At 35.5% G+C, this 60,948-nt stretch overlaps 3 long non-coding RNA genes and 1 pseudogene across 4 annotated transcripts; 2 read left to right on the top strand and 2 right to left on the bottom strand.

Moving 5' to 3' along the window:
* Nucleotides 1-25,799: 25,799 nt before the first annotated feature.
* LOC147524941 (uncharacterized) lies at nucleotides 25,800-26,303 on the bottom strand. The gene is made up of 2 exons (XR_015220934.1): nucleotides 26,168-26,303; nucleotides 25,800-26,011 (listed from the first exon to the last, which is right to left on the bottom strand). It is a non-coding gene; the product is annotated as an uncharacterized LOC147524941 (long non-coding RNA).
* A 2,162-nt stretch (nucleotides 26,304-28,465) lies between these two features.
* Nucleotides 28,466-31,487, bottom strand: LOC147524942 (uncharacterized). Its single transcript, XR_015220932.1, has 3 exons — nucleotides 31,250-31,487; nucleotides 31,048-31,109; nucleotides 28,466-28,848 (listed from the first exon to the last, which is right to left on the bottom strand). It is a non-coding gene; the product is annotated as an uncharacterized LOC147524942 (long non-coding RNA).
* Nucleotides 31,488-32,841: 1,354 nt separating this feature from the next.
* LOC147524943 (uncharacterized) lies at nucleotides 32,842-38,044 on the top strand (annotated as a pseudogene).
* Nucleotides 38,045-54,547: 16,503 nt separating this feature from the next.
* LOC147524944 (uncharacterized) lies at nucleotides 54,548-57,651 on the top strand. 2 transcript variants are annotated; one of them, XR_015197578.1, is made up of 5 exons: nucleotides 54,548-54,688; nucleotides 55,201-55,278; nucleotides 55,808-56,061; nucleotides 56,430-57,036; nucleotides 57,175-57,651. It is a non-coding gene; the product is annotated as an uncharacterized LOC147524944 (long non-coding RNA). The 2 variants fall into 2 exon arrangements; XR_015197577.1 differs by having other exon boundaries at nucleotides 55,808-57,036.
* Nucleotides 57,652-60,948: the final 3,297 nt, after the last annotated feature.

Raw genomic sequence — 60,948 nt, forward strand, 5'->3', positions numbered from 1 at the left:
TCGGCCACCTAAGGCGGACTCGCTCATGCTCGATGAAGAGGGGCTCGCGCTCCTATGGAAGCGCCAGCAGCTCAAAGCTCGAAATGCGGCCCAAGCCCATTTTACTTCCCCTTTGTCTATGTACACCTATATAAAGGAAATAGATTAGGGTTTTGAAGAACAACTTTGAGAGATTCATTTCTAGGGTATTGTGGGAGCTCTGTTGAGCTAGGGTTTGAGTGAGGCCTCTTCTTATTGATTCTTGATCTCTTGTAAACTCTCCAATCTTTGTTATAAAGGAAACTCGGCTCTTGTGTGTGGATGTAGGTAACATTTACCGAACCACCTAAATCTTTGTGTCTCTTTGCATTGTTACTTCCATTATTATTGTTGCTATGAATTGTGATGATATTGTAGTGGTTTTGCTTTGTTGAGGTTGTTGTGATAACTACCAAAGTCTTGGGTGGGTGATTTCCTTGGTGTGAGCTCCAAGTTGAAATCATTTGGGATAGAAAGTAACTAGATTGAGGTGTGACTTTCTAGTGAAATCTCCCAACATTAATCACCGTCTGGCAATCACCTTGTAGGCTGATGTAATTGGTTTCTTCTTTCTTTGTAAGCAGTGCACCAACTTCAGCAGCCAAGTACTCTGCATCCTCTGGAGATCCAACCTTCAAATCGTTATAAGCTGCTGCAACCATCCGTCCATCCCTATCCCGTAGCACAGCACCAGCAGCTCCATTCTTGGTACTCCTGTTATATGCAGCATCAAACTGAATTTTAGATCAAGAGATATCATCTTGTTCTAAATCATTATTAACTAACACAGATTCAGAATTATGATGTATATAATTAGAGCATGTAGGATGAGATTCTCCCTGATCAAAGGCTTTGCAGCTCTTAATCCACAGCTTGTATGTGCTCCTCAGCAACTTCTCCTCATTGGGCACCCCTTTTTCAAACTTACATAGGTTCCTCAAGGTCCAGATGCCATGTAGTAGAATACAAACGTAGATACCCAACTTAGCAATGTGTTTATCACAGCTTTTACTCCATTGCATGATTTCATCCACCCATCTTCTAGTGTCCCAGTCATAGGCATCTATTCTGATACTAATTTATGATCTAAACCATATCCTCCTTATCCATTGACACTTGAAGAACATATGTGTGCTTGTTTCACCCTCATTTCCACAAAAAGGACAATCAAAATTTCCTTCTATGTGTTTTGCATATAAAACATCACCAGAAGGTAATATTCCCATATACAACTTCCACATAAACAATTGCCAAGTGGCTGCAAGGTCAGCATCCCATATCCTGTTCACAGTTCTTTGTTGATAGGTGGAACTTTGAGCATTGCAACTGTTAGAAGAGTTTAACTTGAAAGCACTCTTAACAAAGAACTTCCCATCCTTAGTGCCTACCCATTTGGCACTATCTTTAACACCCAGAGGTTTGATGTTGACCCCTCTGATGTCATTGACTATATAAGTTGGAAACATATTCTCCAACTTAGTCATATTCCATGTTTCTCCATCATCATTCATAAGGTCCTTCGCCATTAGATTAGGATCCACATCATTTCGCAAGCAATGGTCTCTTAAGAGGGTTGGTTTATCCATGCTTATGACCTAAGGGTCATAGAGAGCTTTAGTCTGAGCTCCATCCCCAATACACCACACAAAACCATGTTTAATGGTTTTGCAATTATTATAAACCCCTCTCCAAAAGTGAGAGGCAGTATAAGGAAGATCTTTTTCACCCCGTCCTGGCCACTAGGTGTGGTAAATAGCTTTGAAAGTCTTATACCATAAGGACTCAGTGTCAGTCATAGCTTTCCAGCTTAACTTGGCAAGTAGAGCATTGTTAATATGTTTTGCAAACCTGAACCCTAAGCCCCCATGGTTTTTAGGCTTACAAAGATTTTCTCACCTTGTGGTATGAACAAATTCATTCTGATTCCATCCTTGCCACCAAAAGGATCTACAAGCTGCATCAATCCTGTCACAGATGCCTTGAGGAATTGAGTAATTAGACATGGCATATAGAGGTATAGCCTGGGATACAACCTTTATAAGCACAATCCTATCACCTTGGGAGAGGACCTTTGCCCTCCACCCATTAATCTTACAGTGGGCCTTGTCCAGAAAGTAACTGAAGTCCTTAGATTTCTTTCTAGAAAAAAAAGAATAGGGACCCCAAGATATCTCTCTCTCCTCGAGAACTCCCTCATGCAAAGAGACCTCCTGATAAGACTTTGTTGATCAAAGTGCACATTCTTACTAAAGAAAATACTAGATTTTTCTTTGTTAACCAACTGACTAGAAGCCTTGCAATATTGGTCAAGAATGGCACCCAAATCAATAGCCTCGTCCATAGTCGTTTTGGAGAAAATAATCAAATCATCTGTATACAAGAGATGTGTGATGGGTGGGGCATTCTTTCTGAGCTTGATACCATTAATGTCCCCCTCATCCTCATGTTTGAGAATTAATCTTGAAAGAGCTTCAGTAACAATGATAAACAAATAGGGTGATAATGGATCCTCTTGTCAAAGACCTGGGGCATTCTTTCTGAGCTTGATACCATTAATGTCCCCCTCATCCTCATGTTTGAGAATTAATCTTGAAAGAGCTTCAGTAACAATGATAAACAAATAGGGTGATAATGGATCCTCTTGTCTAAGACCTCTTTGAGAGAGGATGTGAGGCAAGGGGGATCCATTTAACAACACTCCAAAAGACATAGTGGATAAGCAACTTGTATTGAGTTGCTTGGATCTTTGTTTTTTATTTTTTCACGTGGTTTATTTTCAAAATAATGGAGCTGTTAAATGAAAACCTTGATAACCAACGAATAACTTTAAGAAAAAGGGACTGGAGACTGTTTAGATGGGAATCTTTGTTAGGCTATGCTTAGTGAGAGTTAGTTTATTCTGTCTTAGTGTTCTTACATTTGTTGTTGTAGTTTATTCTTATGATATCTGATCTTATAGCTTTGTAATTTGATACAATTGCTCCTATCTGTCTTTAAAAAAAAAAAAAAAAAAAAAAAAAAAAAAAAAAAAAACCTTCAACCAAAACTAAGTACGGAAAAGTATGGTCATGGTTCTTTTACTTTTATACATTAATATTTTGGTCGTATAGACAAAGAAATTCTTTTAAATATTTTTATTGGTCAAGTATGCAGACTTAGCATCTTTTGGAGTCTCGACTGTTTTTGTATTTTTTTGTTGTAATCCAGTTATTGTATCAAAATTTCTGGTTGTCATGAAAAGTTGCAAAAAAAATATTTCTCTCAAATAATAGTACACGTCCCAAAATGAAAAAATCATGAATTTACACTGTACTCTTTGGTTATAGTCCAGATAAAAAGCAAATAACTTAATTATTTTTTATGGTAATTGACCATATTTTGGATTAGAAGTACTACCTTTTTTGTACCAGTAGTTCTACTAAATTTTAGTAATTGGCCTGTCAACTATTTTTTGGCCTAAATGTAGGATGAACTGCTAATTTATTTCAGTTTGGCACATTTGAACATCGTCCGTCTTTGTCTGGTTTGTTTATTAATGGTTGCCCAATAAAATATTAGCGTTTTCTTTTATGCAATCTAACAAAACTGCATCACCCCACTCCCAAAGTGTATAGTCCTCACGATTTTAGGAGCTTTACTCAAGAGCATAGTTAGGGATTTTGGAATTCCGAAAATCTAGAAAACCGAAATTGACAATATTTCGACCCATGTCATATTTTGATTTCGACTAATTTCGAAATCATCAATATTTAGACCCTATGTTGTTTTTTCTGTTTTTTTTTTAAAACCGAAATATCAGGCGGAATTCCAACATTCTGTTTGGAATCGTGAACACTGCTCAAGAGGTAGAAACTTCTTCGAGCACTTGAAAGCAGTGCTTGAGAGTCTCACACAGTGACATTTGGCTGGGAGGAAGCTAGGCAGGGTATTAGTGGTCCTGACATTGAACTCATGGACGGAGATATTTTTGGCGGTGTTGGCGGAAATGTGGGAGTGGCTTATGTGGTTCCTACTACATGGGTGGGGGAGCTTGCTGTACCAATAGTTAATGGTGTGCAGGAAAATGCGGGTACCGAAGGCTGAGTTGGTGGGTCTCAATGAGAGTGCTCAGGTTGAGGTCGAGGGTGGTGGCAGTATTCTAAATAGAAAGGAAAATGAGATTAATTCGTAAAGACCTTATGCGCTTCGGTTTGAGGTGGGAAACACTGGTACAGGGAAGACAGCTAAAATTTTGGACCTTGACAGACATGGAGAGGAGAGGAAAGGTAAATGGGAAGAGTAGGACATTAAGATCAACATGAGGTTAGAAGAGTTGACTTTGTTCGATCGTAAGTATCTAATGAGGTGGAGGAAAGAAGCAATGTTAACAAGGTCCTAAATTCTCTTCTACTCATGGAGAGACTTTGTGGAGGCAAAAATCAAGGCTTACAGATATCAAGGAAGGAGAAGTAAATACCGAATACTTTCGCTGCAAAAGCTAGGGGAAGAACCAATGATCTCTCGAAATTTTGTACTGAAGGTGTACTAGTGGAGAATACAGATGCTATCGCCCATCTGGTGGTGGGGCTCTATAAAAATCTCTACAAAGAACCAAATAGGTGGCAACCAAGATTTCTTGATAGTTTCTTTTCAGGATAGCTTAAGGTTGGAAGCTCCTTCGTTAGATGACGAAGTGAAAGAGACAATTGACGAACTTGGGACAGACATAGCACCGGGGTCCAACGGATTTCCTTATGTGTTGTATAAGATATGTTGGCACTTCTTGAAATCTGATGTGATGCAAGTAGTGATGGAGTTCAATGACAAAGGTTTTTTGGATTGGAGGCTTAATACTACTTTTGTCACTTTAATACCCAAAGGAGCCCAGGGACTCGAAGTCTATAGACCGATTAGTCTCCTTAGGTCTGTTTACAAAATCATCACCAAGGTTCTTGCTATGAGATTGAAGATGATAATGGTAGGTATCATCTTACTACCATGTGGGGAAAGTTGGGTTCTATTATGGGATTCTTGGTTTGCAATATTATATATTGCAATATATATATCATGAGTCCTTTCTTTTTGGGTATGACATGTGGGTGGGGAGACATCTCTTAAAGAACAATTTGGTGGAATCTATGGATTTTCTTCAAATTAAAAAGCTCTATTTTCGGACTACATGAAAAGGGAAAATATTCAAAATAATGGTTTGGAATGGAACATGCACTTAAAAGAGGACTCAATGATTGGGAAATCGAAAGATACGAGGAACTCTTGTTTGCTGCTTACAAATTATGAAGTGGATGGAATCTTTGGATAAATGGATAAGAGATTATGGGTATGGGATGACAAGTACTGTGAAATCATTTACAATGTTTTGGCCAAGGAGTATACCTTGCTGATGCTTGAGTCAATGGAAAGGATCACTAATTTTCTTCCAAGCTGACCTTGATGAACTCCATCCCACATAGAGCTGCTTTCTTTTTGTTTGGGTGTTTTCTTGGATAAGATTCAAACCATCGACAATTTGAATTGGAAAGGTATGAAGCTTGACAATGCGTGTGTGTATTGTAAGGTAACCAACTTTTTCTTAATTGTTTTTCTTTTCATCTTTCAATGTTTACTCAGGCGCCACCATCTAATATTAAAGAGGCGTTGGGGAAGATTGTCATTACCGGTCCACTATTTAAAAAGGCAAAGGGTTAGTGGATCACCTTCAAAGTGCTATTGTGTGGATACTATGGTTATGGTAAGAAAAAATAATGAGAGTATTTGAACAAAATGAGAAGGGTATGCATAACCTAGTACAGGGGATCAAGGAGCTTCTATTTGGTTGGGCGTGTGCTGCTATCACTATTATAAGTACAAAGTGAATTTTACTCATAAAAAATGGAATGGATTTGTAGGGCATGAATGGTTTGGGAGGTTTTCTTCAGGTAAATATCATGGTCAATGATGGGTGGGGGTTGCATGAAGAAGGGTTGCTTGAAGAAGACAAGGGGTGGAGGTGGTGTGGTGGTGGTATGGGTTGCATGAAGAAGATAAGGAACCTCCACAACTGTTGGATTTATTTAATTTGGATGGGCTAGACAATGACAAATGTCCAAATAGTAACAAATTAGAGGTTCTTGGTATTTATTTATTTTCACTGTTTTATACCCTCTATATTTGTAGGTATTTCTTGTATTTGAAGAAAACCATACTGGTTCTATTTCCTCGAAACTCAACACAGAATTAGGGACTACATGTCTTTTTAGAAAGTAAATCGTAATAGAAAAGTTAATGGGATTCAATTGAGAATTCATCTTAAATGGGGCGAAGTAGATGGTTATTTTGTTTGTGCTATTGTAACAAATTACCATATGATTATAATCTATTTCAAGTTAGTAATTTGGTTTCACTCCATATGGTTTTTCCCTATGGACATCACACGATCATTTTGGTGCTATTGAATATGCTTATTGAAGCTTAGATTTTAAATTGTCAATCAGAAAATAGTTTAGTTGTTGCATCCGTTTTGGATTAAAAAGTGGTTTGTGTTCTTTCTCTAGGGGACAGGTCCATGCGTTTAATGTCGTACGCTGATGCAATTGAGCTTTACTCCTGTGCTATTGCTTTATGTGGATGTGATTCTGCATACTACTACTACAGGTAAGTGCTAAAGTTTAAAGTTTGGTTTACCACTTGATTGTATGGATGTCCTACGCGAGATGTTTTGTGTTGAAAGCTAGTATGTGGACGTGTTGTGTGCAATATGAGCTAGATAAGACGAACTAACAAATCTTGTACGGGGCGGACATAGCCGTATTTAGAACAATGATTATATAACATTTGTATTTTTATGTTTTATAGAATGTTAATAAACTAGTGATAGAAGTTTTAGCTCATTTGCGAGGTAGCTGGAAAATGACTTGTAAATAATGTCTGTAAATAAAACGAGGAAGAAGTGAAATACATCCTATATTAGAAGTTTTCAGAGGGAAAGAATGTTGTACACTGCTTTCTTTTATTTTTATGCAAGTTACATACCCCATAGTTGACTGAACACCTTTTGGACACGTAGAAACTGTCACACATCCAGCAGTTTCGAGTAAAGAGTCCATTTTCCTCTTATTTTGTCAGAGCAAGAGCTATTTATGTAATAGCTGTGCTGTTCTACTTTTTCTTAAAAATTAATGCCTATTTTTTGTTTTGACTCGTGTATGAGAATGAGAGTGGAATAGTTGTAAAAGGATTTTAGTGTACATCCATTAGCTCATTTCTTGAATCATATCACAATTGGATAATTATTTTGCTTTTTTATCAGGGCTATTGCTTTTTTGCTATCTCCACAAATATGCTAAAGCAATTGAAGACTCTGAAAAGGCCATTGCTCTTGATCCAAATTTCAGCAAGGTGTACAACCATCTTGGTTATGTATATTGTGCACAAGGGAAGTATCGTGATGCCATTGACAAAGGATTTGCTAAAGGTTTGTATGAAATGTAGACTATTAACAAAAATCATGGTAACACTAGTTAATACAATATAACCTCGATAAATTAATACTTTTGGGACCAGGCAAAATCTATTAGTTAAGAAGGGTTTGAAAAATCTTATTCTTTGGAAAAACCATATCTGTTAAATGAATAATGTTATAGTTAAAAATGAATAATGTTATAGTTAATAGATAAAGTAATTGTTAATAATTGATGAAAATGTTTTCACATAGGAAAACAATCAAAGCGATAATGAAGCTGACCCATTCCTTGTACAGTTGTACATAAACATCTCACCAACATCACACCAGTTTTTGATAGTATATTAGGAAAAGTTAGAGCTAACATTTGGCTTGGCTTAAATTTTAGCAAATAGAAAACAGAAAATAGAAATTAAATTATCAGTCATAGATTAAAATTTTATTGTAGTCAGTTTGATGTGTAATTTCTTCAGTTTGATGTGTAATTTCTATTTTAATTAATTTATGTTATTAGTGGGACATATAGAACTCTGTTGGGAATCCTTGAAATGTATTATCTTCCAAATTTAGCGACATTGTTAATTTAGTATGTTAGCCCAAGTTCGGTTCCACACAATTACATGATAATTAACTTATTGCCTTAGTTTAACGAGGTTATTAACACAATTGATGTGTGTCTGATACCATGGATATTTAAATATGCTCAACATATCCATATCCAATAAATATTCCACAAATACCGAGTACCGACCATGAAACTTCTGGGATGCCTTTTGCACACGTTTACCCTTGTGTTTTTTTGGTACCCATATGATATTATAGAAACGTGTGCAATCATAAGTATCATGTAACCATCAGCTCCATTTGACTCGGGCCGCTACCATAAAAAGTTGGGCATGCCACAGGGCCACTTGATTTGGTTTTTGTTGGAAAAACAAAAGTTGTTACCAAACCGTCTTAAAGTTCTAAAATCGCATGATACAAGCTTAAAAAGTCCTTTAAATAGTCTCTGGGACAAATTTCTCATGGTTTTTTTTATAGTACTAATACCTGTATGAAGACAAATGGATTTCACTTCTGACTAGATATTTATTGTTTTCAGGTTTGCAATTAGATCCAAACAACAATGTCTTAAAAAATAACATTGAGGTTTGTCCTTCAAATTCATTTCCCTATATATATATATCTATATATATGCACACGTTATGTCCTTTTAATATGGATATATACTTTCATTGGTTGTTGAGATTTAGCGTAGGTCTTTACGTTTTTGAAAGTAATATTCTTTTTAACTATTTGATTTGCATATATTCAAAAGAGGTTGCAGAATGAATCGTGGGAAATGTGGACACATCAGAACAGGATCAGACTTTTTCTTTACTTAGGTATATTTTTGTTCATAAAAGAGTTATTTAGATTTTGGTCATTCCAATAATGGCATGCAATATTTGTGTTTGGTCTAGACTTAATCGTTTATTAGCATAGTTATCAATATCGTCTGATACACGATACATACGATACAAGTATTGAAAGAAAATTGATACATATCACACTAGTGTATTGAAAGTTTTATGTATCGCACGATACACGATACATTCCGTATTGAGCGATATGTTTCAAACACGTGAAACATTAAAAAACAATTATCCGAAAACAAGTTGTTAAGTTTTATTTAGTTTTTTCTTCTCATTTTTAAGCCTTAGAAAGCCATATAATGTTTTAGAATATAATAAACAACAGGTGTAATGCAAAAGCAACAACTAGCTTACTCATCTAACAACTAACTACTTTAACTAGCCTATCCCTTTATGTCTAATACTAGTTTGGGCCTAGTGGTTGAAAATGATGACATTTTGTACCATACACTAGTAGTATTGTGTGTGATAAGACTATTTTTGTACAAAACTTACATACACATGCACAAACACATAAAACTGTAACCATGAGTCTTCACTCTTCAATCCTTAATACCTTTTCCTGCAATGTATGAATTTATTGTATATATACATATTTTTTTATAATTAATTTTAAAAATACTATATCTTACGATACGATATCACGATATGATATGCGAAAAATGGAAAACAATATATGATACGATATACGATTTGACAACTATGTTAATTAGTGCTTGGTCCTTCCTATCCTTAGTTGACTGTCATTGACCTGTCTATAATTTTTAAATGGCGAGATTACACTAATATGTTATATAATGTAACTGTATGTATTTTCATATAGTCCTTCCATGAGTTCCATCTACAAAACTTTTTTGCTTTTGGTCATTCGAACACCATTAATAGACAACTTGGAAAGCAAAACTTTTAGTGCAGCTAGAATTTCGGTCCTTCAAACTTAGTAATGCTTTTAAAACTTAAGTCTTATATTTTTTTAATAAAATTAGTCATAATTATACATAGTCCACATGATTTTAACATCAATTAGAGTGATTTGCAGAGAAATGATGTAGATGGAAGCCAATTTGAATGATGTTTTCACTTTAATACTTAAATGGTGGAAATCGATGAATCGACCACAAAAAGTGAAGCTCTCATCACTTTGTTACTACAAATTCTCTTTGCTCAAGTGCTCAACTGTTGTGTGTAGAACGATCTTGCACACTTTACTCCTGTTTTTCCATATCCGAAAAGACTAAGAATAATTTATTAACAGAATAATCTATCAACATTAACGTAGTTACAATTTGTAAGTGCATATTATAACTATTTGTAAGGAGGTGTCTTGAATTAGATGTCTATTGGTTTCCTTTTAATCTAGCAGGGTCCACATATCGTACTTCATATAGGTTATTGCGACAATGTGACTTGACTTTGGGAAATATGCAGATTCAATAAATTGTTTTTTTGGGAAATATGCAAATTCAATAAATTGCTTTTGATAAGTGACCGTGTGATGTATTTTGTTGGTGGAAGTTTCAACAATAATAAATACCATTTAATGTTATGAAACAAACACCTAATTCTAGGGTTTAACCTGGAACAACAATTCTTTCAAGACTAAATATTATATAATCAAACTCTTAACAAGTAGCCTTTTAAATAAGAAAACAACTACTAAATCTATTTGGAATCCAGTTAGGAGACTTCCTAAATAACTTTTTATTGATACTAATTGAAAGAAACTAGTCATAAAAAAAGGATAATAATGAAGTAGAACTAGAAGTTGTTACCAGCAAGGATTAATGTCATGTTGATGTAGGCATCAATGCTCCAGCCTGTGCAGATTAATCGCATTAATCGGAGGCTATTCAGTCATGGAGCGCATTGCCTTTAGACCTAGTAATCAAATTGGTAGGTTAAAATCAGTAGATTATCCGAATAAGTAAGGTTCCCTCCCTCTAGGTGATACATATCCATATGCCACACATAACACCATAATACCCAAAAAATCACAAAATTACTTGAGTTTCGCTAACAAAGTGCCAATTTGAAGGCAATAGCCTCTTTGCAACATAGTCTTCTGTTTAACACAAATCACACTATTATTGATTGAGGCTTAGAGTTGGGTATTTGTTGCCAATCGTACCAGTGAAGTAGCACATAACGCCTCTGCGCTGTGATTAATCGGCTCTAAAACTACATAGGCTCCTACATCGTCATGTGTTTTGTTAGGGCAAAACTATCAATCTACCCCGATAGACAAAAACTTGATGATGATCACCTCTATTTGATCCAATTAATAACAACAAATAGCCGATAAAAATAAAGAGACACTATGCTTTTACGTTGTTTGACAATTGTGTACATCCACAGTTGATTGTCTTGTCATGAATTTCACTCTCTTCATCTCCACACAAAACTTTGCTCCCAATTATGACTAGGGTGTCTATTTAAAGAGTTGATAGAGAGTTACTTATCCTGTGGGGAAGTGAGGCAACTGATGAGTGCTGAGGGCCTCACCATAAAGGGGACCTCATAGCCTGTGTAGCCCAATTATAGTTTGGGAACTTTTTTCCATCCTCTAAATCCCCCATACTGCGATTCTGTATTTTAGAGGCCCAATTCTTGTTTTTACTATTTATTATCAATCAGAAGAGTATTTTATCCATAAAAATTTATTAAACTGTTATTAATAATCCATTGACAACTCATTATACCATATAATCTATCAATCTCCAGTAATACTCTATTGTTTTTTTTTTTTATGGATAAGCCTGTTTTAAATGAGATCAGTAATTCTTTGATGCTAGCGGGGTTCGAGCCCCAGACCTCTGGTATCATCACCCAAAGGTTTTACCGACTTTGCTAGTCGGCACCTGCGCAAAACAATGTGTGGGCAAGCCTATTTTTAAAGAGATCAGTAACTCAATAGTGTGTAGTGGGGTATAATACTCTATTGTTGTGATGTTGTCTCCGCAGTCTACTCGCTATTCCCATTATTCTTTTCAAATTCTAAAACCTTTGATTTCAATCATTTTGCTCTCATCTCTTTGATAAAAAGAAAAACAATCATCACTTGTGTTTATGCTCTCTTTGTGAGATTAATAATTTCTAAATCTTGAAAGTTGAATTTAAAAGTATGTACCATATTAGATACTAAAATCTATATTAGAAGGGCCTCTCTTATGCTTTTGCCTAGGGCCTCAGATTGTCTTGAGCCGGCCCTGGCGCTCTTAATAAGGATATGGATGGGTTTCGTTGTTAAGCGAATGCTTGGTGGTCTTGTAGTCTCCATCGTATTGTTGCTACATGTTGTTATGCTAGGGGCGTAAAATAGGATACACAAGTTTCACTAGTAAATGGGCACACGCATTGCACTTGCAACGGCTAGAATATATAATATGTAGAAACAATAATACATACTTCAGTAATGACAGAACATTCTTAGAAGAAATTACCATTGCCTTGCATAAAAAGAAAATTATATTGTTGGTAGTGTTGTGAGAGGCTAGTGGAGGATTGATCAGTGTTGAGATGCAGCATGAAGATCTCTAGGAGGACTTTCCTGGTGACAATGTATTCAATGTCAAAAATGTTTTTGTGAAGGATGTAAGCAATTCGCCGGAAGCCCTTTATCGAGTATCCTTTTCGTAGTCGTTTTGTTGGTGAGTGACATGGGTGAGACAGATTCTGTAGGAATCAACGAGTGTTGAGAAGAAGGATAATAGTTTAGGCAAGGTCACCAAGTCTTTGTTCTGCTTCTCCTCAAGATGTTAGTCAGCAAAATGTACCCCTTGTAACTTGTAGTTTGGTCTGGACCATTACCCAGTTTTAACTTGGGAGAACGAAGGGTAAGTGTAATTGGTGGATGCTTAGAATTCCCCATGACTGTTAAATTCAAAGGTACCCCAATTAATTCTCCAAACTATATAAGCTGTGTAAAGTAAAACGAAACTCTGACAACTATAGCTGCATTAAGGTGCATACATTTTTATCGTTGAACCCTGCACCTATAAATAGTGGAAACGCAAATATCTCATAGAGGAGGATCCCTTGGTGTTGGTTAGGATGTTCATGTTATCCACTGCTCCCACCCAAATGAGCGTTGATGTAATGAGGTGAACATTCAGCTTAAAGCTTCCTTCAAACCAATATGAGATGGGCTTCAAGACTAGGACTTGACTAATAGAGGCATCATGGAAGAAAAAGGGTGCCATCTGCAAACAGGAATATATAGACTGGGCCCTTTCCTGCTTCTCCTATATCCCCTAGTAATGCCATACAAGAATACAAGATAGGCAATAGCGGATTGCGTTGCCTTAGTCACTAGACCATGGAGCAAAAGTGTCAGACTTGCCTCAGACTCTCACTCACCAGACCGTGGAGCGAGAGCGTCAAACTAGGACTGTTTGTTAAAACAAAGGAAGGGTATTAATTGATACAAACATGCCCCTTATCCTTTGGAAGCACTGACTTCATTCTCTTTATTCATCTATCTTTTTCTCTCTAACACCTTATGAAAGAGAACTGACTTTTTTTTTTCATGTTTAATCTGTTGCTTTTGTCTATTCTTCTAATTACTCTTCATTTGATCATGACTGATACTTGAAACGATGTGTTTATTCCACAAGATTGAAGCATTGTCCAGTTTCAGTAATTGGATACACATACAAAACATCGATGTCTCATATTATTACTTTCTTCACTGACTTTTCATATTTATTTATTATCTTCCATTTTCTCTTGCTTATACAGAATGGAGTCTCAATAAATCACAGTAACCATGAATTAGCAAATGGCATGCAAGAGTTCCAAAGAATCATGTGCAATCAACATTCCCGGAAGACACCGCAAGTTGTGTAGTTATGCATTTGTCTTTAAATCTGAACGTCAGGGTACGCCTAGTAGGATGCAATTTAAGTTTAGAGCGGTACCTCGTTATTTATGGTTTTGTTAAACAGTTCTACTCCTACCTAGTATCTTTACCTACTTGTTGATGATTGTCGATTGTATAGACATACACACTTGTATTGCAATTCAAAATCAACGCCATGTAATTAGGGAGTAGAAGTAGGTGTAGAAGTACTATTTGTTTGATGTATGTTTGAATATTTGTTGGATTTAATGCCCTCGTGGCAATTGGATGGAATTATAACTAGAATGAAGTTCTTTTGCTCGATGTTTTTTCCTTTATATTGAAACAATTTAGATTTGGCTGATAATTGGTCCCCTTTTGGCATCAAAATTTCTCGCAAGGTTATGGCGCAAAGTCGAGTTAATATGACCAGAATACCACTGAATAAGATTGGACCAAACTCTAATATCACCATTATTAGTTGCACTGAAGTCCGAAATTCCAATGAATATGTTCTTCCCCGCCACGCCATAATAAAATGGGATTCAATAATCATCTAAACATTTAAGTTTCAGTTAGTTCCAACTGCTATTAAAACCTATATATATGTTTTTATAAAGAAGTAAGCTAAGGTTAGGCAGACTCCTACCTGTATTAATCACAAAATCTTTCATATATTGTTCCTAACGCCCATCATCCTCTATGAGGCTATGTAGCTCTCGGCTTAGAGGGGGGACCAAAATAAACACAACCATTCCAATTAGAGATGTTTAAACCAGCGAGCAAGTCAGCTGGTTTGTTACACTCTCTATAAACATGAGCAAAAGAGCAAATTGAAAATGAGCTAACAAAATCCTGGATATGCGAGGCAGAGTCCATGCAGTACCAAGGAGCAGCAACCACTTTTTTGATAATCTGAATTGCCCATAGAGAATCTGACTCAACTTCCACTTATTGAAAGCCTAATGCAACACATCTGATCACTCCAATCTCTATTGCCTTAAGTTCTTGGAATATACCCCCTACTCCCCATTTCCTTTCCGTAGCTTTAAGCTGAACCTGAATACCTAGTGACTTACATAGGCTTCTACTCTCGGGAGTATCTTGAATCACATTGATTTGAAGTTGGAGGTAAGGTTTCATCTCTCTGGCTATTCTACCCAGTACCACTATCACAGGCTCTAAAATGTTATTGAATCTTCTGGCATTTCTCTCTTTCCATATTGCATCAACCGAAGAACATATAAAGGCTTTATATATCTCACAAATCTGTGCTCTCCTTTTACAAAGCCTCAACATAAAAGACCACTCCCTATTAGAAGACCTTGTGTCAGAGACAATACCCAAGATAGCTTTGATACCTACCATAATTTCCTTTGAGTAACAACATTCAAAGAAGAGATGGTTGGAGTATTGTTGAATTTGATTACACAAGCAACAAGATGAGTGTGTTATAATCTTCTTATGCACTAGTCTGTCCAGCGTAGGCAAACTGTTTGAGAACAACTTCCAACATGTAAACAAATGTCTTGGAGTAACTAGCTTTACCCCGAACCAGTCTCTGCCACCTAACATTAGGACGTTCTGGAGACAAAGCTTTATATGCACTGCTTGCCGAGAAATGCCCACTAGAATGTGGCTTCCAAATGACAATAGCCTTCATCAAGTGAGAGTTAATAGAAGTACCCTCAATGCCAATAAAAAAAAAAAAGTACTCTCAATGTCTTCCCTGAGTGCATTACAATGCAAATTATCAACTATGTTGTTCCATCTTCCATTCATGATCAGTTGACCAACCTTTGCATCTAAGGGTAGGTGAGTCTTTGCAATTGCTTGTGGATTGTTTATTAGAGGACTGGACTGACACCAAATATCATGCCAAAGAAGTGTCGAATCACCATTAGCAATGCTATAGAGAACAAACTGCTTCACCGGCCTCCACTCTACTCTTCAGAATACTCTTCCATGATGAAGCACAAACACTTGGTTTCTCCATGTTCCAGAAAAACTTATTGTGCGACATATTTTTCCAGACCCAGTCAACCCAAACACGTTCTTCTTTGGCTGCAAATTTGTACACAACACCACAATATGCCCCTCTGTTCCATAGTGCCATATTCATTATACCCAGCCATCCTTCTTCTTTTGATTTGCAAATAATGGAAATACTTGCTTGATGGAGACATCTCTTAAGTTCAACTACACTCCATAAGAATCGAGCACAAACTTTCTCTGTATGTTCTATCACTGTCTTCGGTATAATGAAAGTTCTATACCAATAGATAGGCATGGCAGTAAGAACAAATAAGTTGAAGTCTACCTGCACGTGACATCATTCTTGCTTTCCAGTCCTTAAGCTTGGCAGTGACTTTATCCACTAATGGTTGACACTCTTTGATCCCAAGTCTGCTAGCAAAAAGAGGTAAACTCAAGTATTTGACTGGAGGTGTAACTAACTCTAATCCCAAAATTGAAGCAAGAGTTTGAGCCTCATACACACTAATGGAATATGTTATGAGAGTAGTTTTATGGTTGTTAATTTGTAATCCAGGTGCCTGTCCAAAAATGTGTTGGTAATCTTTGAGTCCTCTTATATACTCATCATCTCCTTTACAAAAGAACAACATATCATCTGCAAAAGCCAGATGTGTCATGTTGGTATTCTTACATTTGGAGTGGAACTTGATCTGCTTTGTTATTATCTTATCTTTCACAATACTTTCCAAAATCTCCATGACTAGACCAAATAGATATGGAGAGATAGGATCTCCCTGTCGCAAACCTCTTTTACCTTGAAAAAACCCTTCAGGAGCACCATTTACTAGGACTGAATGGGAAGGAGAACTTATACACAGTTTTATTGTCTCCCAACTATCCATATCATATGCCTTTCGGATATCAAGCTTTACTAAACATCTAGGAGTGCCATGTTTTCTGTCATACCTTCTTAATAACTCATGCGATAAGATAATGTTGTCTTGAATGTATGAATGCAGGTTAATTTAAATGCACTAGATCATTGATGCATGTCTTGAGTCTATTGGTGATGATCTTAGTAACACATTTGTAAATTGTGTTACACAGATCTTAGTAGGAGTATCAACTTTAAGTATAAGACAAAGAAATGTGGAGTTTACCGCCCTTGGGAGCTAGTAACTAATAAGCTCTATCTAAACTGCATTAGTGACGTCTTTTCCCACAATCTCCCAACTAGCCTTGAAGAAAAAAAGATTGAAACCATCAGGTCCAGGGACTTTATTATCTTGCATGTCAAACACTGCAGCTTTAACCTCTTCTTCAGTGATTTCAGCTTCTAGTTGTCAAGATGGTGTTTATTGTCTTCAGATTCATAAAGAACTCTGCATCACTCACTGACATTGCACTTGTTACCAAAAGTTTTGTATAGTACTCAACAATGGTCTTTGCTACTTCATTCTGTCCTTTAACTGTGAGTCCATGATCATTTGATAAAACTTGTAAACCTTTTCTTGCAGTCTTCTCCTTTATGCAACTGAAAAAAATATGATGTACATTTATCCCCATCTTTCATCAACATGCCTTCACGTTTCTATTTCATATCCTCTTCTTCAGCTCTGGCTAGTGTTTTATATCTACTCAAGCAAACCCTTTCCCTTTGACTAAAATCTGCATTCCCTGGATCACTCTGTAATAAGATCTACATATCTTGTAACTCTTGCTTAGCTGCTTTTACCCTTTCTTGAAGATAAGAAAATTTTGCCCTGGCCCATGGTTTTAACCAATTTTTGAACAACTTTAATTTTTGAATGAACACATACATAGGATTGTTAGAAAGGTCATATTCCACACTTCCTCCAACATATTTTTGAACTCTTGTTGATATACCCAGAAGTTACAGAATCTAAAGGGGTAACTAAAAGCATCGGTGAGTGACCAGAAATCCCATATAGCAGAAATTCAGCAAAAGTATATGGAAAAGAAATATTCCATTCTTTGTTCACTACATATGTCCATTCTTGGCATAATGCTTCTTTCACCTTCAGATTTATTCCACCATGTAAAAAAAACAATGGAATTTAAATCATACAGACCTAACTTTTTGAGGCATAGAATAAAGTCATGTGCTTCCCTTGGGTGCATAGGATCTCCACCTGCTCTCTCATTATCTGATACAGTATTATTGAAGTCCCATGCCACACACTAAGGTCCCTGACACTAAGTTCTTGAACTGCATTACTGACATTATTCATAAAATCCCTCCACATTCTCAATCGCTCACTGAGTCTGTTACTTGCATACACCACTGTTAGAAAATAGAACTCATTAACAAGTATAAATTTGTCCTTGCAATGAATGTACTAGTCAGACCCAGACATGTTCTGAACATACACCAGCAAAGGATCCCAACATACCCATTTTGTCAGCAACACTATGAGCATAGTTATCAATCCACTTCCAATGAGGACAACAAATCCTTCTTATAGTATCAGACTTTTGTTCTTTGACCTTTGTCTCCAACAAGCCAAAAATACTAAGCTTCTTAGTTACTCTAACTTTGTTAATCTTTGCAACTTTACGTACATCATTTGTACCTCTAACATTCCACACATTTATTGGGGCTATCATTTTTAACACTTTTTGTTTTTGGAGCCCTTAGGCCTACCCCTACTCTTGCCAAGACTGTTCTTCTTACTGCTTGAATTCTATTTTTGTTTCTGCTTGTCATTTCTTAATCCTTCCTTTTATGGCATATTTCATGTATCAAAAGGAATTGAAATTTCCTTTTGATGTATAGGTGCATCCATAATGGCTTGATGCTCAACTGATTTGTCACTAAAGTACGTGGTTTCCTCCACTAACAAAACATCATTTGACATATCACCTTCTTTGATCTTTTCAGCTAAGCTATCAAACTCAACATGTTCATCCTCAAATTCTGAAATTGCGATTGGTTCCACTGAACTGAAAATGTGTTATTCAACTTCTACAAAAGGCACCATATGTAGATAAGATATTACTCTTTCGAAAGATTCTTTAACTTGTTCCACTTCTGGCCCTTGGGACTGATTAACATGTTCTCGAACCATTAAGGTAAGATCATTGGGTACATCACTAACAATAGGGCAAGTATTCACTGTACCACTATTCAGTTACTTTATTTTATTTTTTTGCTAACTGGATGTCCGGGATACGCATAATACTACAAGCAATTGAAGACTGAAAAGACTATTGCTCTTGATCCAGATTTCAGCAAGGTGTACAACTACCTTGGTTTGGTATACTGTGCACAAGGGAAGTATTGTGATGCAATTGACAAAGGATTTGCAAAAGGTTTGTCTGAAATGCAGGCTATTAACAAAAATCTCATGGTAACACTAGTAAATACAATATAACCTCGATAAATTAATACACTTAGGACCTAATGCTCACTTGAGCACCATTTTGATACTAAACTTTAGAGCCTATTTGGTACTCAAGGAGAACTACTTGTTTCACTAATATTGAATCTAGCAAAGTTCACAAGTTTTATTAAAAATAGCCTTCTCAAAGTAGTTGTAGCAAGGGAGAAGGGGTTATCTACCACATGGTTGTGTTGTCAAGTTTTGGGAAGAGAATCAAAAGAGAGGAAAAGAGGGGTTGAGAAGGGTTTTGACGTTTTGTTGAAAGAACAACTAAAACACTACTAAACATTAAAAAGTTTCAAGTTTGTTTTGAAGAAAGCTAGAAGGTAAATAGACTTGAAGTTGTAAAGAAAAGATGAATAAAAGGATTGGGAAGGGTTCAAGCATATTGGGTATGGCTGAATCCTTTATTTATGATGATTTTTCTCATTTAAAATTCCTACCTTTCCATTACTTCATAGACAAACATATGAAAATGAGGTAACCTTGTCATTTCCCTAATGGAGATATCTCTATCCTTATGTCATATTCCATTAACGTGAAGGAGACAGCTGGATCTCTCAATCCTTAGTTCTTCCCCCATGTTTAGCTTTTTTGGAGCTAACATGGGGAGAAGAACTTGTTAAGCCCCTAAATGATAAAAAAACCACCACTAATAAAGTATTGTTCCTCACCAAGTTGTCATTGACCCCTCCCCAAAGGGGAGGTTTAGCTAAGATTCATTGAAAACATAAGCATGGATTAAAAAGATGATAAGAAGAAGAAAGCTCCAACTTTTAATAATGGGACATTGAAAATAAAACTAAACTTAGCCTACAAGAGAGGAGAAGAGAGAGCATGAAAAAGTAGCTAGTTTTCCTAATTGGTGATGTGTGTGAATACAAGTGTGTGGAGATTTGTTGAGATTTAATAGAGTTTACATTCTTTCCCCTTCCTTACTTTTCCATACCATTCTATTATCTTCTTTAGCATATTCCCTTTCTATTCTAATGACACTAATACATTTGTCCTCTTTTGCTTTTGCTTTTGATTTTTGAATACATAATTAGATAAGAACTAGGGTAGCTTCCACTTTTGGGTCTTTCAAGTTGAGGCATTGTCCTTTGAGTCTTTGAGTTTTACTCCTTCAATGTTGCTTGAGTCTTTGAGTCTTTGAGTCTTCAAGCGTTGACTTTGACTTTGACCAATGACTTTGACTTTCATGCTTCTTTTCCAATTAGTTCGTGCTTTCATAAGATGTGCTCTTTTAGCTCATATTGGCGTTAGATATCATTTTTTAAGACTTATCATCAAATCCAGGCTTGTATCCTACAAAAGCAATAAAAACATATGTTTTCTACATTATTAAATATATAATTGACTTAATTAAAACATTGTAAGGGGGATAAAAATGCATATTTGAGTTCTTATCAATTACCCCCAAACAACATTTTGATTGTCCTCAAACAAAGATGAGAAATTAAAACGTATAAGAAGTCAAATATGTGATTTTCTAACTGATCTCGTTTCGCTGAGTGCGATAGCATTGACCATATACAACAAGGCCTTAAACCCCTAGGATTGGTATTCCCTAGTGGACGAGCTTAAGCTTTATGAGAGCTTTCCAAAGAAGGTACTAACAAACTTCATCTACTAGTACAAAAGGTCTTGTTTCCTTAATTATTCTCAGAAGTGTATACATCTCATTAATGGGGAATTAAGGACAAACTCATTTGAAACTAAGGATAACATATGTACAATAATTTAATCGTCTAAGACACAAAAATCTCTAATAATTTTCTCTCAAGTTTTGCTCTTTCCAGTGCATAGTGGATGCAAGTTTCCTCATTGTCTCAAATGATGTCCAAAGGACCCGAGATAGATCAATCATATTTGTCGCATACTATCACACCAACATATATATTCCTAATAGAGCTAGAGGACTTTATTAGGTGTTGCGGGGTTTAGGAAGTGGTTTTTAAAAAAATGGAATGGATAACGAAAAAAATGATAAGTTTGAAAGAATAGGGTCTTCAAATACTTGTAACTCGATAAACTTTTTTGTTCTTTGCTTCTGAATTGTGTTCCATACTTAGCCATTTTTTGGCTTTTTGAATCATTTTGTTATGTTTTTGGGAGTTCTAACTTTGAATTTTCTTTTGGTGAAACTTTTCTTTTGATTTGATTGAACTTTCTGATTTTTCTTTTGATTGAACTTTCCACGTTATTTTGAATTGACATTTCTTTTCTTTATTTTTCTTTTGAAACAACTAACTTATTTTTCTTTTGTTTTAGTACAGGTCTTTCTCTTCTTCTTTTCTGCTTTTCATCCTATTTCTCAAACTCGTCAGATAGGTGGTTTATAATAATTACATAGTATAAGAACGGGTGAGGAATAGTGGTGAACAAATGAAAAATGTTTAACTATATATATGAAAGGTCAACAGGGGAAACTAGAGAAATAATATATTTTTAGGTTTTTGAATTTTTATGGTTATATCGATTCAAAGAGGACCTAAATTCTCTACTAGGATATGGTATGGTGATTAAGCAAGTGGACATGTGCTTTTTCTTCTCGAGTACGTCACTTCTTTGTGTCATCACTCAAATATCATTTGTGTTGAGGTTTTTGGTTAGATTCTCATTGGATATAGAGCTTAATTAATCTAATGAATCTAGATTGCAGAAACTTGTTGCAATGTACAATCAATGACGCTCATGCAATGCATTTATGGAAAGATGCAGAAACTATTGTACTTATATTAATCTAAGTTTCTAAGAACGAATTCTAATTCTCTTGCTGAAAGAGATTTCTAGATTATTTTCATCATAAAAAAGGAAACAAGACTTTTAGTACTAAGAATAACTATTTTTTATGATTTTTGATTGTTTAAGAAAGAAAAATATACAACTTATACCCTAATATAAAAGTGTCTAATATTTGCAAAATGTTTCTATTCCCACCCCCAAACAAATGGACGCGTTGTCCTCAAAGTGTAAAGAGATCAAGAAAGATATTACCATAGAGACGTAAGCAAAGATTGGCAGTACCTACATTGTACATTGTTGCTCTCCGTAGAAAATTACCACCGCCAAACAAGTTTGGAGCGTGGGTTGCATGGAAAGGAGCAAGAAGTACATGGTTTATTTGAAATAAAGTGAACGTAAATTTTCTACTAAGAAATTTTTGAGTTGTTAAATATATTTTTGGAAAATAAAAAAAAAAAAATGCAAGTCTTATAGATGTGGAATATAAAGTTTTGGACTTACGTGGACTCAAAGAAAAAAAATGGACTTACGGACATTACCATAATTAAAAGACATACATAATTAAAACATGCATTATTTAAAGCGTGGATCATTTTACGTCAAATTCCCTAGACAAACAAAAAGGTGTTTAAGAAAGACAAAAATAAAAGTGCAATGGTTTCACTTTGGGTTACACCATTGTTTTTAATTCTCATTTTTAGAATACCTCGTTTTTATTTTATTTTATTTTTGAAAGAAAAGTGATTTTCCCGCTTAAAATTGTATCTCTATCCATATACAGAGGTTTTACAAGAAGATAAAATTATAAGTAGTCCGATATCACTTTTGGTTACACCAGTACGTATAATTCTCATTTTTATACCCTCAAGTTTTGTTTTGGAAAACAATGTAGAGATATTATAAAGATAATTCGTTCCAATATAGTGATTTCTATGAACTAAGTTTGAAAAGAAACCCATTCCTGGGCAACTTTTGTGTCGCCTCTAGAATGAACCCAATCCATGCCAGACAGTGGCTTCAGCTACAAAGTTAATCCTCAAACTGCCCCTGGAAGAATAGAGATTGCGTACTCCTAGGGGTTGGTCTGGGTAGAATCCATTGCCCATATTTTAGAAAATCACACAACTATGGTGTATCAAGAATATTTCATTACTAGAACGGAGAAAAGTATTTTGAAAAAGAACAAAAAAAAATAAAGAAGTATAAAGAGTATACTCGCTCAATAAAGTAACACTACTCAAACTATGAGAAAAAGTGCTAGATAGAAATGTGCAACGTATATGTGGACTAAGATTCCGATATTTACAACTACGCACTCCAAGAGGAGGGTCCGGTTATCTGAAAGGTGCACTCCCATGATATAAGAATGGACTAGAATGCACTGAGAAAATACGATGAGTAATTTATAGTCAGATACTAGAGATTATATGTGGGGCCATTAAATTCATTTTCTCTTATGAAACACATTTTTCTAATAAGAGAGAAACCAGAGTGATTGTAAATCCACCATTAAAGCTTCATAAGAATCTTCATTATCAATAAAACCTAATTGATTTCAAGACATTTTATCTTGATCACTGTCACACCCATTTACGTGACCATTAACTTTACTAGCATTAAATCTCTATCTTTGATCGGCTGTACCAACATTTTAGATTGCCTACATATCCATTTTGGGATCAAGCTGTCGTAGTTCACTCTTTTCTCCTTCCCCCTCTCCTCTCCTCTCACTCTCTTATGACCTGCCTCTCCCCTCTTCCTTTTTTCCCTCCTCCTTAGGTCTACTCCCTAGGCTCTCTCCCGCCTCTCCCCTCTTTTTTCTCTCTCTCTTCTTCCTTTTTTCCCTCCTCCTTAGGTTTACTCCCTAGGCTCTCTCTGGTCTTGGGCATATCTCTTGGCCCAATATCTATCTGATCCATCTATAAATATGGCTCCTATAATCACTATACAAATGTCAAAGGATATCAGGTTTGCCGATTTGGCACGCAAAACCCAAAAGAAAAAAGAATGAACAACATTATAGCCCCATACGCGATAATGATGAAAATTTCATTGTAATAATAACTTTGCAGGTGGCAGAGAGAGAAAGAGGTCAACCCTAATAACTGACACCTATTTTTTCAATAAACCTACTTTATATACTGGTTTAAAGCACGTGCAGCGTCCATTATATAGGATTTTGGGTGGGGCCAGAGAGAAGGAAAAAAAACAGTGCACGGGTTTTCTCGCTTATGTGGTTCCCTTTTATTTAGGAGAGAAAAACGCATAAAATAGGTGAGGACAAGTTTTGCTTAGTGGGGTCTATTTTTCAGAATAAGAAAAAGGAAAAATAAATAAATTGTGCAAACATATTTGTGACGGCAGCAGTGGTTGGCTCCTCTACGCCGCTTTATACATAGAATAAATTAGCTTCAAAATACGAAGGATTATATGTCGAAAAGTCTGGTGGACGATCCAAGCAAGACAATTTTGCTGCCAATTTAGCAATAGAACTAGATTTTGGACTCAGGCATACGCCCGGGATCTATTAAATATTTTGTGTACTGAAAAGGCTTTACAAAATGTCTCACCCAAATTTTCGAATCAGAATATATTTTTATTGAAAATAAACTGAAATATGTTAATGAGCAGTGATTATGGTGCATAATTACTTGGAAACTAAGGGATCAAATTGAGATAGCCTCTTCACTTTGTGGTTTAGGATATTAATCCGTAATTTTCAAATATAATTATCTTAAACTCGATCTAGCTTGTATAATTGTTTTATTAGATTTATGGTGATTTAGCGGCAAATTTTCGAATCAGAATATATTTTTATTGAAAATAAACTGAAATACGTTAATGAGCAACGATTATGGTGCATAAGTACTTAAAAACTAAGGGATCAAATTGAGATAACCTCTTCACTTTGTAGTTTAGGATATTAATCCGTAATTTTCAAATGGAATTATCTTAAAGTCGATCTAGCTTGTATAACAGTTTTCTTAGATTTATGATGATTTAGCAGTAAATCATCACCACTCGACTTACGTACTAATGTGTACAAATGACTAAAATATCTATCAAATAACTAAAACAGATTGATTGTTTCCATATCTTCAAAGAATACACTACTCCCACTTGAAAAGATTTATCACATGAACGTGTTCTACGATGAATTGATGAATACAACAAAAAATTCTCTTTCAAGAAAATGCATTCACCTACTTAGAATACTCCCCCAAATATTTTCTCTTTTTCTAGGTAATTGTTTGTATACATGCAAAATATACTTATTCAATTCCAACATGAATAACAGAGAAGATCATATCGTTTTATGTCTTTCGTCAATGTAAAGTGTTAACGTAAGATTTGATGGGTAAAATAAGTAATGACCATTAATTTTCAGATTTGAACAATATAATAATCAAATGGATGGAAGAAGAGTGTGCCTTTCAAATAACATTTCCTTTCCAAACTTGAAGCTTCTAACACATACTTTGAACTTACAATAAAATGCTCAAATATTCTATCTTATTCCACATTTTTTCTCATTTCTTATAGTAGATTTATCTATTCTCAATGTTTCTGCAAGCACATTGCAAAACAAAGTTCAGATGAAGAAATAGTACCACAAAGTTCTTCCAATATTTGCACTAATATTGAAAGGGTTAAGTTTGATGGTATTAATAAAGTGCTACAAAAATAAGTATAACAATAATTCACACAAACACTCTTCACTCTTTTGGACAAAAAAATTATCATCTATCAATTATCAGTAGAACACTCGTAAAAATTTTCAAGCTTCAATATATTTTACTCCAAAATTATTTAAATTCCTACAACCAAAAAATGTTTAGGTGACTCTCTTTGCAACCAAAATTTGTTGCGTATTGAATAAAGATTGTTGAGCAATTGCAAGTTCAACTGTACGTAGTTCCATCGCTTTGAAATGCTTAGCACAATGCAAATTCAATAATAGATTTCTTATGCAATACCAAGAGTAGCTCATATAGGATATCATATTATTATACAACTTGGCAAGATCCTACTCCATGATGATATGGACATTCTATAAGCATCCACACCCATTTATGAAGCTAGAGAGGTGAAACATACTTGGTAGAATCCTACTCCATGATATAGACATTCTATAAGAATCTTGACCCATATCTTTTAGCACTATCACATTTTCCTGCACTCAGAATGAGCACAAATTTTAAAAATTTATTTTTAGTCCTATCCCATCTTCCTGTACTCAGGAAAAAAAAGGACAAACTTAGGAAACCAAAGACAGCCGCCTCGATCAGTTAATTTAATCCTCACTCTTTAATGAAGTGATTTTACTCACCGTATCTTGTATTTGTTATAAGAGTCGGTTCCAATTTCTGTTCCAGGAGCTGAAATGAAATGTAAGAAGGTTGTATATATTCAATTCAAAGAAAGCCAATGTATTGTTTATAAATTAAATTAGTTAAGTACATATACTTAAGGTTTTGCTTACCATTTGGGCTCTACAGGAAACCGTCCCAAGTGCCAAATACAATTTTGCTTTTGAGTTCATTTGTGTTTGCCGATGATATCCGAATACAAAATCTAAATTGTTTTAGTCAGCTCTTATTGTGATAGAAAAAGCTATATGGATTCACATTTAAACGTACTCTATTGCTCTATATACATTGAATAGAAAAACAATATCACATGTATAATCATGCATTACATTTACCTGTCTTCCAAATATGGCTATCGGTGATCGTCCGATCCTTTTATAGTGTTCTTAAACCGATATATAGAACCACAATTCTCTATATTAATGAGAAAGAACTTTGGAGAGTTTGCACCTTGGCATTTAATCTCGTGTTAACTTTGTCATTTTCTGAATTGAGTGTTCGAATGTATATATGCGAGAGGTTATGTTTGGATGATTATTAGATATATCATTAGATTGTCTAAAGAAACAATGTCATACAAAGAAGCATAAATTAAATGTGCAAATAAAAGTAACCCTTCATAATAAATCGGTGTTCTTTTTACAGGTCTAGACATTCAATATGTATTATCATATTGTAGCCTGCATGTGTTTGAAAATCAGAATGAGATCCAAAACAGAAAAACGAAAATGAAGAAAAATGCATATGTTAAAAATGTGAGAGTGCGTGATGGGTATTCGGGCACTTACTCGGGAAGTATATTGGTCTACTTCTTAAGAAATTAATAACCAACAACAAATGCAAATTCCAGGTATATGACAGGGTTATGCGAATAACATTTTGAGTGTTCTAATTCGGTATATCTCACATAATCCTTAAAGAATGTGGGGACTTATCGGAAATTGATTTTACACCCTATAATAAGTTATTAACTGAAGAATATATAGTGTTTTTGAGGCTGTGTTAAAGATACATTTGAAATAAGTCGGTGCTTTATCATAGACACTAAAAGTGTTTTATTTGAAATAGGAAATTACTTTCTACAAATCACCTATTTTTTAGCAATTTTTTTTATTTGATCAAATATATAAGAATTTGAAATACACTCAAACTCTCCAAATATAAAAATTAGAAATACACTCAAACTCTCCAAAGAGTTTGATTCGTAATAGGAAATTACTCTATACAAATCACCTATTTTTTAGCAATTTTTTTTTTATTTGATAAAATATATAAGAATTGAAAATACACTCAAACTCTCCAAATATAAGAATTAAAAATACACTCTAACTCTCCAAAGAGATTCCATATACGTGGAATTGTAGGTTATTAGAAAAGACTATCTTTCATATTAAAGTGTCACATAGGAGAGAGAAAATACTATCTCTCATATTAGAGTGTCATATAGGAGAGAGAAAAATCTCTTTTAGAGGTCTTTGCTTTAGTATATAGATAGTAGATATTAGAATGAGCCTCCCCATTACAGGTTTTACTTATCCACTTACAGCATAAAGGAAAATCAAAAGAGCTAGTACAATCTTCTATCTAACAAAATAGAGAACTGTGGGGCCTAAAAAACCCGATCCAATGATAAGTAATCATTCTCACCAAAATATGACTTGGCATATCCAAGTGTTTGGAAAGTTTGTGCAATTTTGTTAAATGCAATCAATACCATGGAATCTATCTAAAAATCAGCCAAAAATCAACAATTGCGGCTGGACTTATAAACTGTTGGGCCTCCAAATTTGGCATGATACTACATAATTGGCTTGTCCAATTGATGCTATTAGGCTTATGGATAATTGGCAATTGAGCTAACCTTGTACCGAAAGCACGATGAGTTGTTGCGCCGCTGGCCTTGACGTGTTGTCAGAGTAGCGCCACAGGCGCATCGAGGTCTTGCGGGCCGTAAACACGGGCATACCCTAGTTTCTAATTCTTTTAAGAATAGGACTATAGGAGTACACTTCCAGTCAACTGATGTCAAGCCTTCCTTCATAGCAGCAACCACAGTACTATTATCACCTTGAATTACTGTGCACCTTCAGGAGAGTTAAGCCATAAACTTAGGATAAATTTTGATGCCAAAAGGGGACCAATGATCAGCCAAATATAATTGTTTCAATACAGAGGAAACACATCAAGCAGAAGAACGTAGCTTTTGCACATGTTCTTTTCTAGCTAAAATTCCATCCAATCTGGAGGCCACGAGGGCATTAAATCCAACAAATATTCAAACATATATATTAAATAGTACTTCTAAAACCTACCTATTTTTCCTACCTACTTCAACTCCCTACTTACATGGCGCGTTGAATTTGAATTGTAATACTACTTGTTGATGATTGTTGATTTTAGAGAGATACTTACAAGGCAAGTGCATATCTCTCTAAAATCAACAGATACTAGGTAGGAGTAGAACTGTTTAACAAAACCATAAATAACGAGGTACCACTCTAAATTTATATTGTATCCTACTAGGCATACCCTGACGTTCAGATTTAAAAACAAATGCTACATGGCATAAATACACAACTTGTGGTGTCGTCCGCGTGCCACTTGCTAATTCATGGTTGCTGTGATTTATTGAGACTCCATTCTGTATAAGCAAGAGAAAATGGAAGATAATAAATAAATATGAAAATTCAGTGAAGAATGTAATAATAAGAGATATTGATGCTTTTTATGTGTATCCAATTACTGAACGGAATTCACCGGACAATGCTTCAATCTTGTGGAATAAACGCGTCGTTTCAAGTATCAATCACGATCAAATGAAGAGTAATTAGAAGAATAGATCAAAGGCGATAGATTAAACATTAAAAAGAAAAGTCAGTTCCCTTTCATAAGGTGAGAGAGAAAAAAAAAAAGATAGATGAATAAGGAGAATGATGTCGGTGCTTCCAAGGGATAACGTTGAGTCCAATGGCTCCCTATTCACACACAAGTGGTGTACAAACAGGTGGATTTTACCCTCTATCCATATATTACTCTCTATATATAGAGTAATATTGAGGAATAAAAGGAGTGCATTCCACGCTAATTGAACTCACTCCAAATGAAACGAACCAAAAAAATTTTGATCTCATTTGGCGCCGATTGAAGTGGAGTAGAATTGAATGTGTCCCCACCCAAAATTTGATCTCATTTGGCGCCAGTTGAAGTGGAGTGTAGTATGTTCCAAACCATTGCACACAAGAATCATACTCTCTATCTTTAAAACACTGTTTTTTGGAGGAATACGGATAGGGAGTTGACAACCATTGGACTTGGCCTAAGGGAATTGTTTGTATCAATTAATACCCATCCTCTCCTTTAACAAACAGTCCTTAGTAAGATGCTCTCACCCCACGGTCTGGTGACTAAGAGTCTGAGGCAACGCAATCCACTATTCCTTATCTTGTATTCTTGTATGACCTTACTAGAGGTTTTATGAGCAGCAGTAATGGGGCCACTGTCTATATATTCCTGTTTGCAGATGGCACCCTTTTCTTCTTTGATGCCTCTATTAGTCAAAGTCCTAGTCTTGAAGCCCATCTCACATTGGTTTGAGAAGATAAAAAATGTCAGCACCTTATTGCAGCTATAGTGGTCAGAGTTTTGTTTTACTTTACTCAGCTTATTTAGTTTGGAAATCATTGAATTTCAGAGTCACAGGGAATACCTAAGCAATAAGCATTCACCAATTGCACTTTACTGACTTGCCCTTCATTCTCCTAAGTTAAAACAGGGTAATGGTCCAGACCAAACTACAGGTTACAAGGGGTACATTCTGCTGACTAACATCTTGAGAAGGAGAACACAGACTTGGTGACCTTGCCTAAACTGTTATCCTTCTTCTCAACACTCAATGACTCCTACAGAATCTGTCTCACCCATGTCTCTCGCCAACAAAATGACTGTGAAAAGGATACTCAATAAAGGGCATCCAGTGAATTGTTTACATCCTTCACAAAAACAATTTTGACATTGAATACATTGTCACCAGGAAGGTCCTCCTAGAGATCTTCATGTTGCATCTCAACACCCTTAATGTGATCAGTCCTACACTCCTCCATTAGCCTCTCACAACACTACCAACAATATAATTTACCTTTTATGTAAGGCAATGGTAATTTCTTCTCAGAATTTTCTCAAAAGTAAAACCATAAATGTTTACCCTAAGTGTGCCCTGACTCCATTTTTTTTTTTTTAATATACCAGAATGTTCTCTACCATTACTGAAGTACGTATTATTGTTTCTACATATTATATTTTCTAGCCATTACAGTTTACCTAAAGTGAAACTTGTGTACCCTATTTTATGCCCCCTAGCATAGCAACATGTAGGACCAATATGATGGAGACTACAAGACCATCAAGCATCTGCTAAACAACGAAACGCATCCACATCCTTATTAAGAGCACCACAGCCGGCTTAAGACAATCTTGATTAAAAAAATAAAACTTCTTAAGTTTGATAACTTGTCATCATCAAAAACACAAGTTTTGAAAGCATTACTAAGTTTGCAGAAAGAAATTGGCTGAAATTCTAGCCACACTAAAAGTTTTACTTTCCAAGTTGTCCATTAATGGTGGTAGGAGGACCAAAAGCAAAAAACATTGTGTAGATTAAAGGACTACACAAATACATACAGTAACATTATATAACATATTAGTGCAATCGCGCCATTTAATAATTATAGACAGGTCAATGACAGTCAAGCGCTAACAGACGATTAAGTCTAGACCAAGAACAAATATTGCCATTATTGGAAAGACCAAAATCTAAATAACCTTTTTATGAACGAAAATATACCTAAGTAAAGAAAAAGCCTGATCCTGTTCTGATGTGTTCATTCCCATGATTCGTTCTGCAACCTAATTTGAATATATGCAGGTCAAATAGTTAAAAAGAATACTACTTTCAAGAACATAAAAACCTACGCTAAATCTCAATAACCAATGTAAGAATATATCAATAAATTAATATTAAAGGGAAATGAATTTGAAGCACAAACCTCAATGTTATTCTTTAAGACATTGTTGTTTGGGTTCAATTGCAAACCTGCCAACAAGAAATATCTAGTCAGAAGTGAAATCCATTTGTCTTCATACAGGTATTAGTACTGTAAATGGGTGGATAAGGTCTTGAGGGTAAAACTGGATTTGATGACTAAAAATAGTGCTCTATCAGTCTGTCTTTAGGAAGCTGAATCGCCAAACACACGTAGCAAAACTAAAAGAGGAAAAGAGCTAGGAAACCTCGAGAAATTTGTCCAAGATAGGGACTATTTAAAGGACTTTTTGACTTAGAACTTTAGGACGGTTTGCGAACAACTTTTGTGTTCCCAGCCAAAACCATTCAAGTGGTTCCTAACATCTGTGTCACTATGCATGCTACTCCATCTGGCACCCTGTGGCATGCCACAACTTTTCATGGTGGTGAGCCGAGTCAAATGGAGCTGATAGTTATATAATACGTATGATTGCACACTTTTCTATAAATGGGTACCAAAAAAACACAAGCTAGACGTCTGCAAAAGGCATCCCAAAAGTTTCATGGGTCGGTATTTATGTTATTCATGGTATCACACACATCAGTTGTGTTAATAACCTCATTAAACTAAGGCAATAAGTTAATTACCACGCAAAACTAGGTAATTCTGTGGACCCAATTTGGGCTAATGTACTAAATTTACAATAATTGCCCCCACCTTGGGCTAAATTTGTAAGAAAATATATTTCGAGAAATCCGAATAGAGTTCTATATGTCCCCCACTAATAACGTAAATAAATAGGAATTACACATCAAACTGACTACGATAAATTTTTAATTTATGACTGATAATTTAATTTCTATTTGGTAAAATTTAAGTCAAGCCGGATCTTAGCTCTAACTTTTCCTAACATACTATCAAATACTGGTGTGATGTTGGTGAGATGTTTATGTATGAGAAATCGTTCAGCTTCATTGTCGCTTTGATTGCTTCCCTATGTGAAAAGATACTCATCAATTATTAACAATTACTTTATCTGTTATCTATAACATTATTGATACAACGGTTAATTTTTTTCCAAAGATTAAGGTTTTTTTCCAAACCCTTCTTAACTAATAGATTTTGCCGGGTCCCAAAAGTATTAGTTTATCGAGGTTATATTGTATTAACTAGTGTTACCATGAGATTGTTGTTATTAGCTTGCCTTCCATACAAACCTTTCGCAAATCCTTTGTCAATTGCATCACGATACTTCCCTTGTGCACAATATACCAAACCAAGACGGTTGTACACCTTGGTGAAATTTGGATGAAGAGCAATAGCCTTTTCAGAGTCTTTAATTGCTTCAGCATATTTGTGGAGATAGCAAAAAGCAATAGCCCTGATAAAAATGCAAAATAGTTATACAATTGTGATTTTCAAGAAAGGATCAATTGGATGTAAACTAAAATCCTTTTACAACCATTCCACTCTCATTCTCATACATGATCAAAAACAAAGAATACGCATTAATTTTCTAAGAACAAGTACAACAGCACAGCTATTACATCAATAGCTCTATAGCTCTGACAAAATAAGAGGAAAATGGGCATTTACCCGAAACTACTAGATGTATGACAGTTTCTGTGAGTACAAAAGGTGTTCAGTTAACTACGGGGTATGTAACCTACATAAAAATAAAAGAAAGCATTGTACAATATTCTTTCCCTCTGGAAACTTCCAATGCATGGGATGTATTTCACTTTCCTCCTCATTTTATTTACAGACATTATTTACAAGCTACTTTCCAATTACCTCGCAAATGAGCTAAAAATTCTATCACTAGTTTATTAACTTTCTATAAAACATAAGAATACAAATGTTATATAATCATTGTTCTAAAGTATGGCGGCCCTGTACAAGATTTGTTAGCTCATCATATCTAGCTCATATTGGACACAACACGTCCACATACTAGCTTTCAACACAAAGCTAAACATCTCGCGTAGGGCAATCATACAATCAAGTGGTAAACCAAATTTTAAAACTTTTACAGGCTAGATACTAAGGGCATCACCAATGGGGCCTAGGCCTCTATCTTGAACTTTGAGGGACCAAATACAAAAAGGGCCTTCCAATGCAACCCTATTTGGGTCTCTATAATACCATCTTAAAAGAGTGTTACCATATCCTACATCTATTAATATGCAGTCTTGTAGAATGCTCATTGAGTTCCACGACAGGTTTTTCTCAAAAAAGTCTAAGTTTCCAAATATTTATTTTTTCTTGCCAACATACCCTCAATTAGGGCAGGGAATCGGGTCGGGTTTGACCTGAATCCGTTTGGGTTCGGGTCGATTTTTATATCCGTTTACTTATTCGGGTCGGGGTCGGGTCTGTCGGATTCGGGTTCGGATATATTTTTTGGGCTTTTTTTGAATTTTTAATGTTATCCGATCGGGTTAGTCGAGTTCGGATATTATGAAACTATTCGGATTCGGATTCGGATATAGCCATATCCGACCTGAACCCGACCGATCCCTGCCTTACCCTCGATATTGGTCTATATTGTTACTTAAATAAAATCTATTTGGTCTTTTCACATCTCTTGGAAAAAAAAAAAAAAAAACATGCATTTGATTTTATACTGCTCGTGTAAGAAACCACAAAACTAAACCCTTCAAAAAACCTTGACTTTCTTGTGGGAGTGTGTGTTCTTCACGAGGATCAAGGTTGTCGTACCCTAAATCAACAAAGGTGGCTTTGGAATTCGGTTTCAAAATCATATGTTGGTCATACCATCACTTAAAGCCTCAAGGCGCAGTGTTTCGGCCTTTGAGGCTTTCACGTTACAAAATTAGGCATACATATTGTGAGGCTACAACCTCAGTGGTGTGAGGAGTGTGCTTTGAGGCTTAAGCCTTGAGGCATAGTAAGGCTCAGCCTCACTGGAAGTCTGGGTTTACCCCAGCCGAACCATTTTTCTTATGAATGTCCCTATTATGTTATGTTTTGAGCATCCAAACACCTTATTCTATTAGAAAACAATAAGACAGTAAAACCTTAAAGCCTCACTACATTCTTTTTATGTTGTATTAGCTCCATTAGCTACATTGATATAGCCTACATTGTACGGACGCAGACGCAGCGACTCGATTATATCTCAAAAAGTAGGACACAGACACAGCAAAAGACATAAATTAAATAATAATAGTAATTTCAATTTATATAAATGAAACATTATAAACTAAATTAAATGTATCATAATTCGAAAAATTCAAAAATATTCAAACTAAACAGCCACAAGATTAAGTTACAAGATCAAGTTACGTATTTCTTAATCAAACGTTAATATTTAAAAGCATGTCATAAGTCCTAACCAAACAAAAAACAAAAAAATTTGAGTTTTTTAACATTATTTTGTTTTATTTTTTTTCCTTTTTAAGTCGATACCCGTGTCCTGATTAATTTTAATTTGTTTTTTACATATTGTTTCTTAGTTTTACTGAATTTACCTATGCTATATATGCCTCTGAGGCTTTCCACAAGCCTCTTAGAGGCAGAAAGCCTCATTGGGATGATGTGTTTCTTTAAAACACTGCATCATTCTTCAAAAAAATAGGGCACATGGACACAGACACTCATCATGGGCACACGGACATGTTTGGCAGTTACAGTTTCAAACCACGGTTTCTTTTAAACCCTTAGCAAGTAAAAACATAATCTATCAACATAGTTACAACTCCATGATATGCACCCTCAACTTTCAGCAAACAATTTTTTTTTTTTTTTATTGTTTAAGGTTTCACAGAAACTAAAAAGCGGTAACCAAAAAGGGACTCGACGGTATAAAAGACTTTGTCTATCGTACTTCACTTTCTCATGAGTCCGACAAATTTAAGAAATTAAGAATACCATCGTCCATCACAGCATCACTCAACAGTATTTGCCTAATTGCCTCGAACCAAAAACCCAAACCCATAACCCACAAAAAGACAAAATTAAAAAACAAGCACAGCACACACACCAAAACAAAAAACCCCAATACCCCAAGACAAACAACCACTGAAACAAAAACCCCGAGACCGTACTCGACTTTGACTTTTTCCCCGAGACCGTACTCGACTTTGACTTTTTGCCTCTGTATTCTAAAGTCTTCTAGGTAAGCCTAATATTATTAAATTTCTTGTCTTATTTTTTTATCTTTTCATGTTGATTCCTAAACCATGTTTTTTAATTTTTTTGTATTCTTTTTGTAAATTCATTAAACCACATATTTTTATTTAATTTTATTTTGTGAATATCATAATAACATTGGTGGTTTATTTTAATTAGTGCAATTTCAATTCAGTTGATTAATGGTTTATTTTAATTATTTAAACAGATATGTTAAAGTATTTGATCAAAGGAAAGTCGTTGCCCGCTCAACCTACTTAGCCACCTAATAACACAAATAATGTTGTTAGTGTTGAAGTAGGATCCTACTCAAAGCGAAGTCACCAAGAAACTGAGGATGGTGGTGTTGAACAACCCGCGTCAAAAAGGGTTCAACGTGAAGAACTTGACTTGTCTAGTCTTCAGGGAGACCCTGCACTGAGGAAAAAGATTTCAGATTATCATCTTAATGATCAAGACTCGGTGAGAAGAGCATATTTGCTTAGGGGTCCTTGCCAGCCTAATCATGCTTTTCCTCCAAGAACAAGAGGTAAGAGAATCCGACACTTTCAGAAAGAGTGGTATGAGGAGTTTAGTTGGTTGGAATATAGTATTCACGAGGATGCCGCGTTTTGTCTATATTGTTATCTCTTTAAACCTAATAAGGGGGCACAAGGAGGTGGGGATGTTTTTTCTCACAGGGGGTTTACTAATTGGGAAAGGAAAACCAAATTAAGAGAGCACATTGGAGGACCAAATAGTGCTCATAATATTGCTTACAGGGCAGCACAGGCTTTGTTAAATCAAGAGCAACATATCGAGACATTTCTTCACAGACAATCTGACCAAGTTCGAAGGGATTATCGAATACACCTAACTGCAATAACTGATTGCATTAGGTTTCTTTTGAGACAAGGTTTAGCTTTCTGTGGCCATGATGAATCAAATGAGTCGATCAATAAAGGTAATTTTCTTGAACTTATACAGTTTCTGAAAGATCATAACGAAGTCATTAAGAAAGTTCTTGATAATGCTTCTAAAAATCAGAAATTGACCTCACCTGATATCCAAAAAGATATTGTGAATTCGGCTGCTGTGGAAACTACAAATGCTATTCTAAAAGATTATGGAAATTCATTATTTGCTATTTTAGTTGATGAAGCACGTGATATATCAATTAAGGAGCAAATGGCAGTTGTTTTGCGTTATGTCGACAAGAAAGGTTGCGTGATTGAGAGATTATTTGGAGTTGTGCATGTTAAGGAAACTAGTGCAGTAACACTTAAAAAGGCAATCGATGAGTTGTTCTCCAAGCATGGGTTGAGCATATCTAGACTGCGTGGACAAGGGTATGATGGGGCCAGCAATATGCAATGTGATTTGAATGGGCTAAAAGCACTTGTAATGAAGGAGAATGAGTCTGCATTTTATGTTCATTGTTTTGCTCATCAGCTACAGTTAGCCCTTGTATCAGTTGCAAAGAACCATGAGTCAATCACTAACCTTTTTAGTATTCTCTCTAATATGGTAAATACTGTTGGAGCTTCATGTAAGCGACGGGATATATTGCGCGATGCAATGAAGGCTAGAGTTGTTGCAGCGTTACAAAGCGGAGAAATTTCAAGTGGCAAAGGGTTGAATCAAGAGACTAGTCTTAAACGATTTGGTGACACTCGATGGGGCTCACACTATTATACACTTCTTGGCATGATAACCACTTATGGTTCATTAGTTGATGTGCTTGATAATGTAGCGGAAAATGGTTCAAGCTCGGAACAAAGAGGTGAGGCTTACGGATTATTGGATTCAGTGCAGTCTTTTGAATTTATCTTCAATTTGCATTTGATGAAAGCAATACTAGGAATTAGCAATGATTTGTCAAAGGCTTTGCAGCGTGAAGACCAAGATATTGTCAATGCCATGGCTCTTGTTAAAATAACAAAGGTACGCTTACAGGCGATGAGAGATGATGGATAGGATAGTCTCTTGACTGAAGTTTCTTCACTATGTGCCAAGGATGATGTGGTTGTTCTAAATATGGAAGAGAGGTATATGGCTCGAAGGAGGTCTCGACAAAAAGCAGAAGGAAACACCAATTTACATTACTATCGTGTTGGATTATTCTATCACTGTATTGATTTGCAACTTCAAGAGTTAAACGACCGGTTTAATGAAGCAAACACAGAATTACTTCTTTGTATGGCATGTCTTGATCCTAGTGAATCGTTTGTTTCTTTCGATAAGCAAAAGTTGATCCGTTTTGCTCGACTTTATCCCGATGATTTTTCAGAGATAGATCAGATGGAATTAGCGGATCAGCTTGAGAATTATATTATTGATGTGCGTTCCGATACTAAGTTTGGTGCAGTAAATGGAATTAGTGGCCTAGCCAAAAAAATGGTTGAGACGAAGAAAGACATTGTGTACCCACTTGTTTATTTGTTGATTAAGTTGGCGCTGATTTTACCTGTTGCTACTGCCATTGTGGAGAGGGCATTTTCTGCTATGAATATCATAAAGAATCGTCTGCGCAATCGGATGGCGGATGAATGGTTGAATGATTGTTTAATAACATACATTGAAAAAGAAGTTTTTGATAGGATTGATACCGAGTTGATCTTACAACGCTTTCAGAAGATGAAGAAAGATGACGAAAAAGAAGGCCGCCGAGGACAACTATGAATAAGTATTTGTTTAGATTTAATTATTTCTAATATTATTTAGACTTGATATTATTAAATTTTTTTTGTATGCTTGGTTTTTGTCTGGCTGGCTCACCCTCACTTACTTTCCTGGCTCCGCCACTGTTTGTAAGGGGGCGCTTTTTGAGGTATTGTCTTTTAAGCTTGAGAATTACAAAAAAAGAATAGTTACAATTATTTTTTATTAGCCCTGTGTTGTATATTTTATTAGCCGTGTCCTCTTCACCGTGTAAGACGGACACCGACTCTAATTCCCGTATCAATGTATCAATGTGACTCGACGAAAAATAAGTTTATCCTAGGCTGTCAAAGTGTAACTAGTAGTAATGAAATCAATAGCTGATAAAATTTCAAAAACAAGAATGAAGCCTAATTATGCTTAAAGTCAGTGATGTTGTAACACTTGCATGCTTTAACATTAGCTCCGTACAAACAAACCTTAGCTTTCGTTTACATCATAGCTACCAGCCTATCCAAACTTTAACACTTACCTGTAGTAGTAGTACGCATAATCACACCCACAGAAACCAATAGCACAGAAGTAAAACTCAATTGCTTGAGCGTACGACATTGAACACATGGACATGTCCCCTAGAGAAAGAACACAAACAACTTTTTAAATCCACTACGAAACTATTTTCTGATTGACAATTTAAAATCTAAGCTTCAATAAGCATATTCAAAGGGCACCAAAAAAGCTCGTGCGAATGCCATAGGAAAATCCATATGTAGTGATGCAAGATTACTAATTTGAAATAGATAATAATTGGGCAGGGATTCGGGTCATAAAACATATCAGATTATATTATTCGGGTTGAGTTTGGGTATAGCCATTTGGGTTCAGAAACAAATTATCCCATTAAATTCAATGAATTATGAGATAAATAATTCGGATTCGGATTCGGTAGAAACATTTCAACCGATTCAGGTTCGGATTTGGACACTATAAAAAAAATTCAGGTTCGGATTCGGGTATGGCCATATCCAACCCGAAACCGACCTGTTCCCTGCCTTAATAATAATCTTGGTAAGTTGTTACTATAATACAAACAAAACCACCATCTACTCTGCCCATTTTAGATGAATTCTGAATTGAATCCCATTACGTTTCTATTACGGTTTAGTTTCTGAGAAGACAAGTAGTCCCTAATTCTGTGTTGAGTTCCGAAGAAATAGAACCACTATGGTTTTACAAGAATTTCCTACAAATAAAGAGGGTATAAAGCAGTGAAAATCATACCAAGAACCTCTAATTTGTTACCATTTGGACATCTATCATTGTCTAGCCCGTCCAAATTAAATAAATCCAACGGTTGTGGAGGCTGTTTATCTTCTTCATGCAACCCATACCACCACCGCACCACCCCCACCCTTGTCTTCTTCATGTAAACCTTCTTCATGCAACCCCCCACCCATCACTGACCATAATTTTTTACCTGAAGAAAACCTCCCAAACCATTCAAACCCTACAAATCCCATTCCATTTTGCAGTAAAATCCAAGAATACACCCTGAAATATAAAAGCAATTACCTTTTTTGGAGTAAAATTCACTTTGTATTTATAATAGTGATAGTAGCACATGCCCAATCAAATAGAAGCTCCTTCAACTCCCCTACTAGGTTATGCATACCCTTCTCATTTTGATCAAATATCCTCATGTTTCATTCTTACCATAATCATAGAGTCCACACAATAGCATTGGAAGGTGATCCACTAACCATTTGTTAGATGGTGGCGCCCAAGTAACATTGAGAGATGAAAAGAAGAACAATTAATATTAAGCTGGCTACCTTACAATAAACACATTGTCAAGCTTCATACCTGTCCTATTCAAATTGTCAATGGTTGGAATCTTATCCAAGAAAGCACCCAAACAAAAAGAGATCAGCTCTATGTGGGATGGAGTTTTTCAAGATCCGCTTGAAAGGAAAATTAGTGATCCTTTCCATTGCCTCAAGCACCAGCGAAGCATCATACTCCTTGGCCAAAAATTGTAACTGATTTCACGGTAATCACTTCCTTCCTTGTCATCCCATACCCATAATCTCTTATCCACTTCTCCAAAGATTCTACCCACTTCATAATTTGTTAGTAGTAAGCAAGAGTTCGTATTGAGTCCTCTTTTAAGTGCCATGTTCCATTCCAAACCATTATTTCCCCTTTCCATATAGTCCAAAATGAGAGCCTTTTTATTTGAAGAAAGTCCATGGATTCCACCAAATTGTTCTTTAAGTGAGGTCTCCCCCACCCACATGTCATCCCCAAAAGTAAGGGACTCACCGGTATCGGGTGGAAAAGTAATCCCTCTAGTAAAAGCATCCAAACTGCTTGTGATGCCTCTCCAAAGAGTGATAACAAATGGATTTCTAAGTTCCTTGATCAATCATTTCCACTCTCCCTCCCCATACTAACTGCTTTTTAATGATCATCTTCTTCTCCATATCCAAACTGCTTGTGATGCCTCTCCAAGTAGTGATACCAAATGGATTTCTAAGTTCCTTGATCAATCATTTCCACTCTCCCTCCCCATACTAACTACTTTTGAATGATCATCTTCTTCTCCATATCTCCAAAGTTACTTTGTCAAGGTATTTTAAGCGCCTATTAAACTCCGATTAATAGATATACACTAATTGACTGATCCGATTACTTAAAAGCGCCCGGGTATGAGCAGAATAAAAAAATCGAGCAATTTGTGTCGATTAATTCGGAGCTTTCTGTTTTCTAACTAATCGATTCTAAAAAAAGTGGTTCCTAACTGGCAAAAGACCGTTTTTTTTTTAGGGGGGCCTATACCACTCCTATTAGAGCCACTCCATCGATTTACAAATTGAATTAAGACCCGATTTTTTGTGGATATAATCTTCTCACAATGGATAACATGCCTACAAAATTTCATCCTATTTGAATGTCTAACTTTGCGAAAACTAGTGTTCAATTTTGAACGTTTATCTAACGGTCCAGAATTTTTCAATTTCAACATTTGATTAGGTTAGACATATTTCAATGAGCTGAAATTTGGTGGGCATGTTATTCATGGTGGGGAGATCATATCTACAAAATATCAGCCCTTAATTCAACTGGTAGGATGAAATATGGCCTTGTACGTTTTGGGAGTGGCTCCATATATATATGGTGTTTGAGATATAAATATGTTGTATTGAAAACCGAGAAGCCCATAATAGAACCCAACTTTCCCCACACAATAGTAAGATGATACCTCCAATTACCATCTTCAATCTCATTGCAAGAACCTTGATGATGATTTTGTAAACCAACCCAAGGAAACTAATCGGTCTATTGACTTTAAGTTCCTCGACTTCTTTGGGTATTAAACTAACAAAAGTAGTATTAGACCTCCAATAAAAAAAGTCTTTGTCATAGAACTCTATCACTACTTGCATCACATCTGGTTTCAAGAAGTGCCAACATTTCTTATAAAACGCATAAGGAAATCCGTTGGACCCCGGAGCTTTGTCTGTCCCAAGTTCGTCAATTGTCTATTTCGCTTCTTCATCTAATGAAGGAGCTTCCAACCTTAAGCTATCTTGCAAAAAAACTATCAAGAAATCTTGGTCGCCACCTATTTGGTTCTTTGTAGAGATTTTTATAGAGCCCGACCACAAGATTGGCAATAGCATCTTTATCCTCCACTAGAACACCTTCACTACACAGTTTTAAGAGATCATTGGTTCTTCCCCTAGCTTTTGCCATCTTGTGAAAATACTTGGTATTTTTTTTCTCGACCTTTGGCCTCCGTAAACCTTGTTTTTTGCCTCCATGAAGTCTGAGTAGATGAGAATTTAGGACCTTGTTGACATTGCTTCTTTCCTCCACCTCCTCATTATATAACATACCATTTTCCCCCTTACGATCCAACAAAGTCAACTCTTCTAACTTCATGCGGATCTTAATGTCTACTTTTCCCCTTTACCTCTCCTCTCTTCTCCATGTTTGTCGAGGTCCAAAATTTTAGCCCTGTCTTCCCCGTACCAGTGTTTCCCACCTCAAAACCGAAGTGCACAAGGTCTTTACTCAAAGAATTAATCTCATTTTCCTTTCCATGAATATTGACACCACCCTCAACTTGAGCACTCTCATTAAGACCCACCAATTCAGCCTTTGATACCTGAATTTTCCTACACACCATTAACTATTGGTACAGCAAGCTCCCCCACCCATGAAGTAGGAACCACATAAACCACTCCCACATTTCCGCCAACACAGCCCAAAATATCTCCTTCCATAAGTTCAATGTCAACACCACTAGTACCCTACCTAGCTTCCTCACAGCCAAATGTCACTGTGTGAGACTCTCAAGCACTGCTTTCAAGTGCTCAAAGAAGTTTCCGCCTCTTGAGTAAAGCAATTATTCAAACAGATTAAGGTAAAACTCCTAAAATTGTAAAGCAACTAATCCATCAAAATACCTCTAAATTAAATTTTCTGATATCAAACAAAACCCTAATTCAATTACACCTAAAATTAAGTAGCAAACCAAAAATTATGGTTGGTGGTAGCAACTAGTAAGGGAAGGATGAAGAAGATAAAGAACCACCGTTGAAAACTCCATTGGACGGGTCAGATGATGACATGTGCCGACTAACTTCATGAGGACTTGGTGACAATTAGGAAAAGAAAAAATACTTTTTTTTGGGGGTGGGGGTTGTTAGATTGCATAAAAGAAAAAGCTAACTTTTGATTCGGCAACCATTAATAAACCAAACAGACCAAGAAGAACGATGTTCAAATGTGCCAAACAGAAATAAATTAGAAGTTCGTCGTACATTTAGGCCAAAAAATAAAAGTTGACGGACCAATTACTAAAATTTAGTAAAACTCATGGTACAAAAAAGGTAGTACTTCTAATCCAAAATATGGTCAATTATAATAAAAACTAATTGATTTATTTTCTTTTTATCTGGACAATTACCAAAAAGTACATCATAAATTCATGATTTTTTTTCATTTTGGCATATGTACTATGATTTGAGAGAAATATTTCTTTCCCAACTTTTCATTACAGAAAGAAATTTTAATACAATAACTGGATTAAAACAAAAAATACAAAATACAAAAAACAGTCCAAACTCCAAAAGATGCTAAGTGTGCTTACTTGACCAACATAAATATTTAAAAGAAGCTCTTTGTCTATATGACCAAAATATTAATGTATAAAAGTAAAATAACCATGACCATACTTTTCCGTACTTAGTTTTGGCCTTATTCACGTTAGGTTTTTATTTTTTTTTATTTTTTTTATTGGTAAAGATAGATAGGTATATACAAGGCAATTGTATCAGATTACAAAGCAATAAGATCAGATATCCTAAAGATAAACTACAACAACAAATGCAAGAACACCAAGACAGAATAAACTAAATCTCACTAAGCATAGCCTGACAAAGATTCCCATCTAAACAGTCTCCAATCCCCTTTTCTAAAGTTATTCGTCGGTTATCAAGGTTTTCATTTAATTTCCCCCACAGCTTCATTATCTTGAAAATACACCACATGAAAAATAAAAAACAAGGATCCAAGCAACTCAATACAAGCTTAATAAAATCAACAAGTTTAAGTAGAATACCTTCTGATTTAAAAATCTTAGCAAGGACAAAGTATTGATTGTTAGAAGTAGAGAGCTGTCCAAATCCTGTCAATATGAATTTCATTTTTTACAAGGGGGAGGAAACAAATGGAACATAATACTGGAAAATAAAAGAATCAAAATAAATAATATTACACTCAAAATGACATGAATATATGAATAATATTGATGAGATAAGAAAATAATAGCTATTTCTCACGTACAAAAAAAAGTCAGAATTGCACAGTTAGTTCCAATAGCATCAAGAGCCTTCCAATCACCCTTAAACCTTCTCCAGATTCCAAAACCAAGCTTCTGATTCCAATCCTATATAACTTTAATAATTAACCACCAACAGTAATGCTCACTAATAGCTACTAGAGCATATATAAACAGTTTGTTGACTCGTGCAATCCTACTACCATCCTGCGATAAAAAATGCAATATGACGCAAAACTTAACGCTTATCATAGGATCCTAACGTTAGCAACACAATCAGCATATTGCATCCACAACAACCCACTAGCACTAATGGATATTAGTGGACTCAAACCACCATCTCTTAAGATGTAGTGGAGATCCACTAGCATTCTCAAGCGCTCTACCATTTGAGCTAAATTCCATAAAGTAAATAACACAATACCAAAAATATCCAAACGAATTATAGAAGCAAAAAATTATGCACGAAGTCATCACCCTTAAGTTCACCAATTCAATTTCACTTAAATCTCCAAAACAAGAACCAACTCAAAATCTCTAATTCTTATTATATTTCAAATTGCATTACTTTGAAATTAAAAAAAACAAAATGCTATGGTTATAAACAAAAATGAGATCAAAAGAGGCTAAAAACTCACCAACACCTACCAGCCATGAAGCAAAAAATTATGTGTCGATTATACGCGGCGAATTCGTCAATGCCTTGCCAGCCACAATGTTCTATCTGTTAGGAATATCCAACTTAATTGTACTTACTCTTTACCAATTACCAAACTATACAAACCTTTTGTCTTGTAAGTGTCTTGTACTTCTTAATTAAATCCGAGCCTAGTGTAGATACACTATGTCCTTAAGACAGATTTTCCCCCTCACGGTGCTTGAAGGTTGATGGGAAACTATCTCCCAAGATAGAACGGATTTCCTTCTATAGAAAGCTAGCACTTCAATTCTATAGACTCAGCGAACACAACATAGTATTTGACTAAGAACAGAGGGAGAAGAGAAAGATCAGAACTCTGTGTGATCTGGTGTATTTTTCTCTCCAAATTCATCCACTATTTATAGGTGAGTGGTGCCTTTTCGAAACAACACAGTGACTCTTGGGAAAAAGTAAGTAACTCTTTGAAAAGTCACATGTTTCGAAAGGACACACCATTTCGGCATATAGCACTGTTTCGAACCAGTGCCTATTTCGAAAGGTTGCACCTTTTCGGCATGATGCACTGTTTCAAACCAGTGTACATTTCGAAAGGTCGCACCTTTTCGGCATAATGCACTGTTTCAAACAAATGCATCATTTTGAAAAGGTTTTTCTCACATTACGTACTGTTTCAAGAAAAAACCCATTTCATCTTAAGTGGGGTAACTTGGGAGACAAACTACTCATTCATATTTAAATGGATTTGAGCAAATCATTTTTCTAACAATCCCCACATGAATGAAAATTTGGCTTCTTCTATCATAAACATCGGATTTCTGTTCTTTTACAAATGAAAAGATACCGCATCAGGTCAAGTAGCATGGGAGGCCTTGAACTTGCCTTAGTGAAAGACGATCGGATTTAATTGGACGATCAGTAGACTTCAATTAATGTCCTTGAACTGTCAGCCGTTTGTATAAACCTAGACAATCATCTTCACGCAGTACCGTCTCGAATACTGTTGGTTCTCACGTTTGTGTTCATTTTGGCCTTGAACACTTCTTGGTTTCAGATAGTGCTTTTGAGACATTTGTCTTTAAAATTCTCATAGAAGCGGCCCCACTTCGCACTAACATAGGTGATTTCTATAAAGAATATCCTACAATACTCCACTTGGATAACATAACTTTCCAAGATATAGTAAATCATTAAAAGCTTGACTTATCACGGTTCTCCATGGCGGATATGCACCTTTGTCTTATATAGGAATGGGTTAGAGTATAATATTACTCTCCGGTGCTAAGCGAGTCACAAACATAATTCAGTTGGCCCATTGAACCTAGATCTTGGGATCTCCAGTCAACTAGGTTGGTTTTTTCATTATGATGACTCTTGGTTGATTATCTCAAAAGCTTTAAGCTCATTCCCCTTGATAATCTTTCTACTTGCTCTCTTGTTAAACCTTTTGTAAAGCGGATCCGCAATGTTATCTTTTGACCTTACATAGTCGATTGAGATAACTCCATTTGAGAACAATTGTCTAGCGGTATTATGTCTACGACGTATATGTCGAGACTTCCGTTATACATGCTACTACTGCGGCTCTACCAATAGCAAATTGGGCTGTCACGGTGTATACACACCGGCCGGGCACGAGGTTTAGCCCAGTTTGGAATATCCTCTAAGAAATTTGAAGCCCTCTGCTTTTTCTCGGCCTTGTCCAATGCTATGAATTCGATTCCATAGTGGACCTCGCTATGCACATTTGTTTTGAGGATTTCCAAGAAGTTTGCACCTCAAGTGTAAAGACATATCCACTTGTGGACTTTGAGTCTTTAGTGTCAAATATCAATTAGCATCGCGCATACCATACGGGCGGCTGGATATCTTGTATAGTGCAAACCAAAATTCTGAGTATACTTTAAGTATCCCAAAACTCTCAATATGGCGGTCAATGATCTCTGCCGGGATTACTCGTATATATCGACTTAGCTTGCTCACGAGTATGCTATGTCGGGGCCTTGTACAGTTCATGACATACATTAAACTACCAAGTATATCGAGAGTATTCTAGTTGAGATATGCTATCTCGGTATTTTTGGCTAAATGAAGATTTCGTCAACTGGTGACCTTTTTGTGTGATGTTATATTTCTTGAACTTGTCAAGAATCGTCTCAATGTAATGAGATTGTGATAGAACAAGTCCATCCTCCATCCTAGAGATCTTAATTCCTAGGATAACATCATCAGCGACACCTAAATCTTTCATGTCAAACTTACTAGACAACATTTGTTTGGTAGATTTTATGACATCCATATTACTACCCAAAATTAGCATATCGTCTACATAGAGACAAACAATGACACATCCCTTTTGAGTGCTTTTGACATAGACACACTTGTCACACTCGTTTATTTTGAAACCGTTTGACAACATTGCATTGTCAAATTTTCATGCCATTGTTTAGGTGCTTGCTTTAATCCATATAAAGATTTAACAAGCTTGCAAACTTTCCTTTCTTGTCGGGGAGCAATAAACCCCGGGTTGTTCCATGTATATTTCTTCATCTAACTCACCATTCAAGAATGTCGTCTTTACATCCATTTGATGTATCTCAAATCCATGTATTGATGCTATTGCTATTAGCATCCTTATGGAAGTTATTCTTGTATGGCGGAGAGTAAGTGTCAAAATAATCAATCCTTCCTTTTGTCTAAAGCCTTTGACCACAAGTTTAGCTTTATACTTGTCGATTGATCCATCAGTCTTAAATTTCTTTGTGAATATCCACTTATATCCCAAAGTCTTGGAACCTGGTGGTAAATCTACCAATTCCCATGTATGATTTTGCATTATGGATTCAATCTCGCTATTTATTGCTTCTTTCCAATAAGTAGCTTCTGGAGATGACATTGCCTCCTTGAACGTTTGAGGATTATTTTCCAACAAGTATGTTAGAAAATCAGGTCCAAAAGGCGTTGGCGTCCTTGACCTTTTGCTTACGTCTAGGTTCCTCCTCAATTTCGCTTTGTGTAGGATGGTTACTAGTTGTAGCATCTAAAGTTCTCTTTGTTGAACTTGACTCTATACACATGTTATACGGAAACGTCTTTTCAAAGAATGAAGCATTCCTTGACTCTATAATTGTATTAACATGTATATCTTGAATCTCGATTTATGAACCAGAAAACGATATGCACTACTATTGTTTGCATATCCAATGAATACACAATCAATAGTCTTGGGTCCTATCTTCACCTTCTTAGGTTTAAGGACTTCCACTTTAGCAAGACACCCCCACACTTTTAAGAATTTGTAGGAAGTCTGATGACCTTTCCACAATTAGTATGGTGTTTTAAGCGTCTTCTTGTTAGGAATCTTGTAAAGCATTCATCATTTGATGTACCAGAACTTAACAACATAGCATTCATCATCTCTTTTAGAGTTCGGTTTTTGCGTTCCGCAATACCGTTTGATTGAGGTGAATAAGGAGCCGTAGTTTGATGAATGATTCCATGTTCAGAACAGAAACCTTTAAAAGGTGATTCATATTCACCTCCTCTATCACTCCTTATAGTCTTAATCTTTTTGCTTAGTTGATTTTCAACTTCATTTTTATAGTGTTTGAACACTTCAATTGCCTCATCTTTACTTCTCAACAAGTAAACTATATCTAGTGCTATCGTCAATAAAAGTAATGAAATACTTTTTACCACCTCTAGTCTGCACGTACTTAAGATCACATATATCTGTGTGTATTAAGTCTAGAGGCTCAGTACTTCTTTCAATGGAATGAAAGGATGATCTGGTCAACTTGGATTCTACACAAGTTTCACATTTATGGTGTGGTTCTATTTTTAATTTTGGTATATAGTCCAAATTAATTAATCTATGCAAAGTATCATAATTAACATGTCCTAATCTACCATGCCATACATGTGAAGACTCAATCAAGTAAACAGAAGATTCAACTTTATTGGCGCTTTTTGGCGCAATAGTAAAACAAGACATCCTAAAGAGCCCATCCTGAAGATAGCCCTTTCCCACGAATACATCATTCTTAGTTAGTACAAATTTATCAGAAACAAAGACTAACTTAAATCCATTCTTGCTCAGCAGCGACCCAAAAACCAAGTTCTTGCGAATGTCAGGCACATAGAGCACCTCATTCAGAGTTAGTTCCTTTCCAGAAGTCAACCTCATCACCACCTTTCCTTTGCCTTCAACCTTGGACGTAGAAGAGTTTCCCATAAAGAGTTGTTCTTCCTTTTCCACAGCATGATAAGTGGTGAACATCGACTTATTGGAGCATATGTGGCGAGTAGCACCAATATCCACCCACCATTCCCTTTCATTTCCAATCATGAGACATTCAGAAACCACAGTAGATAGGTTCATGTCATTAACATTGTTAGAAAGCGTGTCCATTGTCACATTGGCTTCAGTCTTTTGCTTCTTATACTTCTTTGGCTTGCGACATTCACTTGCCTTATGTCCAGCCTTCCCACAATTGTAGCACTTGCCCTTGAACTTAGTAGGCGTACTACTCTCTTCACCTTGAGCTTTGTCTTGGTGCTTCCTCTTTTCCTTAGCACTTGATCCTTCCACAACATTGGCCTTTGCCACCATGGGATCCTTGCCCTTCTTCTCAGATAGGCGGTTATCTTCCTCTATCCTTAGACGGACAATCAGTTCTTCAAGATTCATATCTTTGCGTTTATGCTTAAGATAGTTCTTAAAATCCTTCCAAGATGGTGGTAATTTCTCAATCATAGCAGCCACTTGGAAAGATTCTCCTAGGGTCATTCCTTCAGCAATGACATCATGGAGGATTACTTAAAGTTCTTGGACTTGGCTTATGACGGTCTTACTATCTGTCATTTTGAAATCAAGAAATCTGCCAACTATGAATTTCTTCATGCCAGCATCTTCACTCTTGTATTTCTTGTCCAACGAATCCCAAAGTTCCTTAGCAGTCTTGAACACACTATACACAATGTATAATGAGTCAGCCAACCCACTAAGGACGTAATTTCTACACAAGAAATCAGCATGAAACCAAGCATCCTTGGCTAAAACCTTCTCCTTGTCGGTTTCATCAGGGCTTACATCAGGAGCCTTATCCCATAGAAACCTTGCCAAGTTCAGGGTAGTCAGATAGAAGAGCATCTTATGTTGCCAGCGCTTGAAATCAGTTCCATTGAACTTTTCAGGCTTCTCCCCATGAGGAACATAATGGGAAATAGCAGTAGGAACAGTAACAGCAGGAGTAACTAGTGGTGTTGCCATATTCTAAAATATAACTATACTTTGTTATTTCCTTAAACCAAAAAAGAAAAGAAAACGTAAAACAAATTACGTTCGGTAAAGAAGAAGAAGAAAAAGAAATCTGTCTTAAGTTGTTAGGAATATCCAACTTAATTGTACTTACTCTTTACCAATTACCAAACTATACAAACCTTTTGTCTTGTAAGTGTCTTGTACTTCTTAATTAAATCCGAGCCTAGTGTAGATACACTATGTCCTTAAGACAGATTTTCCCCCTCACGGTGCTTGAAGGTTGATGGGAAACTATCTCCCAAGATAGAACGGATTTCCTTCTATAGAAAGCTAGCACTTCAATTCTATAGACTCAGCGAACATAACATAGTATTGACTAAGAACAGAGGGAGAAGAGAAAGATCAGAACTCTGTGTGATCTGGTGTATTTTTCTCTCCAAATTCATCCACTATTTATAGGTGAGTGGTGCCTTTTCGAAACAACACAGTGACTCTTGGGAAAAAGTAAGCAACTCTTTGAAAAGTCACATGTTTCGAAAGGACACACCATTTCGGCATATAGCAATGTTTTCGAACCAGTGCCTATTTCGAAAGGTTGCACCTTTTCAGCATGATGCCTTTGTTTCAAACCAGTGCACATTTCGAAAGGTCGCACCTTTTCGGCATAATGCACTGTTTCAAACAAATGCATCATTTTGAAAAGGTTTTTCTCACATTACGTACTGTTTCAAGAAAAAAACCCATTTCATCTTAAGTGGGGTAACTTGGGAGACAAACTACTCATTCATATTTAAATGGATTTGAGCAAATCGTTTTTCTAACACTATCCTCACACAAATCCCTCATACACCAATTGCACCATTAACTTCTCAAATATTCTGATTCAAAGAAGAAAGAAACAACTTCAATTTTGTTTGTGGGGTTTCATAAAGATTGGAATTAGCCTGTAAAAACCATTTGATAGAGAAAGAGAGAAAAGAGAAACCATTTAATAGAGAAAGAGTGTAATAGGAGGGAGAGAGTCGGGATAATACTAAGAGAGAATAGGAGAGAGTGAGAGTCATGATAATATTGAGAGAGAATAAGAGAGAGAAAGAGAGTACCAGAAAACCTTTCGTGAGTATATTTTCGTGAGTGTAATAGAGAGCCTGGTTTTAAAAAAAAAATACAACTTAAAAGCCAGACCAATAATTTTTTTGGGTTTTAATACCCCTAATTCCTTTTCATCGGCATAAGTATTGTTTTATAGAAAATCATTAGAATTTGGGCTTTTGACTGGAGACCAGCCCACCACCTGTGATTTTTTGAGATAATTTCTTCACTTTTTCGCCCTTGCAAAATAACTACTTAGCATATAAATAACCGCCCTTAATTTATTTTTTTGTTCTTCTTCTTTACATAATTTTTGTTTACTTTATGCAATCATCATTCTTTTAATCTCCTCTCAATTTAATATCTTCTTAAAAGTGCATGATGCTAATCCATGAGGCAAAACAATTCCTGATCATCTAATGAGCAAGACACTGTTTGGAGAGCAATGAACAAATCTCCTACAGTAGAGGCAGCAGTAAAACTTACAATGATATCACAGATCCTAATTTTTCTTTGGGTTCACATAAGCAAGTTCGGGCTCGCTAATATAGATTTAATGGTTTGTAGGAGCGATCAAGAATCATGAATGGGAAAGCATTGTTTGAAAAACTACATTTGTGTGTGTGAGTTTATTAAATTCCTTTGCATTACCTTTTGTTTGGGCATAGAATTATACAGAGTTATAAAATGTGAATTTACTTTGACAAAGTTGTGGGAGTGTGTAATTTTTTATGGAAGGTGTAGGAGAACACCTTACTTTTATCTGGTTGATGTTCAACAATTTCGGTTTGTGATTATCAATGGTATTAATGGTGTATTATTTTCTTTTACTTGACTGTACTTCTTCCTCAACACCTCGTATCTCTGATGTTTGCCATGTTAGTTTTGATGCACATGACTCTCCCCATATTTTATAGGTTTGTAAATCCCCCATCTTAAATCTTAAAATCAGTGGTTTTGAATTGTATAGATACACTTGCAGATTCTATGAAAAACATTTTACTGAATGCAAACATTTTAAAATGCAGATGCACCACGTTATAAACTTATACATTTTAAAATGCAGATGCACCACATTATAAATTTATACATTTTAAAATGCATACACACCACACATTTTAAAATGCAAATACAAAATGCATTTGATTATTTATTTTGTGGGTTTGATTAACTACTATTAAATGCAACGGGTTGGTTTAGGGTTTAGGCTTAGGGTCTAGTTTATAGGGGTTAGGGTCTAGTGTCTTAAGATTTAGGGTTTAGGCTTAGGGTCTAGTTTATTAAGATATTGGGTTTAGTGTCTAGTGGTTTGGGGTTTAGACTTAACGACTAGTGTCAAATGCCTCCACAAAATATTGGAGGCATAATATTTTTAGTTTTTTCATTATATGCATTTTAAAATGTAAAGGCAGGTGGTTATAAGTGAAATTTTTGTGTGAAATTCAAATTTTTGTTTTGCATCCCACTACGTTACTGGGTAGATAGTTGGTTATGCTTGTTTCCAAGTGAGGATATTTTCGCCTATTCCTAGTAAAATTTGGTAACAAGTGGTCATTTTCATATTCCGGTCAAATTGGAGTATTAAATTCTAAAAAAATTTAAGAGGAGTCTTAGAACTACTAAATATTTATAACTGACTCCTCTAGCCTAATTTTCTGATCTATTAATACACAGGGCGAAAATGCTCGATCATAATGGATTTCAGCACGCCACGCCAGCACAATTTTTAAGTAAGGACACAAAGTTAATTAATATGCAGGCCAATATTTTGATTATTTGCGAGTCGGTCCCTATTACAAAATACATCATACGTTGGATTTGTTGGAGATTGGATAGATGTTCTCGAGATACATATAGTAAAAACAAAAAAATTACACGCCCAATTTTTAAACCAATTCGCGATAACTACGAATCATTCAAATACAAAATTTGAATCTTAAAAAAAAACCTTCGACTTCAATTAGGAATCCTAAAAACCCAAAACACCGTCAACTACTATTAACCAAAAAAAATAAAAAACCCAAAAACCAAAACCTCAACAAAATGAAGAGTACGAGTCAATTGATTCCCCACCCAACCCCTCTCTTCGTTGCAAAAAATAAATATTTTGTTGGCTTTTATTTCACGGCTTCTATAAGGATATTGGTTATTATCTTTCGATGCATCGGTAAAGATAATGATGGTTCGATGATTCGGTCAATTAAGCAAGAAGAGATAAGTTTTCTTCAATTTTACAGGACCATGTCATGATTTACCAAATTAATTTGTTTATCCATTTTTTCTAATATATAGAAGAGGTGATATTGGTTGTTGTATGAGGCTAAGCTAATGTTTCCTGAATTTTCACTCAATGCAAAAAAAAAAAAAAAAAAAAAATCATACGAAGGTCAAATGTTTCGTAATTCCCCCCGACCGTGATGGAATGTCTTATTGTATGTTGTTCTAGGACATGTCTCTACAACCCCCAACACAAGAACTGGTAGCAAAAGACTTGCATGGGATTGAGTGGCGCTTTCGCCCTATATCGCGGTGAGTTATCATTAGTTATTCCATATTAGGAACAAATTAGCTGATTATTAGTAGGAACAGGGAATGCAAGCAGATTCTTTTCTTTCCTATGCAGTTTCTATCATTATAAAGTTTTATTGCTCTACTATCTTATTCTTGGTTTGATATGCCCATATTGTTTTAAGGTTAAAGCATGATTTGGTTTCCCAAATATAGGTCAACCAAAACAACACTTGCTTACAACTGGTTGGAGTACATTTGTATGCTCAAAAAAGCTTGTGGCAAGGGATGTTTTCATATTTTTGGGGTTCATTTTTCCTCTTAGAAAGTAGCGTTTAAAACTGAGTGTAATATCTAATACTTTTGCATTGTAGCTATCCTGGTGAGATTTAAGGGTGTTAATAATTGTGTTAGGAGGAGAGAATGGAGAACATTGTGTCGGGTCCGACGTGCTATAAAGCCACAGAAGAATGTAACTGCATCTGTCATATCAAATCATAGTATGCAACTAGGCATTCTTACTTCTGCTTCTCATGCTATATCTACTGGATCCATGTTCAGTGTGTATTATCGGCCTAGGTGTGAAAATACATTCCTCAAGTACATTAATTTTCTATTGTTTTGTTTGGAGCCCTGTGTGCATATTTGGTCATTTTACAGCTGAAGTGGTTAACTTTGATGCAGAAGATTTATTTTCAAGCAAAACAACTAATTTTTTCATTTCTTGCAGGACAAGTCCTTATGAGTTCATAGTTCCATATGCTCAATACATGAAGTCAATAGAAATTAACTATTCAGTTGGAATGAGGTTCACAATGGAACTTGAGGGTGAACATAGCCTAGAACATAGGTGGACAAGCAAAGGTAATCAGTGCTTTGGTCTTTGAAATTTGTTTTGCACTTTTGCAGCTATTGTTGTCTTGATAGAAACTCTTTTTGTTGTGAACGGACTTGCAAAGGCAATGCCGTTGGTTGCAAAGATTTTGAACCATTTAGGTGGCCTAGTTCAACATGGAGATCTCTAAGGGTAAAAAATGTCTTCCTCTAAATTGCATATCTTCATAACTAGGAACTGTACTTTTCGTCTTTCATGTTATATTATTTGTCCGGTCATTATTATGCATAGGTTCAATGGGATGGAACCATCGGGTGTGGTGTGCCTGGACAAAGTTTCTCCATGGAATATTGAACCACTATCAATCACCAATACGAGTCGGTCTTTGCATAAACCTCAACCAAAAAGGGCAAGAATCCATAGTTCAGCATCTCCTGATTCATCCGTCTTGGTCAATGATGGTAAGTAGGCGTCTATTTTCAATCATCCGACAAAGTTTGTATGGAGAATTATATGGATTATATGCAAAGGAACCTTCAGATGAGGCTAGGGGTTAGGGAAGGGTAGATGTAGTATTAAAACTTTGGGGAGCACTTTTATAGTCCTAAAAGATTAAAACAAGTAGGAGCAACTATCTAATATAATTTGTATTAGGCTTTTATTGTTCACTGTGTTGGAGATTGACAAAAAACTAGAACAATGGGGATCAGATTGACTTGGAGGGGTTGTGGTACCGACTTGCTCATGTTGCCCCATGTTGTTTGCCAACTGATTGCTTATAATTTTTTTGCTATCCTTTCAGTCGTCTATACTAGATAAATTACAACAAATTAAATAGGGAATCGACTTGCCAATTTACAATCCTTGCAGTGAGTGCTTAAGGGAAAGGCCGCGGTTCAATTATGAATTCTCTACTTTTGCAGTCAAATATTGTTTACTGTCTTGAGTTGTTCATATATTTTTTTCTTTTTAGGTTTATGTTGTACCAAAAACACCAACTAACATGGATGAGCACTCTTGATTTTGCTTGATCATAATGCACACTATTAAGGTACCTTTTTGACATTTAATGCTTGATCACTGATTTACACTATTTTTTTTTAACAATGACACTATGCACCACTATCTTTCTCTCAATGTGTTGGACTTTGAAAATTGGATCTATTAAGTATGAGTTTGAAAGATTTGTATTTTTTTTATTTGAAAATGGTTTCTCATAGGGTATTTAGTAGTTTTAATGAGAGTTGCTGTGTAACCATACTTTTTCAATATTAATTGTACTATTTTATGACTTTTTTCGTTGCAATAATAAGTTCTGACCATAGTCTATTTTTAAGAAATTCATACATGCACGATTAGTTGATTACTATTTTCTATGAACGATTAAGGCTCATAGTAGCATCACAAAGAAAAAAACAAAAAAATCATAACGATCTCATGATAAGTATACTAAGTCAATGAAAATTCTTAGAAGATTATCAATAGCAGTAGAAGTGCATCTTTGGGTGTGAATATCTATTTTAGAATTTTTTCTCAAGTATATTATCCATCATCATATTTCTATTCCTTTTCTTTTGCAGGAAAAGTTCCAACCAATGATAGTCAATTCAAGCAACGTTACAAGGAAATGTAATAGGTTACAAGATGAGTAGGAAACCAAGCTATTGTTTGCTTTTACTATTATGAGCACTTGACAATTGAATCCAAATTTTGTCATTATTTTTGTATCTGTATTAGTGCGAAAATCCAAGCATTATTTTAAATGCTATCGTCACTGCCAAAAATCGAAAACCCAAGGGAAAATGAAAGTACGTACCTCTTATCGATAACCAAGGTATTGTTGCTTTATTGACATTTTGATTATTTTCGAATGCATTCTTTATATTTGAATTGATTATGATTAATCGAAATTAAACGATTCCATATATTGTTTTCACATAATTATTCAAGGATGACCTAGATGTTTATGTCTCCCCCAACTTGGGATATGTTGGCATTGAGTAGTTGTGGTAGGTATGATATTTACAAATAGAAGCGATAATCACTTAAGAAAAAACATAAACTTCCAGGTGAAATCAAGTACCATGTTTGACAATGTCTTGATCAAATAGAAGTATCATGTATGACACGTTTTACCTTTCTATGTGTATGGAGTTTCTGGAGGGTTCTCTATTGAGAGTGCCAATTCTTTGTATTTTACAGATGAGGAATGAAAGCTACACAATAAACATTCGACTGCTAACTTGGATTGAGGTTCTTTTTTAATGTTAATGTCGTAACATCTCAATGTCTTATATATACTTGGTTGAATTAGGATTTGACATGAATGTGTCTTGGTAATGACAATATAAATTTGTGTATTTAGTTTTGCTGTTTTAGCACATATAGATGTACATACGTATATGTTACAAGTCCTTTTGCATGATCGCTATAGCAGATTGTGGAATCTTAGTTACAATACCAAGTTGACGTCTTGAGTATTCACGTAAGTATGTATAAATCGTTACGTTACGTATTTTATGTAGTGAAGCAGATTTGTAGTTCACTTTAAATTGATGGTAGACGAATGGCCTATTGTTAGGACCGTGTATTGTCAGTTATGTAACATATTTTGAGACTCAGTGGTTAATTTCATCATTGTAGAGTTTCTTTTTAGTATAAAATAACCCGATTTATATTAATAATATACTATGAAAGTTTCTTACGTCATTTTTGTCTTTCTGACATTTCTTTATTGCACTTTTCCAAGAGGCATGCATTGCTAGTATGTAGCTGTAATTTCAACCTTATCACAGGCATAAGCAAAGCGGTAAGTTGAACTATTATTGATTCGATTCCTTAAGTTGACGTGCGTGTATATATATGCCATCTTTAAAGAAGCCTATGATGTGTTGAAGAATGCTGAGATTTCAATAACTTAGATACCTCATCTAATATTTTGATCCAGATTGCGTTACATGTGGGACTTGGAGAGTTGGAGATACCAAATGAGCTCAGGAGGTCTTCTTCAAAAACTCAAAGTAATGGAACACTTATGAAGATGCTCAAACCACAAGAAATATCAAGAGAAGTATAGCCTAAGCAGAAGCCTCGTAGTTTGGTACCAAAATTTAGGAGGATTGATATTGTTTCAGAGCAGTGGCTAACCCTGACATTACAAAGAAGTCCAAGAAAAAGTATTTTACAATTATCTCGCCACGGGCACCTCCCAAATATTTGCAACCTGAAGGTGGCTTTATTTAAGTCTCCAACTAATAATGAAATTGTAATTAAGGAAACATGCTTCATTAAGCATATATGGACCTATTTTTAGAAGAAATCATATGGTGAACCTGTCAGTAAGTAGGGCTTTTATGTTTTATATGTACAATAGAACTGCTTATAATTAGCATGCCTACATAGAGCAGGTTTAGTGTCTTTTCCTTTATCACTATATAGAATTGATCACTGCTATTACAATGACTTTTTAGTCATTTTAGATATCTTCATCTATTGTATTTTTTTATTTTATTTTTTTATAAGAATAAATATATCCCCATCTATCAAAAAGTATGCATCTATTAGTGAATTTTTAGCAAATATGACCGTTCCATTACAAAAAAATATACTACCTTGGTTCGTAGAGGACGTTATGATGGATCAATATTCCGATTGTGTGAAAGAAAGGCTTCACTGAATAAGTACAACTTTTCTTTTCAGTATTAATTATGTCAAATGACTCGCATAAGTATCTCAATTATCTTAATGAAATGGCCGGCCTATTCCTATTTTACAGTAATATTAAAAACAAAAAAATGTAACAATCCCGGCATGGTCGGGCTCAATGGCTAGTATATATATAGATAGAGGAGGGGTTCTTTATATATACTAGCATTCTGGGCATGCTCAATGAGCGTGAAACCTATTCTGGCACGTGCTATGAGCCTGTTGTTTTTCACACTTATTTTATGCTATTTATCTGAAACCGAAATCAATCGGGTTAATAAAAAACATCGATTCCAAAATTCAAATTTGAATCGATCATTAAAAATTTAAATTCCTGACCCGATTTGTTGCTCTAGATGTAAGGAGGTCCCACTAACCGTAATTAGCAATTTGGCAAATTATTCACAAATTATTCGTTTAATTCGAAAAATGTTTAAAAAGATTGTATTTTTCAATGATACGGAATAATTCATTAATTCGGCAAGAAATCATTAATTCGTGAATTATTTGCGAATTATTCATATTGTCACTATTAGTTTGCTGAGTATGTTGTAAAATTTTATTATATTTTTTTATTCTTAGCTTCGTATTATACTCGAATTACTTATGAACCTGAACTTTTGTCGTTTCCGTTTTTTTTAATCCGAATTGAAAAAACGAATTCTTATCGAAACTCAAATTTTATTCGAATATTTTTCATATCGAATTTTTGCTGTATTACGAATTGCTAACTATGACACTAACCTACTAATTTAGACTAAATATGTTAAATTTGTCGAGATAAAAAATAATAATAATAATAATAATAATAATAATAATAATAATAATAATAATAATTTATGAAAATTTGTCAGGAATTTCTGATGAAATTGTCAAAATTTCGGATGGAAATGTCGAAAGTTCGGATGGCATAGGTTGTGGCCTAGGTTATAATAATAGTGTGAAAATTTGTCCAAAATTTCCGATAAATTTGTCGAAATTTCGGATAGCATGGGCTGTGGCATGGGTTGTAATAATAGTGTTTCGTGAGGGCAAAATCGGAAAGACGAAAAAACGACGTATGAATTCTACTGACTGGGGCGCGTTCTTTAAAGAATAGAGATATATCCACGCACGTGCTAGCAATCCTATCTATCTATATTTATAATAAAAATAATAATATCATATTCTGTCATTAGTCCCCACTTAAATAATAATTTATTGGTTGATTACCAAGTTAATTTTATTATTGGAGCATTTTGAAAATTGTAAAAAAAAAAAGTTTTCGTCTTTTCACATGTTTAGGAATTATAAATGTATAGATCTCTATTACCAACATCTAACTTTGAATACTCTCAAATCCCCAAGTATGTGTAGTAATTTCAAAATACGATTTTAATTTCAAAATTGCAATTCGATATGTTACATTTGCTCATTTTTTTTTCTTCAATTTTGATTGAAATGTGTCATTGAGATTTTATTTATTTACTACTGTTTGAAGAAGTCACGTGTTTGAAGAAATGTCGCACAAAATTATTTTGTTCTAAATGTATTTACCACTTCGTATTTGTTTGGGTTAACCCCATTATTGACTAGATGGGAAATTAGGGTCTTCCCCCTAAATACAAAAAAAAAAAAAAAAAAAAGTCAAATTGGGTTGACCGATTTTTTTTTTTGTGTGTATTTGAGGGGGAAACCCTAATTTCCATCTAGTGGGGAGGGTAATCCTAATTGGCTCATGTAACGCCCATATTTAAAATACATATTTATTTATTTAAAATTGGTTGGATTGGATTTGGGATATGTGGGCCTGATTTCTGGGCCCGAGTCTGTGTTGGGCTTAGGTTTCAAACCCAAGTATATATTCATATTTTTCTAGAGAATAGGGTTTTGAGATAAAAATAAAATTAAAATGGAGGCGGAGATAAAAAAACTTGATTGCTAGAGCGTTGGAGCGCGACAATTCGGACGATGATGGATTCGTGGAATTTTAAGACAGGTGAGTAGTTTAGTTTTCATTTTCACGTCGGTACACCGAGTTAGCTTTAACTTGACTGTAGTACAATGTTTCCATTCAGTTTAGAGTTATTATTTGTCTCGTTATTGTTTAAAACTGGTTAGATTGTAGGACTGTCGAAACTACTGAAAGGTCATTAAAGGCATGTAAGCCAAGCCCAAACTAACCTTTGTACTGTATACTATTGAAATTGTTATACTGTTGTTGTGTGGGTTGTTTTTGATTTGGTTGATGTTGGGAGTTAAGAGATGGATGTTGGGTTCAGAATCGGTGGTTGGGTGCTGTTGGGTTGAAATTGGGTGGGCTGTTGAAGCTCTGAACATGCGGTAATGGAGGCGCGAGCTCGAATTGGTACTGCCCTTTATTATGTTGTTTGTTTTGGTGGGTTATGTTGTTGGTTAGTTGGATTATGATGGGTGATAGTGGGGTGATTGAATGTTGGGTTAGATGGGGCGGTCGAAGTTTGGAATCCGGCATCAATGGCGTCGCCTGTCCGTTTTTTTTATTATTTTGAACTCTTGTTGTTGTAGTGATGTTTAATTGGTTGGTTTGAGGTCGGTTAGTGATGGGTGATTGAATGCTGGATTGAATGGGGCTGTCGAAGCTTGTAGAAGCCATTAATGGAGGTCGCGAGATCTAGTTTGATGAAGGGTATTGATTTAATGAGTTGGGGATTTCGCTTTTGTTAAAGTAGTTGGGGTTTTTCCCCTAATCATTTTCAAGTATGTTTGGAGGGGTGGCGATCGGAACTGGTGGTGGCTGGTGGTGGAAGAGGCTGCTGGAGGGAGAAGATGACACTGTTGGTCGGTTTGGGCTTGGGCTTTGGGCCAAAGCCTTTTGGTTTTGTTAGTTGGGCCGGAACTAAATCAGTTTGGTTTGGGCCAGTTCTATTAGTTTGTTGTTGGGCCGGACCACCTTAGTTTCCTTTGGGCCGGTTTAGGTTCAGTTATGTGGCACGAACTAAATAAAGTTTTAGGCCAGTTTAAGTTTCATTTTTGTTGGCTTGGGCCTAAACCTATT

The sequence above is a fragment of the Coptis chinensis genome, chromosome 1, assembly GCF_015680905.1.
Source record: "Coptis chinensis isolate HL-2020 chromosome 1, ASM1568090v1, whole genome shotgun sequence".
In the NCBI taxonomy this organism is placed as follows: Eukaryota; Viridiplantae; Streptophyta; class Magnoliopsida; order Ranunculales; family Ranunculaceae; genus Coptis; species Coptis chinensis.